General features: G+C 45.7%; 1 protein-coding gene, 2 long non-coding RNA genes and 1 other non-coding gene across 4 annotated transcripts in view; 3 read left to right on the forward strand and 1 right to left on the reverse strand.

Annotated features, from left to right (window-relative positions):
* Window positions 1-6402: 6402 nt before the first annotated feature.
* LOC146183155 (E3 ubiquitin-protein ligase E3D-like) lies at window positions 6403-35677 on the reverse strand. Its single transcript, XM_084609056.1, has 3 exons — window positions 34712-35677; window positions 27851-27958; window positions 6403-6667 (listed from the first exon to the last, which is right to left on the reverse strand). Exons 1-3 carry the CDS (start codon window positions 35549-35551, stop codon window positions 6470-6472), a joined length of 1146 nt encoding a protein of 381 aa, XP_084465182.1. The 5' UTR covers window positions 35552-35677; the 3' UTR covers window positions 6403-6469.
* Window positions 34610-34681, forward strand: TRNAD-GUC (transfer RNA aspartic acid (anticodon GUC)). Its single transcript has one exon. It is a non-coding gene; the product is annotated as a tRNA-Asp (tRNA).
* Window positions 35678-43802: 8125 nt separating the features above from the next.
* Window positions 43803-52768, forward strand: LOC146183157 (uncharacterized). Its single transcript, XR_014708735.1, has 3 exons — window positions 43803-43922; window positions 44635-44742; window positions 52587-52768. It is a non-coding gene; the product is annotated as an uncharacterized LOC146183157 (long non-coding RNA).
* Window positions 52769-64888: 12120 nt separating this feature from the next.
* Window positions 64889-72089, forward strand: part of LOC146183158 (uncharacterized) — a 10637-nt gene continuing 3436 nt past the window's right edge. The window contains exons 1-2 of the long non-coding RNA XR_014708736.1: window positions 64889-65002; window positions 65743-65848. This is a non-coding gene — a long non-coding RNA (uncharacterized LOC146183158). The remainder of the gene's footprint in view (window positions 65003-65742; window positions 65849-72089) is intronic.

Below are 72089 nucleotides of genomic sequence, written 5' to 3' on the forward strand. Positions count from 1 at the left end.
AAGAAACCGCCAAAGGCGGAAGGAAAAGACCTAGCCTAATGAGCTACACTAATTAAATAGTGGCCAATTCCCACTCACTGGTTCAGTCAGACTAGACACGATGCCTTGCCGAGGAGAAGGATGTCGTACGTCACTTTGGAAGAATGAAACCTATGTTCAGAAGTTGAGTGGTAAAATGAAATAAATTGGTGAAAATACTGCAGGAAAGACCACAGTGGAGTTTATAAAGAATGAAAATAGAGGCGCGGTGCCTCTGGAAATTGTAAGCATATTAAACGTCCAAGAAAAAAATAAATAAAAATAAGGTAAAATACTACTAATGATAAAGAACTCGGAGGACCCCCAAGTCACGTGAGAAGGACATCGGGAAAGGGACACGGCCAGGTGGTACGACAAAGAATAAAGCATAATAACGGCAAAAAAAAATTGTCATAGCCGACTACAAGACACGGTTTGCGGCGTCAGAAATGACGGACAGTGTGAAATTCCCTGATGTCTCCCTTAGCAATCCCAACCCCAGCCTAAATCCAAAAAGAAAATAGTGTCTTTGAGTGCGAAGCGCCCGCGCCCCCATGATGGGCAAAAACAAATAAATCTCATACTGCCCGCAGTGTTAATACGTCCCCCGTCGTCCTCGTAACAACAGTCCAGCACAAGACCCGTCGCGGCCACGAATAGCCGGGCGTAAAAACAACGAAGTCCGAAAGGAGCCAGAAAACACAAGTCAAAGAATACGAGTCAAGGATGTGGAGGAGTGGCGTGTTGCCACTCCCCGAAAACTGCAACTGGAGTGCCGGGTCCGTCACTAAAAATTAAAGCACAACAAAAAGTAAGTCAATGAAGCCATATGCTTGTTGAGTATACAATGCAGTACATAAACTAAAATGCATACGCAATAGTTTGCTGGGTTAAAATTGCTTGCAGTAATCCGCTGACCATATGTCAGTTGAGTCCGTCACGCCATCCTGGCGACTATTTAGTAAGTTCGCATCTTGTTAGTGCAATTTTTTTTTATTCGCGACATTAAAATAAACAACTAACATCTTTCCAGGGGTGTGTTCCCCTTTAGGTTGCATAATGTGATGTTTTTGATTCTTAAGTCACAAAACCACCAGGAGGTGACGGTATGACAACAGTTACACTATGCAATTACCTTGACCGTAATCATTTTGCCTTCATCACATGTATGTTACCTTTAGGTTGCGTTCACAGACACCTCTCAGCAACAATCGATGTTTAACTCACTGAGAGACAACCAGTGAGGAGGACGAAGTTGCGGGACTCTACCTTGAGGAAACGGAATTACATTGTTCATTCATTCATGAATATTTTTTCATAAGGATGACCTGAGGCATGGGTGGGAAGGAGGTGGTTTAAGTGAGGTTGAGGGCTCCAGATTCCGACATGGTCTAGCAGGGCACTAAACTTGCGCTTGGCGTCGGGCTGTCCAGGCTTCGTATGCCTAGATGTAGTAAGCAGATGTATAGCGGGCGCGGAGGCTCGCTGTGCCAGGACAGGTCCAGATCAAATGCTGCAGGTCAACGGAGCCCACAGGGCAGTTGCGGCAGCCTATCCTGTTTCGGCTCCATCAACTCAGGACGTCCGCGTACGCTGCACCGGCTCGCGCCTTGCAAGTGAGAACTTGGGCGGGGCGAGAAAGGCTGGAAGGAATCGGAGAAGTAATGCCGGGGACAAGGTCCTGCAACAAACCTCTCCGCTCATGTTTAAGCCGTGTGATGGCACAGTCCGGTATGATGAGGGAGATTGGAGAACAGTAAGGGTGGTCCGAGTTGGACGGGCCCACATCAAGGGTACGCCGGCGGTCTTCCTCTAGCTGCGCGCCAGCGGCCTCGTAGGCAGTCCTTTTCCCGGTCCCTTGTGCGTGATGTGCAGGTTCAGATGTTACGGAGTTTTTATAGCCTTTGACTGTCAGCGTAGACGTGAATGATACGATCTATTTCTTTGGTGCAGAGTTGAAGGGCCTCGTCGATGGCCGAGTTCAGTCGCGGACCAGCACCTGCGACCAGTGTATAGCTATAGTGAAGTGCAGTTGTGAACCCTCCTGGTACTATGGCGGTGGTTGCAAACGTGATGGCGCTGTCATCGTCATGGTATAAGGCGGCATCGGCATAAATGCGGCTGCCGATACAACGGTGTAGGGAACAAAGACTCAGAACCTGGGTCATCTGCTTTCTTGAGAGGCTATGCAGGTAATCTATAGAGAAACGCACAGTGAGAAAATTGAAAGTGTCAGCAACCTCCTTAGGGAATCCCCATAAAGGCCACTCACGAGCCTGCCCAGTCGGTGCGAATAAGTTAGGCAAATGAGGACTGAGATGCCTAATGAGCACAGCTACAAGAAACTGATGGCTTGCCGATCTGAAAAAAGAAACCAGTTGATGCAAGGTCCCACCAGACTAAGGGAAGGAGCATCGGCTTCCATTGAGAGCGCCACACGAATGTTGCAAATATTCCCTTCCTCCTCGCACAAAGCAGGACTTGAAGGACATACGCAACCTTCGCAAACAAAAATATGTTACAGACCTGTGCCCAAGCAAACACTGAGAGTTCCCTACTCATACAGGCCTGTGTTTGCTGCCGCATAGGTACAATTTGTGAATCCAGTCGGCTGCAGTTGGGAACTTGGTGCAGCGGAACTGAAGAGGGCTACAGTCCCAGCATATGCCAACAAACTAGCTTGGCCTAGTGCCCCAATGACGCAACCAAAAGCCCTCGGATTTATCTAAATTAAGAGCCTGGTACATCGCAGAATTGTTTAGTCAAGTGTAAAGCCTCAAATACACCTTTTTGTCAAAACAAAAGAGGGCGACATCGCCAGCATAGGCTAAAATCTTAACTTCATATTGAGGCAGAGATAAACCACGGATAGCTGCGCTGTTAATTATACTGAGACAGAGGTGTTCCAGATATAGGGCAAACAACAATGGAGACAGTGGACATCCTTGATGAACAGATGATTCCAGTGGTACTGGTTTCGTTACCTCCTGAGTAACAATTAGCCTTGCATAGGAGTTCTTACAGCAAATCCTTATTTATGCATTTGAGCAAGACGTCACCAATATTTGCATACTCCAAGACTGCGAACAGAAAATCGTGCCGAACTTTATCAAACGCCTTCGCCAGGTCGATCTGAACCAAAGCTACTCAATTGGTTTGGTTTGGTAAAACTTTATTTCCCACAGTAGGGGTCCTGAAGGACACTCGGCTAGGCGCCAGGTGTAGAGGGCAGCTCCCACGTCGGCACAGAGAGCCCGAAGCTCTCTGCCGCCGCGCGGGCCTCCTGGACAGCCTGAAGCTGATCATGTAGTGAACCACTTTTTAACACTTTGTCCCAATATTCCTTGTTCTTGGCGTAGGCGTCGCTCGATGCACAACCACACAGCATATGGTTTAAGTCTACACGGTCACTGCACCGTTCACACACATGTTGTCCGTCGTAGTCTAGGCCAGGGGTTGGGGTATGAGTTCGTTTGGAGCAAGCGTAACGTGACTGATTGGCTACGGGTTAATTTCTTATCCGGGAGGGGAAATGCTCGTCTGCCTAGATAAAAGTGCTTAGTGAGATCGTTGTACGTGAATAATTGATCTCTGTACTCGATATGTGGAGTAGCAGGGGAAACCAGAGGGACGCGGTCGATGAGTCCTCGCGCCGCCTCGTGTGCGATCTCATTGAGATTCCGCAGGCCGCCCCCTAAGCTGCCCATGTGTGCCGGGAACCCTACGATGGAGTGATCGGTGATGTTACTTTCGCCTAAGATCCGTAGCGTCGTCTTGTCTATCCTGCCCTTGGCGAAAGCTCGAGTGGCTGCTCTAGAGTCGCTGTATACAGTTGTGAAGTTCGAGTCTTTTAGAGCTAGTGCTATCGCTGCTTGTTCAGCTACCTCTGGCTTCTTGGTGTAAAGTGTGAGTGAGTTGCGCGTACGCCCGTGTCCGTCGACTACTGCTACCGAGTAGGCATGCTTTCCCGGTATGTACGCTGCATCCATGAAAGCTGTCTGGTCGGGAAACTGTGCCGCGTCCACAGCGAGGGCTTTGGCGCGGGCGAGCCTTCTTCCTTGATTATGGATCGGGTGTACGTTTCTTGGGAAGGGGGACGCTTTGATTGCTTCTCGCACGACTTTAGGTAACTGCAGGACGTTGTCCCTTTCTACTATGGTGTTCAGACCGAGCTTGACGAGAATCTCTCTGCCCGGTTTGGTGCTTGATAGGCGTGTAATCTGTGCCGTGTGCTGTGCCTCGATGATTTCGGCAAAGGTATCGTGCACTCCTAGCTGTAAGAGTAGTTCAGTGGAGGCATTATCGGGGAGCCCCAATGCTGTCTTGAAAGCTTGGCGTATGTGTACTTCAAGCCTTCCTTTTTCCAGTTGAGCATTGCAGCCGTATGTGATGTGACAGAGTACAAAAGCATGGACCATTTGAATAGCGTTGTCCTTGCTCAGTCCCCTGTGCCTATTCATGATGCGCCGAAACATACGGATCGCGTTTGCAATCTTGATCATGATGCTGTCAGGCATCGCCCAGTTGGACCCGTTGCTTTGGATGATTAATTAATGATGGATTGGATGATGATTAAGATGGCGCTACTTGGTCCATCTCATCTGATACTGTCTCAAATACTGAACGTGCAATATGGATATGTGTTTGAATACTGCGGCCTCCGATACCACATACCTGATGCGAACCTAAGTTCATAATGGCCAGCTGCAGGCAGCAACAACGAACATTGGCAAATATTTTGTAATCAATATTACAGAGGGTGAGCGACATCCTTCAAAAGTTTTAAACAGATTAGTATCTTTGCTTTTGAGAATTAATATTGTGTGCCCGGAATAGAAGGGAGGAAGGAAACGAACATCATAAGATGCATGGAAAACTTCCATAAAAACAGGCGCTAGGCAAGGCGAAAATGTTTTATAGAATTTGCTAGTAATACCATCTGGGCCAGGAGGTTCCTGGCTCTGAAAGCCTTATGCCTTAATGCTGACTTAATTTCGTCCGAAGTGATGGGTCCCTTCACTACAGCACACTTCTCATCTAGTCGAGGAACGTTTTCGAGTAAGGAATTGTAAGGGGAACCCTGATTTGGATCGCCACAACCGATCACGCATCGTTTACATCTGCAACACACTCTCGCGCAATTCAGTGAACATCGTCGTCTTTATGTATTTATTTATTTATTTATTTATTTATTTATTTATTTATTTATTTATTTATTTATTTATTTATTTATTTATTTATTTATTTATTTATTTATTTATTTATTTATTTATTTATTTATTTATTTATTTATTTATTTATTTATTGTACCTCAAAGGCCCCTGTTATGGGGCCTTTGAGGTACGGTCGGGACGATCGTTCGGTGGCCCCGGGTAGTGTTACGGCCGAGGAAGAAGACTGCAGTGGTGTGGCTAGACCCGTTTCCATTACTGAAAGCCATCTCGTCGCCATCGGTCATGTTTTATTTTCACCGGCTTGCCACCTGGTAACAACATGATAAGCATATTTTCACATCTTAACGAAGAAATACATTGCACAAAGGGTAACACGCGTGCAAATTTCGTTCCTTGTGCTCTAGACGACGTGCAAAGTGTTGTTACAAACCAGATAGGTTGGATGACGAAGAAAATGTGGATGCGAGTTGAGGTGCCGCCTAGCCCGTGTGCGCCATTCCTTGGTGTCAGTAAAGTTGCGTTACATGATGACGTCAAGAGTGTTACTAGTATACGTGAAAACTACTAATGAAAGCTCTCTCTGATTAGTAATGATAGCATTGAGTGCCTACGAATTTTTCGAGGTATTGTTTGACCAGTGATTCGAAAATAAAATTAGTAGCTACTATAGTCACCTAACCTTTCTCTGTAGCACTCAGCAGCACTCGCTTTCACTCAACCAGAACGTTTTTTTAACACATTTAATTGAGACAACAAGTGTAACTGATGATCCTCAAGGGGCGGAAACTTGGGGGACAACAGAGAAAATATGACAATGGTGATGCTGCGAAAGGACAGAGATAGCCACGTTGTATACAAAGGAACCACAAGAAGGCATATACGCTCTTTAGCTACTCGTGTACTGTTGGTACGGATATCAAAGAAAAGGATTATTATGCAGGCAAAAGAAATTATTCTTGATAATTTTCTAGATCGGCGTCGGATCCTCTTAGGCTCTCCCTTGACATGAACGAGGACAGTGATGACCACCAGCCATGTCAGGTTTCGGACCGCCCCGTTCTTAGCACTAAGGTACTTAATGCAGCTCTTAGCCGAAAGTTTGCAGCCGGCGCACTATAACCCGTTTCGACCAAGCGTCAGCCTTACCAAATACGGCTACGAACACCAACGGCACTAAAGGTGCAGAATCCAAGTGCACTGCACCCACAGGTCGGACAGCAGGGTCTTTTTATTCAGAAAGAGAGAAAAAAAAATAATGCAGAGCCAGAAGCAGCCAGCTACTCCTGGTCCACAATACCCGGGAGGAAGGCAACGCGGAAGTTTTCCCAGGTCACGGCCGTCGATGGACCAGAAGCGCTGAGCATACGGCTGCAATCCTCCAGCATTTCCGGATCCAGGAGGTGCACGCCCACCAGAGGGTCATTCTTCCAATCTGCCACCACATGGTCCGAGGTGTCTGTCTGCAGGTAGAGTAGCTGCGAAACAAACGGCCCGCAAGATTATCACAATGTTGTTCCCCGTCAGGTTTTATGGGAAGCATTTCTTCAGTCGTAACTAGCACTGTAACCTGGTACGATGTGCCAGCTTTTGAAGCTGCATGCATGCGAACCGCGGGGGAAGAGTCGTAATCATCTCGCACCACGTGATCTCCTACGGGTGGCCTTTGCATTCTGTCGCGAAGGAATTGCGGCTGCCGCGGCCTTGGGCTCGGCAGTCCCGGTAACCAACCTGACAAGCTGCTAAAGATCGGGTTTTCCGTTCCTACAATACTAGACATCTTTTTTTTTTTTTTTTTATCGTACAGTGAGATGGACTGTCGGCGCGTTTCGGAATCGTGCACGATCGCCGGTCCTCAATTTCTAGATCCACGGCTGCCCCTAACCTTCGAGCAGCCAACCACTCAGGACTGCTGAAAACTTGCACGATTCCTCTATGAGGCCGTTCAATAAGGTAAACCTTTCTGCATGCAGGTACGCAATCTAACTGACTACGGAAACAAAATTGTTCTCTTAAATCTTTCGAATCTGATACTCCCATCATTTGTATTAAGCCCAGTGCAAAATGCATTATATATTTTCCACTGGTGCAATGACATTGTTCCCGTGTTCGGCTAAATTTGATGGCAGAACATCAAAATAGCCAGTTAGGAGCAGTTTTGGAGCAATACTGCATTTTGGAGCAGGATGGAGAAATTGGAGCAGCACTTCCACCCCTGCATCAGCTGCAGCTGTGGTCATACCAGCTCAGAAAACTCTACATTTCCTTTTAGGACATACTTCTACATCAACCGCTGCTGTACTTGTAGCCATTCGGGAATCTATTCGCTACATACGTGGGGAACCACCTCAAAAATGTTGTATATTCACGGACTCAAAGAGTTGCATTGCAAATTCTGGAAAACTTACGCCACACTGCCTACCAGTCCATGTCACAAAACATTATGAAGCTCCTCACATCTCCCCAGCTGCAAGGCCACAGGATAATGTTTCAATGGATCCCTGCCCACTTCATGGAAATGAACAGACCGATGTTGAAGCGAAAAGCGCACTCATCAATGGCCTCCAAACAGCTGTGCCTTTTTTGAGCGGATACGACATACGAGTTGTATGAAGAATGTTACAGCAGCTTACTGGGCCCAGCTAGACGCCCGACACATTCGTCTAAGAAGGCTCGATCAAACACCGAAATTTTATGTTCCGCGTGATATACCTCGTCATCAGGCATGCTTGCTACATCGACTTCGTTTAAACGTGGCTTTCACACGCAAGTATTAATTGGAAAGGTTGACTCGCTGGAATGTTCAACTTGTTGCATCCCAGAGACTGTGGACCATATATTGGTGTGCCCAGCGTATGCGTGCGAAAGAAGTGTGCTAGCCGCTTCCTTGAAGCGTTTGGACAAGAGGCCTCTGTCGGAGGAACTGCTGCTGGGCGCTTGGCAGGACAAGGGGAGGGGTGTTCAGGCAGTGCATGCTCTTTGCCGTTTTTTGTGCGCCAGCAGACTTGATTCGCGCTTGTAAAGCAAGCTACTGTGCCTGTATATGTATTTCATATTTCTTCTCCCACATCGTCACCCATCATGATCTTCTCTCTTTCCCCTTCCCCAGTGCAGATAGCAGGCCAGATTTGAATTATTCCGGCCAACCTCTCTGCCATTTCCTTTCAATAAATCCACCTATCTATCACGGCCACAAACGTTTTCTTTTTTTTTTTTTTTCAAATGACTCATTAATAGCAGAATTATACCCATCGAATCGATCTAATTTCATCTTCCATTTCGTCAATTTTTCATGCGACCCCCCCCCCCCCACCCCCCTCTCCCTTAATCTCTCCCTCTCTCTGTTCCGCCAGGTTGGCTAGCCCCCGTAAGCAAAATTCGCCCTCGCTCGACAAATTTAGCGGGAGGCGCGTACATCCTACTGGAGGGTAGGTTCCCGATGGCGTTTTCGTATTTTGTGCGCTTTGTTTTGTTTTCTCTTTAATCGTTCCACCTGGAAAATCGAGGTCGGCGATTTAGTGAAGCGACCACCTCGGAATGTTTTCGAGCATCCTTTCAGTATGTCTACTTCCGTCGGCACCACAGTGAGCGTCCTAGCCGACATATTTGTTTCAGTCAGCTCTTCGTTTTACAAGAGTGGCGGGCGCCCTTCTGTTCGAAAGTCTGAAGAAGTTATGGCGGCGTGCTCGTTCGTACCCTCAACGAGGTATCGAGCTCAACGAATGGCCGATGCGCGGCCCCGGTAACCCTCCGGTATTTCTTAGAAGCGCGCGTTTCTGCTGCTTCCGCGAGCTTTTGTAAGTGCGTAACTGTACGAATAGCACATCCCAGAGAAGACGATGAATCATAAATGACTGAGACCAGAAAAATATAAGCAGCGACTTTGTGTTCTCGCATGCATGTACGAAAACAAAGCTAGCTAAGCAACAAGTTTTACTGCAGCATACGACGCAAAGACCTGCACACGTCATTCAGAGAGACAGACTAACGGAACGCCTTCCGCGAAGTGCCGTCTCTGCAAGACTCGGGCGATGTCTCGAATGTGGCGCAGGGGATGATGAGATTGGCTTTGCGAAAGGAAGCGCCAAATGGCTTTTATTTGAATGTCTACTACTTTTCGCGGAGAGCATGGCTCTAGTATTAACAGAAGCTATTTTTGATGCCTAATCTAAACAATGGGCTTGTTTGCATAAAGTATCCGGACCCTGGTCGTCAGCCCTCTAACCGTACTGCCACGCTGACGGGCTTCTTAGAGCTCTGCTCGTCTACGAGCGGGCCCCGTGTCCCCGACTGCTACTGCGCCTATCGAGTTGCGATGATGCCACAAGCGCACCGCCCCACAGCTTATCTCCCCGACGCTGATGAATTCTTATCGGTCATCAGGAATCCCTCCTCCCTGGCTCAACCTACCCTGCCTACGCACCGGATCTACCAGACCCTGCTTCCGCAACGCCAACACGTACAGCTATAGACCACACTCTCGACGACGTAAACGATGTCGAATGTGACATGACGCCCAATCTAGCGGACGGCTGCATCACATCATACAGCACACTGCACCGCATCGACTTGCAACTTCTCGCTCCAGCAGTCAAACACTATACCTTAGGATCCTCATGTATTTCAGTCGCGCAGAGTGGATGCTATAAGTGTCCGAATTTCGGCCACTTCCAGTGCGCATGCAGGGCCTGCTGAAACATCTGCCCCATCCGACTTCCCCAAAGCATGTTCACCCTTCGGCCCCTTCTGTGCGAGAACGCAACCAAGCACGACGGAAAACAACCTGCACAGAAACACCGCACCTCCGATATCCTCTCCCTGCAACGCCTAATTTCTGGCAATGACAACATGAGCACAAAGACCATCGCCATCAAAGCTCTCACCCTCCCTACGCTCTCAGAAATGACGCTGTTACGAACACATGCGGATCCTCTTCTAGCCCCTCGACTTCGTATAGGCATAAAAGACCCCCTGCAACAACGGAATCCTCAAATAACAAGTCAGCAGTCAGATATACGCGTCTTTCCTGTCCCACGTCCCTCCTCTCTTGCACGATGGCTATAATCCTCCCGCGTATGACAAGAAGATAGGTTTTAGCTGATTCCAAAGATAAATGCACTTATGTTTTAACAATGTGCATCGTGAACAGCAATAAGTGTTGGTGCGAGTAGAGTGAGGAAGCAAATTCAGAAGAGACACTTTTAGCACCGCCTACGTGCATGATGGCAAATGCTGGCTCGCGCGATGCGCAGCCGCCACGGCCACTCCCAACACTCCCCACGCTTCCTCCTGTCTCGAGCCCCACCACGTGACTGGTAACGCGATTCCCTCTGTACTCTTTCGCCCTCTCCACTCTCCCTCCTCCTCATCTGACAACGTCCGCCGCGCTAGGTTTCGTTGAAGTAATGAGGTAACATACGTCGGTTCGAATCCCCATCCCAAACGAGCCTATAACAGATGCACGCCCATTAGAGAAATGAGATCCCGACGCAGGGCCGACGAGCAGCCAGAGCGACAAGGGGAAGGCAGTTGCACAGCGTATACGGAGCCCCTTTGTCGCGTGGATGAAGTCCACCCAAAGTGATCGATCGAAGCAGCCAGGAAAGGGAGATAAGAGAACGGAGTTGGGAAGCACTCTACAGGGGTCGAAAATGGAGGGATACCGTCATGAGCAGAGAAATACCTAAAAAAGAAAAGTAAGGAAGAAAAACAGGCGACTAGTGATTGCTGGGCATTGGACAATGAAAACCAGGCTGAATTATTTCATAATGCACACCACTCACTCGTCGAAATAGACAATACACTAGCCTTACTAAGTCTCCGAACGTTCTGACAAATGTTGAGAAAGTGCGCGAAATTAGCAGGCAGAAAATTATTTAGGATATCAAATTTTTCCTAAAACATGGAATCAAACAGTGGAATCAGTTACCGTACAATGCTGTTACTATTGTATCCAATGAGGTCTTTTCGATGGTGTTTGTTTACTGCTGCTAAAGATGACGAGAGCAAAATATTGGCACAACTAAGTTTATCGGCTTAATGCCTCAATCATCGTGAGCTTATTTGGCATTCACAGTCAAAATGTGCGGAGTGATAGAAGGCTCAAGACTTAGGCCGGTAGTGCGGACGGCTGGATTTGCTCTCTGTCCAGCAGCAGCGAAGCAGAGCAGTCTGAAAAGTCGTTAGCGCTTGCGGCGTGGCACGGCTGCCCAAGCGGATGCGGTGCGCGTTCAAATTTTGGCCTGCACGTTAACAACGGCGACATAAGGTCGCGGACGCAGCCATCTCAGACCATCGGAGAAACTTGTTGACACCCGGCTGTAGTTAGCATGTTGGATCGTGCCAGCAAGTCGAAGATCGTGAAAAAAGGATCCATTTCCTGCGGCTCCTCAAACGCCGAACATCGTCACTGAGGGCGGGCGTACACACTGTCGTCCCATAGAGAACCTGTTGGGAAACAAAAACAGTTTCGGGCTTTGTCCCACCCTACGAGCACCGACCGCAAGCGTCCAGTCTTATCAGACACAGGAGAGGGCCACGCCCGAAGACCACTGGTGGACTTCGCAGACCGATACCACTAACAATACGACATCTCGACGACCACCTCTTCGCCCTGTTGGGAGGCGTACGTGTCCACGAGTGCGAGTGTGTTGAGGTGTTCAAGGCACTCCCTTCTCGGCTGGCCCGCCTTCCGTCTAGGAATTTTAAGAAACATGAACCCTACAAAACTTGGAAATGACTGCGCCCAGAAGGATCTTAATCTGACATTGTAAAACTGTGAATAAACTCCTTCGTCTACTTCCGATCATCCCCGATCTCCGTCCCTCAGCTGCACTTCAGAGTGGGACGGGCGCCAGCTTGGCCAAGGATGCGTCAAGCGGCCTGAGGTTCAAACTAACCTCACGAGGTTCCCCGCCCACCCAGCCATTGTCACCGTATACGTGCTGCAGCCACACAATCACATTGGAAGTTTGTCAACCTTCTGCGCAACTGGAGTCTATAGTCGGCAATAGAGAAAGAATCCTTAGAGCTAGATATTGCCGCGAGCCATTCAAATCTTTATTTGTTCTTTATCGACAGCGGTCGGCATGCGGCCTTATCACTGTGATCCCAGCGCACGAATCTATTCTTATTCTCCGTTCATGCTCACTATCACCAGACGCAGCCTTATCATTCCAGCCACTAGCATACAATGTTCCAGGTTATGCTAGTCACAGTGCGGCCCATTCTGCCCTGATTGATTGCTCAGCTGGCCTTCTTCACTTAGACCTGCCCTACTGCTCCGAAAACACCGATGTCAAGCCCCGCCTCCGATCCGCCGAATTTGTTCGTCTACCGCCCGAAGCTGCTATTTATGTTCCACTAGCCCCGTTCCCCGCAGTTCCTGACGGCACATACGTCACTTGCCCAATTACCGATGTTGTTCTCCGTCGCAACATCATACTCCCTCATACCGTAGTGACTGTCACTGCTAACCGCACCTATCTTCCCGTCCTTAACTTCAGCTGCTCGACCCAAGTTTTAGCCCATGGCATCGCGCTTGCTGATCTGTTTCCTTTGGCGGACTGGGAAGTTGCTGCTCTAACGCCTCAGCATCTGTCGGAGCAGCATATATTAGCTTCTTCCCATTCGAACCTCTTTTCAAGCATGATATCTGCGGATCTGCCAGATGACCAAGCCAGAGCTCTCTCCGACCTTTTACTGTCGTACACAGATATATTTGATTTCGGGGACCGACCATTAAGCCAAACATCTGTTGTGACCCATTGAATCAATACGGGTGACGCCAGCCCCATCCACAGACGGCCTTATCGTGTCTCCCATACTGAGCGGCATGCTATACAGAAAGAAGTTGACAAGATGCTGGCGCAAAACATTATTGAGCCTTCCTACAGTCCCTGGGCGTCCCCTGTTGTATTGGTCAAAAAGAAAGACCAAAGTTGGACATTTTGTGTCGACTATCGCCACCTTAATCAAATAACAAAGAAAGATGTTTACCCTCTTCCGTGAATTGACGACGCGCTTGACTGCTTGCATGGTGCCAGCTATTTTTCTTCCATCGACATGCGTTCAGGCTACTGGCAAATTGCTGTCGACGAACGGGATCGCGAGAAAACCGCATTTGTTACCCCTGACGGACTCTATCAATTCAAGGTAATGCCATTTGGACTCTGTAATGCTCCTGTGACATTCGAGCGCATGATGGATTCGCTCCTCCATGGCTTCAAGTGGACAACATGTTTATGCTACTTAGATGGCGTCGTCGTTTTCTCTTCCACGTTCGCAACCCACCTTGATCGACTTTCTACAGTCCTGGCCGTTTTTCGCCGCGTCGGTCTTCAACTGAACGGCAAAAAATGCAGCTTCGGTCGGCGCCAAATCAAAGTCCTGGGTCATTTGGTTGATGCAAATGGTGTGCAGCCCGACCCTGACAAAGTTCGAGCCATGCGCGAGTTCCCTACCCCGCGTAGCTCAAGTGACGTGCGAAGCTTCCTCGACCTTTGCTCCTACTTCCGCCGCTTCATTCGGAACTTCGCAGACATCGCTCGTCCGCTTACCTCTCTTCTGAAAAAAAAAAAAAAAACGTACCTTTCACATGGGGTTGTGACCAAGCCTATGCCTTCACGACGCTTATTTCTGCCCTCACTACACCACCCGTCCTGGCGCACTTCGATCCTTCTGCACCTACCGAACTGCGCACCGACGCTAGCCGCCATGGTATTGGTGCTATCCTTGTCCAGTCCCAGCATGGGTCCTCCCGCGTCATTGCTTATGCCAGCCGCCTGCTTTCGTCCTCTGAGCGCAATTATTCAATTACAGAGCGGGAATGTCTTGCACTTGTTTGGGCGCTGACCAAATTCCGCCCTTATTTGTTTGGGCGGTCCTGTGTAGTGACAGACCACCATGCTTTGTGTTGGCTGTCCTCACTTAAGGACCCCACTGGCCGTTTAGGTCGCTGGGCCTTGCGAATACAAGAGTACGAATTTACTGTGGTATACAAGTCGGGCCTAGACGCTGACTGCTTGTCCCGCCATCCCGTAGATCCTCCCGATTTGTCCGACCGTACTGCTGACGACTACGTTTGTCCATCTCGGACTTTATAAATATCGCCTCCGAACAGCGTCGTGATCCTGCCCTGCAACCAATTATAGACCAGCTGCACAACAACGCTAATTCTTCCGCCAGCATGTTTGTGCTCCATAACGAGACATTATACAGATGCAATATGCGTCCAGATGGCGCGGACCTTTTACTGGTTGTTCCGGCTCATCTGCGCTCTACTATCCTCGCCAAACTTCACGACGCCCCTACAGCAGGACACTTGGGAGTATCACGCACGTACGACCGTGTGCGACGCCTATTTTTCTGGCCAGGTCTCTACCGCTCTGCCCGTCGCTACGTCGCCGCTTGTGAGCTATGTCAGCGCCGCTTCAACCTAGTGGGCCCCTGCAACCAATATCGGTGCCGATTGAGCCATTTTCTCGTGTCGGCCTCGATCTTCTTGGGCCTTTTCCGACATCGACTTTTGGAAACAAATGGATTGCTGTGGCAACTGATTATACTACCCGATATGCTGTAACCAGGGCCATCCCCACCAGCTGCGCCTCCGACGTTGCCGACTTTCTTTTGCATGACGTAATCTTGATTCATGGCGCTCCGCGTCAACTGCTCACAGATCGTGGCCGCTGTTTTCTTTCTAAAGTAGTTCATGACCTTCTCCGCTCATGCTCTACTCGTCACCAATTCACCACGGCCTACCATCCGCAAACGAACGGTCTTACTGAGCGCCTGAATCGCACACTGACCGACATGCTATCTATGTATGTGTCCGATCACCATCGTGACCGGGACATCTCCTTACCTTTCGTCACGTTCGCCTATAACTCCTCACGCCATGATACCGCCAGATACTCTCCCTTTTATCTACTTTTCGGCCGCGACCCTTTACTCCCCTTCGACACCATGCTGCCTCTTGACGACTTAGTTACACTTCGGATGCCATCGCCCGCGCTGATGCCGCCTGCCACATTGCTAGAGACTGGCTTGGCGCGTCTCAGTGCTCACAAAAGCGTCGTTATGACCTACATCACCGAGACGTCCACTTCCCTCCTGGTTCCCTCGTGCTTCTTTGACTTCCGGCCCGCCGTGTGGGTATGTGCGAGAAACTTCTGCCTCGCTACGTGGGTCCTTACCGCGTCCTGCGGCAAGTCACCGATGTGACCTATGAGATCGCCCCTCTACAGCCCAAGTATCTTTCCACAACCACTCATCCAGAAATCGTGCACGTCGCCCGTCTGAAACCATACCATTCAAGTTCTCCTGTGTAGGCTGCACCGGGACGGTGCTTCTCCCGCGCGGGGAGTACTGTTACGGAGCACAGTATCGAAATGACGACGACGCACTGGTGTAGTGTTGTGAAGAAGACGACGCTCAGGCTAAGCTGGGTTCGTTTTGGTGGCCAGTGCTTCTGACAGTCAACTAGCGGTTATCGCTGTGTACATTTTCCTTAACAATATCTTGTTCTCTAAAATATCTCCTTCTGTGATAACATTGTGTGCAGGTCTTCCATACTCCTATTATGCGGCTGCTATCTGGGCCAGTTGCTTCTTGACACATTGCTGCTGCTGTCACATGCCCTCCAGCATTCACATTATTATTAAAAGAAGCTTGGTAAAGCTTACTTATTCATGCTCACAGCCGCTGGAATATGACTTCATCACTTGAGATGTTTATCAAATGATTGCAGCTGTGTATGACTGCTTCTTCATAATTTCATATTCTGTTAGTTGCATTTGCAGCCTTATCTTGATTGTTCTTTGTCAGCTTTAAATTGAAAATTTTAAGGAAGGGACATAAATTTTATGCCATTCACTTTCATTTCATTTATGTAGAAACACTTTCGAGGACACTTGTGTTTTATCAACATTTTTCAACATTTTGTACCATTGTACTAGTACTGAGCTGTATAACTATTCACCCTCATCAGTGACAGCTGCACTAATTCATTTATTATATCTATCCTATTGTCAAAGTTGTTTTCTACTTTATATAATACTCCTATGCTTTCCTAATTATAATATCAGCTTCAGTAATCCTGTCTGCAGTGTCCAGTCTGGATTTAACCCTCAGAATGCTGTTTCATATTTTGCATGTCTGCTGTATGCACAGCAAAATTGAATTGAACACAATATATTTTTAAGACTGCATGAAAAAGATTACTTCGTGAGGACACCATCCTACTGAACACAGTAGACACCATACTGTTCATTATGTGAGCCTTTGTTTTTCATGTTTTCATGATGTGCTGAGTAATTTTTGAATAAAGGGTTTTCATTTTATTTTGACTATAATCATCTGTTGTTTCTGTGGTACAGCCTCTGCCACAGCTGCCTCTATAACATGGCTGTTGGCACCCTGGTCATTTGTTGTGAGCCAGCAGAGCCTGATGCAGCGTAAATGTTCAGCTCTTGGCTTCTTGCTTTTTTTCATTACTTCTCTTCTGCTGAAAATTCGGCACTGTGAGCGAAAAATCATAAGCATGGCTCTAGCAGGTGGTAATTGGTAGGTGACATGGTCAATGGGTTGTGTCACGTCACGAGACCATATGACATGGCAGGAGCTGCCAACTCCGGCTTCACCTTTGAGATGGACGGTTGTGTTGTGTTAGTTTCTATGGCGCATAAACAATCAAGGCTATCATGTGCCAAGAGCAAGGTTAATATACGTTTTGGTTGCAAAAGAGGAAATGGATACCATTCCACCCCACCTTGCTTTTAGGAGAGAGAGCAATTGTAGACATAGCATCTTGTTTTAGTTTCCTACAAGAGGAAACTTTTTAAACAAACTATAAAGTTTCCTTCTTGTAGGAAACTAAAAACAGATGCTATGTCTACAATTGCTCTCTCTCCTAAAAGTAAGGTGGGGTGGAATGGTATGATTGCAAAATATTGTAAAATGCTTTCTCCGTAGTGCCTCAAGCTTTGAGCATGTAATTAGAATGTGGTTTAAAGTGAGTATCTCACTGCATCCTTCAAAGGTCGGTTTGTTATGTTTCATCAGTAGAAGAAGTAGAAAGTTGTGTGTAATATGCGTATGTCCAATACAAAGACGGCATACTATCACTTCCATAAAACGCTGTTGATGCGTGCTCGACTTCCATTCTCCTAGTATGGGTTTTATGAGGCGCAACTTATGTTCTTGGCTTTTTCCACATAGACTTCCATTTATCCTTCTGTTTATGTTGCATTAATTTCATGCAATCTCTATGTGGCATGTTTACTTTCTGAATCGGTTTGTTGTGGGCTAGTGCAGCACATTTGTCTGCTCTTTCATTGCTGTCAATGCCTACATGACTTGGGACCCAACAGAATACTATGTTATGTCCTTGTGTAATGATCATTTTTACATTATGTATTATGTCACCAAGTAGAGGCACGGCAGCATTTCTGTAATGTAAAGCCGTGAATACACTCAATGCACCGGTGTAGATGACACTGTTCTCAATGCCGTCATTCACTATTTTTTCTACAGCTGTCAGGATAGCATAGGATTCAGCTGTAAAGATTGATGCGCACTGAGGAAGCCTAATTATTTGTTCCTAGTTCTCTTCTACTATGGCACAGCCAACATAAGTAGAAGTTTTTGATCCATATGTATAAAACTGTGTATAATTACTGTACTTTTCTTTCACTGTGTAAAATTCTTGTACTATTTGCTCTTTAGGAGTTTGGCTTTTGTTAAAGTGTGTTAGAGCGAGGTCACAGACTGTTGGAAATTTGTACCATGGGGGCAAGGGGCTGTTTTTTGGGGCAGTATTGGGCAAGGTGTCCAGAATTTCCAGCTCACTGCAAATGTCTTTGAAACACATTATCAGTGGCCTCGTTGCTTGTGGTTTATTTGTGAAAATTGCTCATGAGCGGGGTGTTGTGACTATTGGATAGCAGAGGTGTTATTTCTGTGACCTTATTCCAAGGACATAAGCACACGTCAGTGAAGCCTGTCTATCTTTGGTGCGGAGGCTCATTTGTCTCCACATAGAGACTATCAACAGGGGATGTTCTGTAAGCGCCACAAGAAAAGTGAAAACTTAAGTTATGTACTGGGTCCAATTTCTTAGATATGATGGCCTAGCTGACCCTTAGACTATGGATTCGCAGTCCACACTGGACCGCACAATAGATTGATATATATGCAGAAGACGCCCTATCAGACCCTCAGTGTTTCCAAGAGAATCTTCAGTATGTTTAGAGATTTCATGGCTTTCCTTTTTAGAATGTTTATGTGAGGCAGAAATGTTAGTTTTCTGTCGAACGTTGCGGCCAAAAACTTATGTTCACTCTTTACTGGCAACTCAATCCCATTAGGTGTAGCTTGGGATCGATATGTATGCCTCGTTTCAGCGAGAACATTACTGCCACTGTCTTCGGTGGGGAAAATTTGAACCCATTTTTATCAGCCCATGAGGCTAGTTTATTTAGTGTTTAATTGTACTTGTCTTTCACAAATTGATATGTTTGAGGATGTGTAGGCTATTTGAAGGTCATCAACATAAGCGAGAACATAATGGATTTTGGGGTTACTTTGGTAATAGAATTCACTTTTACAATAAACAGTGTTGTGCTTAAAATGCAACCCTGAGGTACCCCGTTCTCTTGAATAAAGTTCCTTGACAAGGTGATACCAAGACGTACTTAAAATAAACGACCCTATAGCGAGTCCTTCAGAACACTGAGCATCCAGCCCCAGATGCTTAAATCTGCTATATCGCGTAGGATCCCGAACCTCCAAGTTGTGTCGTATGCCTTTTCCATGTCAAAGAAAACGACCAGGCAGTTTTGTTTGTGTATGAATTCAGGCTTCCTGTACAGCATTTTCAAGGAGTATTAAGTGGTCGATCGTTGTGCATCTTTTTTTAAAACCACATTTATGAATATTAAGAAGTTTACGAGATTCTAAAATGAAGGTGAGTCGGATGTTTAAAACACTTTCAAAACATTTTGCTCAACAGCTGGTCAGAGCTATGGGCGGCTTTTCCAGTTTTGGAAACGGAACAATAACAGCTTGTTTCCAAGCCTCTTGGAGTTCTCCCAGAGTCCAAATTTTGTTAAAGAATTTCAAAAGTGCCTCTACAGAGGATTCGGATAAATGAGCCAGCATTTCATAATGAATTTCGTCAGGGCCAGGCACAGTCTGTTTTCGAGCAGCTAGGACATTCTTGACTTCTTGGAGTGTAATAAAACTATTAAACGGTTCATTTCTGCCACCACTTGTTGGGAGTCTGTTTCTCAGCCATGTTTTTGTATTTGAAGAAAGTTTCTGTGTAATGTGCAGAATTTAAAGCGTGTGTGAAATGTTCGCCTAGTATATTGGCCTGTTCTTCTATGCTAGTCTGAACACCAGGGGCTGTGAGAATGGGAATTGTAAAGGAGGAAAAGTTTCCACTAAGTATATCAACTTGTTCCCACCTTTGCTGAGACGTCATTGAGTTATTTATTGATGTGACATACCTCTGCCAGGATGCTTTTTCGGAGTTGCAACGAATGTGTTGCGCTTTAGTTCTGGCCTTTTTAAAAACTAAGATTTTCGTGTGTAGGGTACCTTCAAAAAACACCCCATGCTTTATTTTGTCATTTTTTGGCCTCCTTACATTACCGTGATCACCACACCTTGTGGTTTTGTCGCATAACACTTAAAGACTGTGGAATAGTGAGGAGTGCAGTAGTGAGAATGCATGTCATGAACAACTCATTTAGTTTGTCGACACTAAGGGCATCTGAGGAAAGTTTTACTAAATTTGCCTCTATTTTAAAAAGCTCTCAATCTGCTAAGTGAAGCTTCCATCGTTTCGGTTTGGTCTGCATGACTGATGGTGAGGACGTTAAGCTGAATATTGCTGGCAGGTGGTCGCTACCATATGGTTTGTTCAGAACATCCCATTGAAAATCATTAAAAATTGAAGGTGAACTAAAAGCCAAAACTAAAAAACTCATTTTTCCTGAGCTTGGTGAGCAGTATGTGGGCTTACAGGAGTTCACCAAGAAAATGTGAAAACTAAGAATAAAATCCTCAATAAGCTGTCCACGTGCATCGCTTTTATCACTTCCCCACAATGGAGAGTGTGCATTAAAATCTCCTACTACCAGGTAGGGTTCTGGTAGTTGGCTAAAAAGGTTTTCTAAATCATGAAGGGTTATTTTAAGATTTGGCTCAAGATACACAGAACACACAGTAAGGGTTTTGAAGTCAATTATTGTGGTTGCTACAGCTTCTAAAAGAATATTTAATTTCAGTTCTTGAGCTGGAACTCCACTTTGCAATATGATGGCCGCGTCACCGGAAAGCTTGCTTGCTAGCTCTTGATCTTGGCAGAAGACGTGATATTTTTTCAGTATATTTGGAACCTAAATTTGTTTCCTGTATGCACAGTGCGACTGGTGAAAGTGTACCTAGGATGTCTTTTACGTCATTAATACTCTTTATAAGTCTTCTACAGTTCCTCTGTACCAGGAATGCCATCTTATTTTGTTGAAGGCTGAGAGACTAAGTTAGGTTTTTTTCAGGACCCGTGATTCGGGCCTTGTCTGTTCTGGTTTGCTCAAGGAGTTCTGCCATCTCTGTGACGAAGACGGCAAAGAGCTATCCTGGCTTGTGTCCATTCCCTCTTCTGAGGTGCTGGACAAACGTGTCAGAGGCACATGTTCCTTCTTTTTAGACTTTGCCCGGTGGGCAGAAGTCTTGTGGCCCGCCGACCCCAAGGGACGCATAGCCTGTTTTGGGGTGGTGGAGGAGCATGAGCTACTTATACCGGAGCCGGTGATGGCACTACCTCAGGCTCGTTTGAGGCCCGGGCAGGTGCCGAAGGCCGTCGTGGTACCCCGCCCTGTTGCACCACATCGACGAGATTTGGTTTCGTTATGAACTAAAATGCATTCTTGGTTTTGTTGTATTGGGTGCGTGCCTCTTTGTATGTGATGTTCTTTGTTGTTTTCAGTGTTATGATCTGCTTTTCTTCTTTCCATTGTGGTCGTTCGCAGCACATTTCGCATAAAGTTTGTGGCCACGGCAACTTTGCAAACTATGGCCGTATTTCTGGCAGCTGAAGCATCTCCTAGGATTTGAAATGTATGGTCGGACGTTTATTTTCATGTACCCGACTTATATTGACTCTGGGAGGGTGCAGCTATTAAAAGTAGGAATGAGATGTTTTGTAGGTATCTCCTTGTCATCCTTCCGGATTTTTATTTTGTGAACAGCTATGATGTTTTGGTCTGCTAGTCATGCCACTTCATCTTCAGTGAGAGCAATGAGGCCTATTTCAGATATTACTCCTTTTACGATGTTCAAGGATCGGCGGGAAGTGATGGCGACGGGGATGTCCCCAAGCGACACAATGTTTTTCAGGTTGGAGGACTGGTACTTGGTTTGTACTTCTAGCAAAAAGTCACCATTTGCAAGTTCTGATACTTTGTATCTAGGCTCAGGTTTTTAGTGAGACACCTTGACACAATGAAAGGGGAGATTTTTCGAGCAGGTTTTTCAAGTTCCTCGCTATGTACAACGTGAAACTTTGGGAACGTCTTTTTCGTTCTCACAAAAAAGTGGCTCGTAGCATCGATCTGCCCTCTTTTGATTGGAGGGCGATCACTTGTTTGGGAGAAAGAATAGATGAAAGAGTGTTTTTTTCCATAGTTGTGCCTGCCACCCATCATAGAGCCCAACAAGGGGGCGGGACAGGAACTTGCCAGAAGTCCCGCCCATGCCAGCAGTACACCACTACTATAACCAAATATGGGCAACTCAGAGTAGCTACTCCACACAAGTTTAACTCTCACCGCCAAAAAAAAAGAAAAAACAAGAAATGAGGTCAATAAGTACTATTTTCTGGGCGAGTTGGTTCATATTAGCAAAAGGATAAACTTGTTCAATAAGTAGAAGAAGAAAGGCGTGACGACAGGACAGAGTGCAATAGTCCTGCCATTTCACTTGCGCTCTGTCCTGTCGTCATGCCTTTCTTCTTCTACTTATTGCGCAAGTTTATTTCCTTTTGCTAATAAGAAATGAGGAGGAGACAGGACAGTGCCGAGAAAAGAGATAGGAAAGTGAAAGATGAAGGGGAGGACAGGAAAAGGCGACTGCTGATTTCCCCCGGGTGGGTCAGCCGGGATTCTATGGGAAGCGTGGACCAAAGTGGTGTGTTGCTTCCGCCGAAGAGCCTTAAAGGTCCGAACACTTGGCATCGGCTCAACCACCAGGTTCCCTTATCCCCAGACACGGCGATGCCACACACGGCTAAACGTGGGTGCTCAGGGTCCATGGTGTCGCACAGTACACACAAACATTTGCTTTAACAGGTGCCCTCTGCGGGGAGATGGATGGTTGAGGTGATAATTAAACCTTGCAGGATCTTTGGGTGATAAGTAAGACAGGCTACCCTTAGGCCACGCGAGCGTATTCCTTTCAGCTTGGTTAGAGTGGGCTTTATGGGTATAGGTAAGTATGGCGAGTGGTCTTTCACATAATTGGGTAGCTTACAAGTGTACACTATTGAATATGTATCTGATAATAAAGACACAAATTAAGGGGTTAGGTGTTAGTAGTAGCAAAGTTGATTCACAGGAACGAGGATCTGCAGAAAAGAGCTATAAAAACTATTGTGTCGTAGCTTTAAATGCGGTGCTTGTGTATCCCACAACTGTTATTAGCGCATGAAGTTTTCAGGTGCTGTGCGGTTTTTCCTGACTGCTGTCAGGTGGAGTTACTTGCTGAAATAATACTTAAGGCTTGCTTTCTTCTTGCGTGCATTTCTGCTTTTTGGTGCATAAAGAAGGTATTCTAAGTGGTGGCAGGAATTTATGCACTAAAATCATTCTTACATGCTCTATATCAACCATTGCCCTGCCCATAACAGAATCAAGGAATACTTGCTCTGTCCCAGGTGCCGACCACCCTAAAGGATGTTAAGTTCCATAATCTTTCATACTGGTGATACTACAGAAAGCGTAGTATCCCTTGACTGTAGTTGCAGCCTAGTGGTTTGAACATTTGGGGGCCAATTGTCAGTGGTGTTGGGTACTCATTGGTAAAACAGTGGGTGCTTGCTTTCCTGGCGCTGAGCTTATCTTGTGTGAAATACTTTCCAAGGCCTTGTCACCTTTCCCATATTGCAATGAGCTGTATAAGTACCACAATACTATAATTACTGGAATGTATGACGGCCTCTCACTTTAGGCTGTGTAGTATATGCGGCCTCTCACTTTAGGCTGTAAAGAAATTTTGTATTGTTTTGTATATTGTACTTTTCAGCTTTCCTTATCTTCAAGGCTTCATGTACAGTGCATGTATAAAGATAACATCGAAAGTACTGAAAGCAAATGGTACACCAATTGTTAGTCAACGACGAGCTGTTGAAAGCTGCAAGGAATGTGTTACGTGAGTAGCAGGTCTCTTAGAGTGTGTATGTTTTGCCAAAATAAAGGACAGAAGCTATACTGCAGCCTGCTAGAAAAATCATGCATACAAGACACACTAACTGCAAGCCATACGCTCATCTAAACAAGCCATCATGTTTAGTTTTCCGATGATATGCAACAAGAATATCGAAAAGCAAATTCCATGCTTTACTCCTCCCGTATTTATGCCTGTATTCAGGTGAGGTTCATTTGAGCATGCCTTTGAGTCAGGAGTGTAGAGAGTGAATGTTAGACATTTGCACGTTGGACATAAGACACTGCTGGAGGAGCACACATGGGGAAGACAAAGCGAATACATATCATACAGTATTATCACCTAGTATTAATGAATCTTTGCCAGAGCATCACCACCCGTTTGCATTGCTGTCTCTCCTAAAAATAATGAGCTGTGGGCCACATCAACCTTGCAATTCTAGCCTCTTTGTCTAATACTTTGTACATGTTTCTGCTTTTCTTGTGTTGCTGTTACTACTTAGTTCTGGTGTCCGTAAAGTCACGCTTGTTTTCCCCTTTAGCTCCCTTGCTTCACCCAGAGACAGGTCTGGGCTTTGTGTGATATGCGCACTAGTTAATGTGTGCACGAATGCTGCATTACAATGACAATTGTTTCAAGAAAATGGCTTCCGTACTGCATCTAGCTCATTGTATTTTCTCATATTCACTCTCATATCTGTTCCTTCACTTCCCAAACGTCATATAGTATATGTTAAGGCATGTTTCTCTAGCCGACCTCTTCACCCTTCTGATCCTCTGAGGAATTTGCTGCATTGAAAGAAACTGCCAGATGCAATTGCAAATGCAAAACTGGTAAACAGCAAAAGAACTAGGCTATGCCTGACAAATTTTGTTTCATTTGTTACAGTGTGATGTAATATGTGTACCTGCTTCAGGCAAGCAGTGTTGCTACCTTTATAAAATGCTTTAGGTGAATGCAACATGCTCAGAAACCAGGGAGAATTACTGACAGCGTCTTTTTATTTTAACGAGGTAATCAATATATGCCGCAACAGAGCAACACACTCTGCAGTGAAATGTACACACAGCATGCTAATCAGGTATGTCTAATTCAGGACACATTAATGACATCATTGTGAAAGCTAACCTGTTGCTGTAGGTGGGCATCTGGCTATGCTTGTTTTATTGCATTTTCGTTGCTGCCAGAAAATCACATGTACCTCATTATTTTGCTTTAGCTTCAGTAGTTTGTGATGAAATTCGCAGTCACATTTCCTGTGCAGCTACTTGCAAACGTCTCCGTGCAATGACTCAATAATTATATAGGCGCTTGGCTCTCTAACCCGCAGTACATGCGTAACCCAGCCACGACAATTGAACTTCGATAGAATTAGTACGATGCTAAAGGCGGTCCAATGTCAGTGCAGGTTAAGATCCCTGAGCTCTCTGCTACGCGTACATGTTTCCATATAGTACTTCGATGGAGTATACCTTGCGCTCACACTGCACCACTCCACCGGACTGATACCCGCACGTATACGTCACTGAAGCCAAGATGTAGATTTTAAGCTGTAGCAGACTTGCTGATATAATGGAAATGGTACCCTGCCGCAGGCAGTTTCCAATGGCAGCGATACCTTGAGAATACCTTACGTTGCCGTCGGACAGATGTGTCTTTTCTCTAGTGGCAACTGCAGCCGGAAAATCTGTCGAGCACTTCCATCTCAGTATTCGTAAACAAATTCTTTAAGCGCACTAGCTGACAAGTGAATGTGCAAAGCTGCCATCAATCTTTATGAATATTTTGGTCCAGTTCCTGATCCTTGCCAATTTTTCTGTGCGACGACCGGCTGTTTGTGGGGTTTGCGTCGAGTATCGCTGTTCGCTCAGCCTATAGTCACTATAACTCAGCTCAGCCGCTGCTGGACGTCTACAGCATGTGTACTATGATGCGCTGTGATCACAACCACCGCGACTACATGTAATAGATAGTACAGTACAACCGCAACGTATATGTGCGTATCTCCTCACCTCTTCAGCCTTGACCCTGCCGGGTGGCGCGGTGGTTACGGCGCTCGGCTACTGTTCCCAAGGATACGGGATCGAATCCCGGCCTCGGCAGTCGCTTTTCGATGAAGGCGAAAAGCAAGGCACCTGTGTGCTGTGCGATGTCAGTGCATGTTAAAGAACCCCAGGTGGTCGAAATTTCCGGAGTCCTCCACTACGCCGTCTCTCACAGCCCGAGTCGCTTTGGGACGTTAAACCCCACAAAAATCAAAACCTCTTCAGCCTTGCCCTGCCGCACGACACGTGTGCGGCGTAAGCACAGTTTGCACCGACCCTACAGCTTCTCGGCATCAAAGCGTTGGCATTTTTGTAATCGGCACCAAGTAGCAGACGACGGTGTTATTTTTTGTGACTTTTTTTCTTGTTTTCAAATTTCGTAATCAATTTTTGCGTATACGTGTTTTTGCCCCACCCCAATTTACACTGCACAGGTACATCACAAGGAGACCGGAAAGGTGAATTTCGAGGATGGGGCCCTAATGGTGTGCCACTGCCCTGAAGCTCACCCTCACTCCGTCCAGTTTTGCTCTGCTTGTCCACCTATTAACACATGGCCATGAAACTCACGCACAGCACAAATGCGTCATCCGTGCACACTGGGTTTCCGCACATTACGGGCACCGAGGGCAAAGGACGAGCCGATGAACTTGCGACCACTGTACAACTCCCAGTCACGAGCCTCTCGCCCTGCAGGACATGATCCAACACCATTTCCAACAGCACGACCCGGACCAACGCATCGCGCAAAGTGAGCGCATCCGTGGCAGATCGCTGCAATGCGCAATGATCCTTTGTGTGTGTACTGAATGTGTGTGACCCGGAGAACGACAGATGTAACACTGAATAGTGACTAGCAACATGTGTGGTGGATGTGGTGCAGTTAAAACATTCCAACACTTGCTCCTTCACTGTACTGCGTTCCCCAAACAGTGTCGTGAAATGATAGCGGTCTACAGAGCGCTAGTCTAATCCCAAGACAATCTCATGGTGCCCCTGTGGCCACAAGCCAGTGCGCGTACCCGTGAGCGAACTCAGGTGAACCTGTGTATCCCTACAGCAGACAGGCTTGACATTCAGTCTGTTCTCGCAGTGACGGGACGCTCAGTTTGTGGTGCTTCGAATGCTCACGGTCGTCGTCATCGCACCGGTTGTTATGTGCAGTGTACCACACGCGTTTTCTTCTACCTCGTCACCCTCAACACAGCCAGGAGGAGTTCGTCTTCACTAATGAGGGAAGAGAGATGCGAGGGGGGGGGGGGGGCGATGCAGCTTCTTTTTGCTTGCGCACCCAATGCTGTGTGCGCTACGCCACCAGTGGAGGCCTGCCCTTGTGATGAGCTGTGCAGTGCTAAGAGGATCGCAGGCGGGTGTCATGCTCTTCATTGACTTTTTTCCACCACAGCCCTGCCTCTTTTGTTTCCGCCACTGCAGCTCATAGCGCGATGACGGATGCTGTGGCTGCACAAATCGTTCCCTTTGTCATTGTAATTATTTTCAGTAAAACCACTTGATGGTGGTGAAAATTGAGTTTCCATTTCACGAATAGGTTTTTTATTTTCTGTTTAAGTTGGTTTGGGGAAAAAAAAATGCGAGGCATTGACCTCACTTTTCGGCAGACACCGCTTAATTTGTGCATTGGTCATAGGAAAGTAAAAGCACAGTATCTCGCACGGGTCTCTGTGGACACTATTTGCGCTGTAAGGGAAGGTGAAACCGCCTCAATTACAGGCTCCCATTTTTCTTACCACGTTCCGAACACTTCCGACTAAAGCCAGGTCGAAAATGGGGCACAGCAACGGCTGTTCAAGCAAAATGATCTGCATATGCTCTTGCATAAACTGCCACAGTCTCGAACCCCCTTCACCTGGCAAGTAGCCGCAGTTTGCCATTCCTGCTATATATGCTATAGTTGACATGATAATTGAAGCTGTCATATCGAAAACTCAGATAAGTGTGACCCTCTCTCAAGGGGGAACAATATAGAAAAACACTCACTACTCCAGAGAAGTGAAACCACCCAATTGTTCCCCACAGAAACTCCCTAGTCTCCAAGGTGCACAGTCGTCGTAACCTGCCCATATGACAAAATTGCAGGCCATGAACAGGGTAAGGCCATCCAGTTTCCTACATTACACGATCGGGTCATCTGCCATCATAATGGGCACTCACCTTGCTCCCTAGGCACAGCTGGATGGTGTGGTGTCCTGGCTGCAGGTCCTCAGCAGAGTAGATCGCAAGGCCAGTTTCCATGAGCCACAGTAGCACGACTTGCCTGCCCTGCATGAGGCCACACCTTCATGCTCAAACTGGACTGCCTCCTTCTCTTCCTTGCATGGAAAGCAAAAACTTTGCAGCACTGTCACCCAATCTTAACCAAGGGAACTGATATGGCGGTTATTGTGTTATCCATTTTTATCAGCATGCAGCGGTGGAACTGGCGACTGGCTTCTAGTAGCAGCTTTTGTAGCAGAGGAAATCGCAGTCTGTAGCAGAAATTTTAAGTTTTGTAGAAGGAAAAATTGCATTTTGTAGCAAATATTTGAGCTTTTGAAGCAGAAAAAAAACTCTTTGTAGCAAAATTTCAAACCTCGAGACGCTTAAATAAAGAAGGCTTGTTTTATTTCTGGAACCCAATCACTCAGATATTTATAATGACCATAGCCATGCAAAAACAAGCTTCAAGCTCAAATGCAGTCGAAAGGGCTATTCTTTTCTTAAAAAGCCCCAAATTAAGCAAACAGGTGGGCTTTGCTATAACAAAGCCGTTTTTATTCAAGGGGAAGGCATGACGAGATATGCAACTACACTATAAACACTGTAGCCTTGGAAAGAAGGTAGCTAGCTGTCTTAATATAAAATCTCTGTAGAAATTCAGAACTGCCACTTCTTAAAACTGCAACTTTAAGGCCCTATTTCTTCTCTTGCCTTCATGATTCCAGCTTGGACAGTGCCGCTGTGACCTTTCCTGTCCATTCTCCATAAGACCTTGTCCACTCTCAATGCCTGCAAAATTTTTAGGCTTGATGCCTTTTGAGAAAAGCAGCTCAGCCTTGGTGCTCATATTCCTGGCCAGCCTGAACTCTTCCTGTATCTTTTCCTAATTCTGACCTCTTTTCTGAGTGTCCTTATCCTGCACATCACAGTAATGTCGAGACGCCTTTTTCCATCAAGACCCGTGCCGATTGGAGGGAGAGGGGGAAGAATATTTTTGCGGGTCCTGGGTGGAGTTTTTGTTTTTTTTTCCCTCAAGAGACGCGCGCTGCTGGCGCTGCTCAGTCAAAAGTCGCGATGCGCGGGGATGTAGAGTGAGCGCCGATTCTGTGCGTTCGCAATTTTTTGTTTTCGTTCTTTTTCTTCCGGTGGTTTGGCGGAGTGGCTGGTTAATCCAAACGACGCAGAACTTTGAGTCGTGATTCTGCTTCTTCGCAGCGCACTGCAGGGATTGTGCGTATGCTTTCCTCATTGTAATGAAAACGTCCAAGGGTACTTACTGACCGTATGCGGAGCTGCAAATATATTCAGTTACCTGCGCATGAGTTATTTGCACACACTCGCGCCCACACACATATTTTGTTGTGGCGGAAAAGGAATAACTGTCAAGACTGAGATGATCTTCTAAAGTGCGCATAAATGTTAACGTTTGGAATTAAACTGCGAAATTATACAAGATGTTCCACTCAAGGGGTCGAACTTATGGTATAAAAGCGGCCAACAGAGTCCAGTGCACGCGCACGCACAGAAGCAGTCAAATCCTTAGGACTCCCTCCGCTACCACTCAGCAGCTGCTGTCGCAGCTCATACCCGACTGGTACGAAAGAAAAAGAAGGAAGCAAGCATGCATACTGCTCTGGCTGTGCTTTGCTGAGGAAAGTTCCAAATTGTCACTCGCTTGAAAATGCGCCTTCTGCATTGGCCAGCCTGCTCGCACATCCTTTGCACACACACACACAAATTAAGCGAGCGCCCAAGGCAGCTCGGAGCCGTCAAGCATTAGAACGTGCTCCGACCCCTTCGACAGCCAGCCTGCCAGCACCTCCTTTAAGCCTTCCCACGCATTGGACTTGAGAGATATCTTGCAGCCCTCTCTCACTCCCTCCCAGTAGGTCTAAATAAAAAAAATTAAAAGAAAAACACCGGCAGGAGACGCAGAACTGACATAGACAAACGTCAATTTTGTGTCACATGACTGTCCGCACAGGGCCTGCAAAAATATTATTCCACCTTGCACAGTACTGCGAGCATATGTCAGTTTTGGTTCTGTGACAGTTCGGTTTCGCTGTCGGCAGTGTTATTCAGCAACTTTTGGCGCAGGTATGGTGCAGAAGTAGGTGGTACAGAAGTTCCACCACTGAGCATGCTAATTTCTTGACATGTCAATATTTAGATCTATTCAGTGTACATTCAAAACGTGATTTACCAAAATTCGATTTAGCGAAGATATCCTGATTCTCCCTCAGACATCCATAGGGTCCAATGCTTTGACTAACTCAAACTAACAAAGCCAATTTTCTTAAATATCCCAAATTATCGAACCTCTCTTCGAAAAATGAAGATGAAAAGTTACATTTTGAACAAATTTGTACAGAACATCGAAATATTTATTGTTTCTGAGCCAACGGTATTATCGCAGAGCGCCTTCATCCCACTTTTTCCAAACTGGGTAGTGTAAAATGAGAATTATAACTTGGACCGAATTCGCCAGATAGCGGGTGAAGTGGTGGTTGCCCTTTATCTCCTATGGCAGTCTTCTGGAACACAAAATGGGACGAAAGATGTGCTACATGCACTATGAACTTGAGAGAAATCAGTGCCGTTGTTGCATATGGCGCACGCAAGCAAATATTGCCTACTTTTTTTTCTTGGAGATAAATTTGCAGTCCCCCAAGGTTCTTGTTAAGCAAGAATTTTTGTTGTTTCTTTTCATATGTTCTAGTGGCGTTGGTTGTTTTCGCGGCACACAATTTAATTTTCGCCGCAATTATTCTGCAGTGGCTTTCTGAATGCCGCTACACTGTGCCCTCGAATGCATTGAACTGAATGACCGAGAAATGCCTCACTCGATTTTACGAAGTTCCCAATGCAAAGAAGTAATTCATGGCTCCACTCAACTTAGTTAAATGGAGTTATAACTGTGCTTAATATGCTGATATGCAACTGATTTGCTTTTATTTAGTTTCTTGTTCCCCAATTGCTCCTATTTGTGTCTCCTACCCATTAGTGATGAGGTTCCAACACTAATTACTCTGGGACCTCTTGTTGAATATAGTACTCAAACAGTTTCCTTACGCGCAAGTACCATATACGAAGTAATAAAGTTGCCTCTTTTCTTTTTTTGCTCTAACTAGGCCAAGACAAAGCTCTATGACTCCAGCTAGAAACTGACTGGTCCTCCAGGTTGCTGACTGGAAAACACAGGGTTCAATTCAGTTAGAAACCAAATGAATGGGAATAATTTCTGTTAGGAAGACAATTAGAAGGTAACTAATTCTATTGGTACACATTTAGCTATAGTATATAGCCAGCTTCCCAGAATGCACAAAATCGCAAGCACTTACAGCAGTCAGTGTATGATGACCTTTGTTTCAGTGTGGAGTTACAAGTTTTTCTCAAAATAATTTACTACCCATATGATATTCATCAACTGTTGCAAACTACTTTCTAGATACGCCATTCCACACCCCCCATATGCAGTTATTCATTTCTGCATGCAAATGCACTCCTTCAAAAACATCAAACAAGAGCTTCCCAATTTCTGAAACAATAAAGACAACAGCATGGTCCAATGGTGCCACTCGTATAAATCATGCTATGTTTACACCTTTCCAATGGGCAAGAAAAATGCCTAAACGCCTCCCCTCTGGACTGCTGTAAACCGGTTCCACTGCTGCTGCCATCGTGCTAGCGTCAAATGTACAAAGCAGTCTAGCAAATAACAAGGTGAAGCCGGCTTATTGAAAAGGTGCATATCCAAATAAAAACACTGTGCATGAACAGCACTTCGTATTATTGGCACTCAAAAACGTAGTTTTGCATCTGAAACACTTGAGTCATTTTTATTAATCACACAAACATCACTGATAAACTATCAACTATGCAGTACGAAAAACAATGCTCCTCCAATGCCCATTAGGACATGGTTTCTACTGACATGCAGTGGAGGTAGAGTGGCACATATTGCTCGTTGTTTGGTTTGCATGTGCTCACCTAAATGATGAAGTACATGTTTACTTCAAAAAAGGCCTTCAGAGTAGTACATAAACTTTATATGGATACTTCAAAGATTTAAAAGATGTGTTTGTTCAAACATACATCAAATATTGATAGCACCCAGTAGCAGCATCTATATTACCATGCACAATATGCACACTAGACATGCCCGCTTATGCTGCCTAGCAGAGCTTAGGCAGGGCAAGTTCTCTGGCCTTCGCAGCCCACTTCCAGATACAAGGCCTCAGTCAGCTCCAAGAATATTAGTAATGCGGGCTAATGGTTTTCTGCAATTCATTTGCAACTAAAACGCTACCAAAAACTTCACCCCTTCTCACATAATAATACACAGGAGTGGCTACTACCAAAAGGCTTCTGGATGAGCAATACTTGGAGTGGCTCATGTGAGCTGAAAAATGCTTTGCTTGTTTTCTTTGCAGTAGCTGCTAACAACCGCAGCACAATAAATGTCACTTAATTTGTAACAATGCACCCAGCATCACCTACTGCACGGCACAGTGCAACCTTTTGTAATTGAAGATGCATATGCATATGTTCTATCATTATGTCACTTTGTTGTCATGTGTTTTTGGCAAAATTTGGCACTGTGTTAGAGATGGCCTGTCAAGGCATGCATCTCAGCAAAAAATTTGGACACTCAAGTCTGGTCTTCAGATTATGACCCAAGAGTAGTGGCATAGCTAGAAATATTTTTCAGAGTGTGTTATACACCATCAGTTAAAAAAAAAAATAGCAAAAAAAGAGGCTGAAAGGAGGGGAACGGGATGATACAGCAGTCTAAAAATTTTGAGGGTGTTCTAACAATGAAAAGTTACCCGACAGCGTTAACAGCTCCCAAATGGAGCTCCCACTGCAGATCCTCATTAGCATACATGCACTTTGCTGTCTGCTTTATTACTAATCCCTTAATATGTGCCTCTGTTATCTCACCCCTAATCATTAGCACCCAGTCGTCAGATACCACATTATGTGAAAGACCACCTGGCAGCTACAAAGCCCCACTTTAACCAAGCCACAGGAATGTGCTTCCATGGCCTATGTAGCATGTCTCAGTCAATCAAAACAGGTTAACGTAAGAAACAGGACAGAATTAAGAGAGGAACACAAGACAATGGTGAGTGCTGTTTTGCAGTAGCCTGTTTTGATCTAATATGCACCGACTAGCCCAGCAAACAAGTTTTACTTCGCATATCTCACTCGATATCCAAGGGTTTGATTCGCTTCTCATCTTGCCATCTCAAAGCAGCAACCCGAGTTGCCAGCTCCTGCCAATTCGGCCATGTAGTGTGGCCACATGATGCCACACAATCCACCGGCCATGCCAGCTACCACTTACCAAAGGCATGCTCGAGACTCTTCACTCTCAACGCCACCAAAGTCGATGCCAGTTTTTCTAGAGAATGGGGCCTTTAAAGTGTTCCCATTGGAGACATTTGTATGTATACACAAGCTGCCAGTTGTACTCCTAAACCTGCACACCTGTACAGTAGATTGGATTTTAGATGTTCTCAGTGGCTGTTCCAAGTACAGGGCTCTTAACCAAGACTCACCTTAAATTCTAACACTATAATTAGGTGTATATATTATAGGAATTAAAATTCTGCCTTCACAGACATGCACTCTGCAAGTAAACCCAATACACCATGGTGCCCTCAATCAAAATTAGCAGTAACATCACCATTGTGTGCTTTGATCAGATTAAGAAGAGCTATCTGCAAATATGATCCAACCGTTCATTTGCTGAACAAGTGGAATGGCTACAATGCACTGACCGTTGTTGTACTTTTTTTTTTTAATTGTGCTTGCACTGCTGACACTCGGAAAGAAAACTGACTAAATTGTATGAATTAATAGTCTATTGCGAAAAAAAAAAAAAAAAAACGCCACCAAAACGGCGTTGGCTTCTCCCAGCAGGCTTTTTAGCCAGTGGACCAGCAAATCAAATACTAAAAACATTCCTGAAACACAACAAAAAAAAATTACGACGTGCATGTGCACATGGGATCTGTACCACAGCCTTGCAGTAGCTGCTCTTCGATTTTTCAGGTGTTCTTCGCCTTTTTAGGTGCACACATGCACGCCATTCTTTATTTGCACGAAAAATTATTTTGCTATAAATATGTTATGTAATGATGAATCACCTCAGTGAAGTAACACTTTTTTTTTTTTTTTTTTTTTTTTTTTTTTTTTTTTTTTTTTTTTTTTTGACGGGGAACTAGCTGTGCTAGCTGCTTCACTGCTCCGATATGCGGAAAAGGTTTGCGGTAATAGAGGACAGCACCGAAGGCCAGCACCCGTGTCTCATTTGTGTTCATTCCAGGCTGCCGTCATCATGCGTGTGTATCCCACTGGTCCCTTATCGACACGTCTTATTTCTGTTTTGGTCTGCCTCGACTAGGCCTCTTGTTGTTCAGATACTTACGGTGGAAGAGAAAAATTACAGTATCCGCCACGACACAGCCGCATAGCACCGTTTCCGTTGCGGCGAGCAACACAGCTTAGTTCAAGCGCCGCGAAGGGAGAACGCACAGATTTTTCAGGCTAGAAACAAGATGCCTGACAAAGAAAGTTACAACCGGCGAATGTCTGCGCACGTTAACAGCATAAATGACTTTTAAAAAGACTAGTACACAGTATTATAAGAAGCCAATAAAACTTCTAAGATGCTTCATAAGCATGGTTTGCAAGTATATGGCGTTGTCCTCGTTAGTATAGTGGTCAGTATCCCCGCCTGTCACGCGGGAGACCGGGGTTCGATTCCCCGACGGGGAGTAATTTTTTTTTGTTTGTTTGTTTACTTACAGATTCCAAGATCATCCTACAGGTCTTGCTGATTTCCATGTGTTCCCTGATAAAGCTTGCCAGAAGGCTCGCCGCTGCTGCATTGCCACCGGTGTGGCGGCCGTTCACTCCGTTGCCCACAGTGGAAATGTTGACACGCGTTGTAAACACCGCTGAGGATGCCGCAGCCGCTTTCTTTCCCATTACGACACCGCAGCTACCACACTGCAGCTTTTCAGCGTCTCTTTTTACAGCTTCGGCGAGCAGACTGTCATGGATGAGAAAGTGTCGCGCAGACGTGAACAGTTCGTCTGCCTTCGGCGAAAGAACGTCGGGTACTCCACCTTCTGTGCCTGCATGCCTGTGGCAAAACCAGTCACCGGCTGACTCTTTCCAATCATCCGACGGCAGCGGTAAAACTCTGCGGAAGATCTTGCTTACACTCGTTATCTGAGCAGAACAGTTGGTGCACATAAACCGGTATGCTTCACCAGGTATCAGCCCATGCTCTGGATTCAAATGGAAATCTGCACTAGATTCCAGTCCCGAGTAGTTTTCGTTCAAGCGGACGATGAACGTCACCTCGCAGCAGGGCAGAGCCTCCAATCCCCTTCGCTTTCTGACCACGCTGCTCGTCGAGGGAGACGTAAGAGTCTTGGTTTCGAACCTGTAGCCGTCGGGAAAGATCAGCTCAACCATCGCGTTTTCCATGCCGCCGCCGACGGGTCTCCTCCTACGCATTGTCAGCCTGATGCAGGACGCGGAGCAGTCGACATTGACAGTGCTGACATCACCGTTCCACAAAAATAGCTGCACCTTGCAAACATTCAGTACGGGTCGTACCTCTATCCAACAGTCCATGGTGTAGCGTTCAGAGATGACCGGGTTCCAAGCGCAAATTCGAATCCACGTAATATACAGTGCGTCCACGTGCGAATTCAAGTCGCGAGCCGCTCCGCGCACAGCCGCTTTGCGCGTAACCCAAGGCCGATGCAAACGCCTTAAAACCGACCGGCGCGACATCTGCATGACAGGAGAGCAAATCACCTTGAGGCATGCTTGGAAAAAACGCAAGGCGGGAGTTTCGATTATCCTGAGCAGACTAGTGTCAACGCAGGGTAGTTCTTGCTAGCGCACTGATCCGGTTTTATAAGACAGCACGTTGGTGCACGGGCAGTGCACGTTTGGTAAGGCTGGGATTGACACTTAAAGAGTGATCGACTTAATGAATGAAGTAGTTAATTGAAATAACCGAAACTGAAAAAGCTGATACAGCATATCAATGCCTTCGAACTCCCAAGTGACACTAGCAATCTGGGCTAACTAAGAAGTTATTAGTGAGTTAGTTTGCTATCTAATTACCGCATGAGGCGACAATTCGCGGCGACACGCTGCGCGATCGCATCGCGCGACGGACTGAGGTAGGGAGCAACGTTGCGCCGGCTCAGGACCGCCAAAACATTGCCGCTCGTCGCTGTCGCTAAGTTCTAGGTTTTTAGAAAATGTCGCGTGTCTCCCGGAAACAGCTCGCGAGGCAGCCAATCGCAGAAGGCTTTGGGGTGCTCCGCTTCCGTTCTGGCTTCTTTTTTTTTCTTTTTTGCGGATGAAGTTTGTTTTTCTAGTTTGGTTTGGGAGAAGAACCTGGTGCCTGCAGTCGCTCCCTTCGTCTGATCCGTGTATTATGAGCACATCGAGACAGTTCAGTAAAAGAAGAAAAGTATTGAGGGACTCTGGTAAAAGCTTGGAAGAGTAGTAAAAGAAAGAAAAAAAATTGGCTACTGTGGCTAGATATTGTTAATTTACGAAAGGAGCCGGAGAAAGTCACCGCTTGCAATGCAAATCGGCATCGCAGTGTAGTAGCGCAGCACAGCGCTGTGACCCTTAAAAATGCGATGCGTTACACGAAATTTCATCAGTGTTTTATCGTACGTACTTCATGCTGTTTAGTGTTAAAAATGGGATATAGCGTGATTGCACTCCCCTTGACTGAACGACGAAGCGGCGGTAACAGAGAAACGCTGAAAACGCGCCTCTCATATTTTGCTGAGCCCCTTAGCTCCGTGCGATGTGCACCAGCGGCAACAACAGGCGGCGGCGTCGCGCGGCGGATCGGGCTTGTCGCCTCATGCGGATACCGCTTAAATTACATTCACCCCGGCCACGGTGCAGCGGGCAGCGCCGCTGCGATCAAGCCGGTGCCCGATAAAGCTAAAGCACGGCCTCAAAGTGTTGCACTATCGTCTGAGCCTTACAAGATGGCAGGCACCTCGCTCAGCGCCCCGTGACGTAGAAGGCAGGAATGCTTTTCTATGATGAATATGCGTTTTTTGAAGGCCACTTTCTCGGAAATTATGGCCGATTATAGGAGAAAAATATTTTTACCGAGTTGTGGTGCGCTGCTATGGAGGCGCCACTGCTCCGGAACAAGTAAAGTCCCTTGGAACAAGTGGCGCCACATCCTGCGCGGCGCGCTCTGTTTGCTCTTGGAGAGAAACACGCACCCGTGACATTAGTACAGCTGAAGAGGTCGCAATAGCGCTCGCATGCACTGGTACACAGGCCAAAACTATAATCAGCGACAGCAAAACGGCTGTCTGGAATTTTGCAAAAGCACAGGTTGTGTCTGGAGATGTGCCCACTGTCCACCCTCCGGTCGAAAATATTTTCTTCCCTGGTGACTGTGAGACTTCGCCCCCAGAACGCAAGGCCGCAAAACGCAGTTACAGCCACCGCAATCACCCGATTCTGTCATGCTTCTCTCCTTCCGTTCCCTCGCAAAGGTTTTTCACTCTCGTGCCCGGTCGTCTATAGCCTCCGCAACATAAATTCCCCTTCCTCCTCCGCGTTTGGCGGGAGGTGGGGCGTGGCGCTCCGCGTGCGCGAAATAAAAAAAAAAAAAAGAACCAGTGAGGGAGCGCGCGCCGCTGGATTCAGTCCGGCCGTGGCGAGAGAAAAGCGCTCAGCGAGCGGTAGACACCCATCCTTCACCCTCAGACAGCGAGACGAACCAATGGACGTCGTTTTCGACAAATACGTCATAGCCGCGGCTCGACCGGCCAGCGCAGGGAACGAAGAAGCTGGCTTCCCGAAGGAGAGCATGAGAGAGCTTTGATTTGTATTTTCGTTGTTTTGCGGCGCGCGTGTCACTGTTGCATTTTGCACGACTATCTCCGCTACCAGATCGAAACACTGGGCTCCTTTATTTAAAAGGTCCTTGCCTGGACAGTGGCCCTTTAAGGCAGCGGGCCATGCGTACCTTTTTCGGCGTTCGGTACGGTTCTGTCATAGTTTTTATTTTCTACTCTGTGCGTCGAAACGAGGGGCATGGCTGAGCAAGCAGAATGTTGAAAATTAATTATTTTACGAATAACTGCCTGGTGCGCGGTCAGAAACCGTACGAAGCCAAGCACGTGTATGGCGTGCGCGAGGAACTTCAAAGTCCAGAGGGGCCCTCGGATATCTTCTGAAAATGTGAAATGAAAAGCGTCTTCTACACGTCAGCTTGGAGGTTTTTTTTTTTCCCTTTTCGGTGTCTCTTCGCCGCATATGTAATTCAGTTTGTATGTAGTTGCCGGCAAACCCACGCAATATCACTGATGCCAGTTGCAGCTGCAAAGCCGGATGCCACTGTTAACTATGAGTCACGTCGCTGAGCCCTGAAAGATGAAGTCGGAGTTTTCGTTTGTTTTTTTTTTTTTTTCGCCAAACAATGTGAAAATATTATTTCTGCGTCTAGCGTTCACAATGGTCAGCGACATGTACATTTCGTATCTCTTCAGTTTTGTGTCACACGAAACTCCATCATATGATATCCATAACAACAATATGTTGCACTCCTCTCGTTTTCAATTGGAAATGGGCGCAGCATATGCGTGTGTAGCGTGCAGGCTGCCTGGCAGAGGCTCCCGTCCGGACTGAAGGATAGCAAGAGATATATGAAAGCGGAGTTTAAGCAGACGCTCCAGAAAGCGAAACCTAAAGTACAAATGCGATCTAGTCTCCTTAACCTTGTATACGCCGTACTGTTTGAGTCCAGTGCTGTCTCCTTTCACTCTCGTATGATGTGCAAGGAAACCAATAAAACGTATCTTCGATTCCCGGCGGTATTCGTATAATATTATTGCACCTATAAACACAGCAGTAAGGCCGAGTTGTTAGTTTTAAAGGGCGTTTTCTTTTGCTTCTTGCGGTGAGCCATGAACACGTGGCAAGCCAGAAAGCGTACACTCCTGCAATGTGCTTCACTCTCGATGTCGTGCTCCCACGTCAGGCTAGATAGGCTTCACAAAACCGAGCGCTGAGAACAGCTGGAAACTACCATGAGGAAGTATTTAAAGAAAAAAAAAATCCCGCTGAGCAGTAAGGCTCCGCGCTCTCTACAACACTGGCCGTGTCCGAAGACCTGCCTGGCGCTGGTTCCAAGCATGCGTACTTCGAGCACTGCACGGGCCGTAATTATCGGCCCGGGCCCGGCTGCCTTTTGCGTTACCCGCCCGAGCCCGGCCCGACATTCTCCGATACAAACCCGGACCCAGCCCGAGCCCGTGGAAATTATGACCTACCCGACCCGGCCCGGCCAGTCAAGTGGGCGAGTCCGGTCGAGGCCCGAAAAAGTAATTCATGAGCTAAGCGCGGTTAAAAGTGAGGCCGTCCAACTGTCTTTCCTCGTGAACGACTGCAGCCGCGTGTACTATCTTCCCCGGGAATGGTGCGGACAAGCAACGTCCACATAGGAAACAGTGTATTTGGAGCCATAATAGCGGTGCAGGGAATTCGCCCGCACCTGACGCCGTCTATTGTGGTCTTCTCTGTCCATTTTGGTAGGAAGGTGTCTAACACAGAGGGCGCCTGTCCATAGCTCGGGCACTCGTATCCTTTCCTCAGTGTGATGGTTGTGTTGTATATGTAGCCGGTCCAGACAGCGAAGACCGGACATGGTTTGGGCAAAACGCGTGTATTTATTAGTGAGGTGCTCATTACGTAGCTCCCGATAGGTGTTCACCAACCCCAATGCAAGGAGCCTCACAATGGAGGTAAAGATCGGGAGGTCGAGCGCCCTCTTGAGTAACCTTCCGTATCTCTTAATCATTCTTGCGCAAGTACAGGTTTGGAGTCGAATAAATAAATTAATGATTAATTAATAAAAATAATTCGACTCGTCACAAAAGCATGGGCTAGTCGCATCGCATTCTTGCTTACGAGGCCCCCACGCTTGTGGGAGACGCGGCGAACCATGCGGCCCACTTGGTCGCTACCCTTCCGAAGCTTGGCTAGGGTTGTGTCAGAGTGACAATTTTGGTGAATAAAGAGTCCAAGGACTCTAATCTCTGTGGCTGCCCGTATGGGTCTACTAGCCAGAGAAAAGTAATGGGGTCTTGCATCTTGGCGAGGGGCGGATATGCACGAATTATGACTTTTGAGGATAGCACTGGAGACTACGGTACGTGCATAATGATTCACTATGCCCGCCGCTGTTTGCAGGTGGTCCTCCAGTTGACCGATGTTGCCCTCTGTTGCCCAAAGGTGACGTCGTCGGCATACTGCGCATGTTGTACACCTTCAACCTCATCCGTATAGGAATTGAAGCATACTCAGCCGCATTTTGGGTCAGCTCATGAAACCGCAAGCGGAGTTTCCTGTTATATTTCTGACTGCGCCACCTCTTAGTGAGGCTGCGCCGCGCTTCCCAAAGACAAAGGCGATGCTTGCCCACTTTTGTTACCTTACCTGTGAGTTGTATTTTATTCTCGTGTTTTTGCAGTGTTTGGGGGAGGGTGTGGACCCAGGCAAATTGGAGCAGACTGTACGGGGGCAGGGAGTGACGGAAAGCCGTCCATCTGGCAGGCAGGCCTGTGTCATGGTGTCGTGTAGGGGGCGAGTCTAAACGATTAGTGTTGATGATGCAGCGGTCACTGCCAAGGGTGTCTTCGGTGTTGATTTAGTCTGCGTGTCTTATGTTGCTGGTGAGGGTAACATCGTTGTTATAGGTGACCTGGGTTACGGAGTTACCTACACTTGTTGGATGTACGAAGTCAGTATAGAGAGTAATTCCCAGCATGAAGATTAGTTCGGCAAGCTTTCTGTTGCTCGACTCTTCCTTGCGATAGCCCCACAACCGACTGGGGTGTTGAAATCACCCACAATCATAAGGGGGTCGCAACCTACTGCCTTTAGCGCCTTGCTAAAGATGTCCAAGAACGTAATGCTCTAAGTTTAGGGGGCAGCATATATTTAAGATGTGTACGGGTGAGTCAGTACGACGCAGGGGGAGGACTGTCACCATCACGTGAGAATAGGATATATTAAAGGGAAGCTGAAATTCTTTTTTGACAATTTTTCGAGGTGTGCGCATTAGAATATATGAAATTTGTAGATTAAACTCACGAGATGGTTTCGCGCTACGATATAAAATTATGACGTAACCTACTATTAAATTTACGACAATTTTCAAGCTTTTCCTCACAGTACTGCAGCAGTGTGGTGAAAGTAGACAATGACGTCATTATGAGTGTCATTTAGAGTTTCAATATCTTTCACCCAATTCTTTCTGCGAGTCACCCAATGCCGCCAAACAATGCCTCACGACCTTTACCTTCGTTGGCGTTGGTCGTCTTCCTCGGAGCAAAGGTTTCCGACGTTGTAAATGCATCATGTCTAGAGATGATGTCATCGCTAGTGCCCCCTCTTGTCACCGTGCCTGAATGCCGAAATAGTTTCATTTAGTGATTACGCCGTGAATTTAAATGCTAGCGCAAAACGGTTTGGCGTGAATTAACCTTAGCCTTCACACATTCGGCTTATTTAACTTAGTTGAATTCTAAAATCTCTTCAGATTCCCTTTAAGTTCGAGATATACCTCCTGCACGGTAAAGCATTTGTGGACAAGGCGGGTGGACGAATCCCGCTGGAAAGTGTTGTAACCCGACAGCTTCGCCGCAGCAACTAAAGCGGACGGGAGCTTAAAAGCCTTAGATATAAACTTAAGTTAGCTCTTTTTTACACTCTTTATAACCGCGGCAATTCCACTGCATGAGGGAAAAAGTCTGATATTTGGGGGGCTGCGGGATGGCTAGACTGCGCAGCTACGGCTCCCAGGCCCTGAACTGGGAGAGGCTCCACGGAATCTTTGGCGATTTCATTCAGATCAATATTGCACATAAATATTGATGGACGCTTAGCTGCCTTCAGTGACATAAGCCTGCGGCTGAGGCGCAGACAATTCTCATTCATAAATGCTTTAATGTTACTGGTGACCGCAATGGCCACCTTCTGAGTGATGTCTTCCAGGACCTTACCAAAGTCGTCGTGCCAGACGGCAACACCTCAGCCCAGTCGACCAGCCTCCTTTTCAAGCCTGTTCTGAGATGGAGACAGTAATCTCTCGAGTCCCAACCCTCGTTGTCCGTGAGACCCCGTTTGGCCGGTGTTACAATTCGCCACCGTCATGTGCGACAGCCACGAAGTAAGATAGACAGGAGCGCCGACTCCGTTCTTTAGAAGGGCGAAATTTTGCTGTCGAGAGAAAGCTTGGTGGCGGATCCCATAGATGGCGCTAGTATTTATCACCGACTCTGCTGAAGCGTGCCGCCTCCGCGCCTCCGCTCCGACATTCCGTGCTGCCGCCGCGTCTGTCGTCTGCTTCAACGTTTATACATATCTATAAACGTTGGTCTGCTTCTTGTCGCTGCACTTGCGTATCGCCTGCATCGCTGCGGGAATATGTATCGCCTTCATCGCCATGGGGAATATATCACTTGAATCGTGTTGTCTGCATCTCCGAGCTGCACTGAGGTATCACCTGTTGCCTCCCTCATCGCTGGCATATATCTCTTTCAGTCCCGTTGCGCTCACCTGCTTCATACAGCTCAACAATTTTCCCCCTGATTCGGAGCGTTCAACAGCTTTCGGTTCTTGATTTTTCTGACATACGGTGGGAATTGCACCCTTGACAAGGTAAGCCCATTTTTCTTTATTAATTAATACGTTTCCTTTATAGATGCTGTAGTATTTTAGAGAAAGAAATTCAACCTTGAAATGCCGCGCACACACCCTGTGCTTTTGAGTCAATTCCTAGCCAATCTGGGGAATGTTCTGCTTCCACTGCTCGAAAAGCTTTGAATCAGTTGGCGACCGAAACAAGGGGACTTTTTCATTTCCTTTGCCGTACCCTGAATTACATCCAACGACGAAACACTTCATCGCCTACCTTACCATCCGCATATAAAAAAAGAAGCAGTGCACAGTATGCGCTCCTCACACGTATGTCTTCCTGTGTGCCGTTCCGCCTGCGTACTGGTGATCTCGCGGCGTGGTTTGTCGTCTGCATGCCCCTGTCGACTCCTTCTCAAGGGAGTATGCAGACGACAAAAAACAAACAAAAAACACCGGCGGAGCTTTATCTTAAAGTTTTACTTAGAAAAGATACAGGTTGGTGATTACCACGATTCCACTTGTGCGTTTTCCGCTAGCAGACGACGCACAAAGCCACCCGGCCACCCTGCTACCCCTCCGTCTGCTCTCCGCCCATTGTACCCCAGACGGCCACTGACGTCCGACGGACAACCGAATTCGGCCGCAACTCGGCGGCCGATTTCGGACTTCCGCTGGAATTCCGGCGTACGTACGAAAGCGGATGGTCGAATCCGTTCGCCCAGCGGACAGCCGCCGTACGTCCGCCACTGGATTCGCTTTTAGACAGCTATGATATAGTTTGTAGTCGTCGTACTCGTCTGAACTGCGTATAAATCAGTAATGCCGTCAAGTCTGCATTATATGATGCCAGAGCGAATCGATGCGATAGAAAGCGTTTCCATTAAACAGTTGTTTTTTTTTTTATTTTCCGCATGTTTCATCGTTGAATTCTTCCTTCAAAAATTTCTGATTAAAAGGATAATCACCATTAAACATTTTTCAATCATGATGCTTCGGTGAAATTTTAATCAGTGGCTGAATAAACGCAACAAGCAGCAAGCTCAAAAAGAACGAAACCGAACCTATCCTCAAAAAAGGCGCCGTCTGCTGCGACCCGGTTGCAGCAGCGAAATGCTTCCCGCAACCGGGTTGCAGGAGCAAAATGCTTGCTGCAACCCATGACGTCTTATTCGGTTTAAGAAAAACGTCACGTCCGGCTATTGTTTGGTGGGTAGGTGGTTGTTTTTAGTAGCAGAATGGCTGGTCGTCGGAGCCGTGGGAGCTGCGTCGCCGTGCCAGCCGTGCGCTCTCGTGTTGTACGGTACGTAAGCAATTTTTTCAATTTTTTAGATATTTCAGTATGCATGTATTGAGTCATTGCCCGCTGTCTGGAACTCTACATTTAGTTTTCAACTTCCCTGCGCCCAAATGTTCTGTTGACGACCATTGAGCCTGCTTGGCCGGCAGTGGGCCCGAACGGCCCAAAGGTGTATTATAGAAAGTTTCAATCGAAAGCTCAACGTAGTTCTACACCAAGGAACATGCGGTTAAATACCGTTTATTAGGCCAACCGCACGAAAGTCTCAGTCATGTAAAACACGCCTGACTACCAGTCTTGCGTGCGCCTAAAAAGGGCGGGAAACTTGGGTGAGCTTTCCTCAGCGGTCTGAATGAATATTTATTGATTGTAACGTCTTTGAGCTGATGGAGGGACTTGAGGAGATACTAGGACATGACAAAACAACGCGTAGAAGCAGGAAAGGCGAGGATCACACAGGCCTGTGTGGGAAGCTTTTGTTTCGGTGCACCACGACGTGACCATTTGTGCGACGTGACCCTTTGTGTGATCCGCATTGTAATGACGCGGTGTAGAATAATGATTTCATACCTCATTTTATGACTGCGCACTGTCAAGTGTATGCAGGGCCACTTTCTAATTACGGTGAGGTAAGCGATTTCGCCTTGTACTTGTCTTAATTTCTTTTGTGTGTGCAAACATCGCTTATAAGCTGACGTCTAATATTTGTACGCAGGGACCTTCCTGATATGTGTTTTGGAGTCTAGCATGGGCTTGCTGGTTGCTGAGGCTGAACAAATGGGACTATGAAAGGCGGAGGCAGCATATGCTCCAACGCCACAAGGTGAGCCCTGTACTTAATTTCAAAACAATTGCTGTGCCACTGGGACTGGTCATTTGTTTTAATTTTTACATGGGGAACATGGCACAGGTCACCAGTTTGCATAGAGTGCATGAAGGATTCGAATAAGCAAGCATCCCTGCAGCTTCCTGCAGTTGCGGTGTCCAGCTTGTAGTTCGCAGCCTTTCTTTCTCAGCTGCAATTAATGCATCGCAAACAGTGTGCAATGTAACAGTTCATTCAGACTAAGAAAACCAGACTAGCTCCAAAAACAAACAAATGTTTGCACGAGATGGAAGATCAAACCACGCTATATTGTCTTCTCAATTCGCTGTGAGAAACTAGCAAAGCTGCCTTCTTTAACGAATGGTATTCCTGCACAGATTGGTCGTGTCGCTTTTTTGTGCGTGACAAAGTTGCTGCAAGAACTTTATTTATTTATTTATTTGGTTACTATCAGGGCCGTTGAGCAGCTAAAAACAGTGACAGCTTCTCCGGGCACCGATATGCCTACCAGCCGATTGTGGCAGGGTTGCTTCACATTAATCAAAGCAGCCTAGCAAATGAGGCTCACTGTAGCAGCAAGAATTGTGAGCATGCCCTTGCACTCACTTGCTTTGTCATCTCCTGCATCTTCTGGCGCAGCAGCGCCGGGCAGTCTCTTTCCGCTCATCAGAGATGATCCTTTTATGCCAGGGGTCTTGGAGCATGGCCAGCGAAGCTGCGTGATGCAGTCTGCCCAGCTCAATTTTCAGCTAACGTTTTGAAAGCATTACCACCAGCCCTAATTTCAAACTAAAATAAGCTCAGACTTAGTACCCAGTTAGTACGCATTCATTTTTAATAAGGCGTTGACCACTTAATCTGCATGAACTTTCATTTGACATCACTATGCCTTCAAAAGCAAGGAGCCAGACATCCTGTCTTTTCTTTTATTTTCAAGTGTGCTTTTTTTTTTTTTTTTTTTTTTTTCTTGCTGAGGATTATAAGTGTGGTATTTATTAACAGGTATGTCATTTCAGTACCTCTCTCCGAGTGATCCTGAAACTGCTTTTGTCCGGCATTCAAGCGGAAAGGAGCACACGTTGCTTTTCTTTTGCAATAATGGAAGGGCTTGGTCTGGAAAAAAGAAGTTTTGCTTCTTTTTGTTCATTTTATCGTTATTTATTGTACTTTGTTTTCTGTTATTTTGTTATTTTCTGGCTCCTGGATCATGAGAGATAAGGCTTTGTCAATGCGGCCCACGTAGCAATATGAGTTTGAGACCGCTGCTCTATGCCCATAATGGCGTGGCTATCAATGGATTTCATAATGAGTTTGAGGTAATTGTCAAGCAAAAAACTACCATATGCCACTGGTCGGCCCGGACACACAACCTCCGCATCATGGTGTTAGAATAGAAATGCGTGAGCGGGCTGCTCCACACCAAGCAGTAAGTGGCGATACCGATGCGCTGATTTCTGTAGGCTGCCGAGAGACTGCGTTGACTGTTGGTGGCCGCGGGTTCGCTGGTTGCCGCAAGGAATGGCAGTCAGTTCTCAACTTTCGCTGACGCCCCCGCTCCACGCCTTTCTTCGATCATGGTATATTCTAAGTTGTAATGTAATGTGGAAAAAACGTGCATTGTTCTCCACTGCGATACAGGCTACGTATTCTGCAATGAAAAATGTCAGCTTTTTTCGGTGCGAAAAGATGTCGAACAGCTTCAGCTATGGCGGCCGGCATACCAAGATAGGACCGAGCTATACAGTCACTGTTTGTGAGGGGCATTTGAAGCCCAGGTTTGTGTCCAAAACATGGATGACAGAGTTAAATGGGCATGTGCTACAAAGCGTTGCTCGTTGCTAGCAAAGGAAGCGGTCCCCACGATATTCTCTGCCGGCCTTGCCTACCTTTCAGACTTCGAAAAGTAGAAAGCGACCCACTGAAAGGCAGCCCCAGGAACCGAAAAAATAGAAGATCGTCAAACCTTGTGTAGAAGTGTCAGGTGAAGGTAGCACGTGCTTCACACGACACTGCGTGGGCATGGGCCGGCCCAAAAGCCGGCTGCGGCTCAGCCCACGGGTCGTCTGGGCCGACTCGTGAACATTTTTGCTGGACCCGGGGTGGACTTAAACGTGCGGGCCCGAGCCGGATTCGGGCTTGTACACAGAGAGCCGATGTCCGATTTATAGTCACTTTGTCAGAGTAAAAATCCGCAGCGTCGCAGCAACGAAACGGATGAAATAACTGGTACGCTCAGAGAAAAAGGTTTAGTCTTCATAGCTTATTTATTTACTTATTACGGCACCGCGGTGGCTTAGTCATTAAAGCTCTCGAGTACTGAGCTGGGATACCCTAGTCTGATCCTAATTGGGAGACAGCATTTCGGTCGGAGCTGAAAGCATGGCAGGCATATGCTATAGATGACAGTTTCATTGAAGAACCCCATGTGGCCGAAGTGATCCGAACGCCTGTGCTACAGCATCCTCATACCTTGAGCCGGTTGGGGACCATTACTCCAGACATAGCTCTTTTGTTTTTTGTTTTTGATGTCATGTACACTTTTTTTTTTTTTTTTTTTTTTCGTTGTGAGAAAATTCAAAACCAAACGTAGGTATGGTTTTCATTTTTAGCTGTTGATTGGAACGTCTCATAACAGAAATAGCCGCAAAGGCTTGATAGAGTTTAGAAATCTCCTTGACGTTGAAATAAGATAAATCTTGAATGAGCAATGTTTAAATTAGTCAATTATTGTCGTAAGCAATTAGACGTGCGCGGGCCCATTGAACGATTCAAACGAATATATGAAATTACTCCCCTCTGTGACTGAAGAGCAGCAGTCAGACACCGCTCTTGCATGTTTTAAAGCTTAAAATGCCATGTGCGGGTTACTCTAGTGTGGTGCAGCGTGGCATTCGCCTAATAAATTAGAGTAGCGCTGGATGAGGCTGTTTAAGCTATCAGCGAGCACAGACAGTCTGGTCTGCGATAAGGTGCTTCCGCATATGATCAGTTTTGTATACCACTGGAGACTAGGAACTGGCAACCTCATACAAACCACTGGGAAGGGCCAACGTCTGAACGCTTTATGAGGTTTGGCCTTTTCCAAGGTTGCTGTTCAACACTCGGGACGCCTCAGCCACAGATACAGTCTTGCTGCCGCAACGGCGCCATCTTTCTCGAAAGGGGAAATTGGAGGCGGGGGGGACCTTCTACATGCAGAATCAACGAAGAGCATTGCAGCCAGAACACATGCCGGCCCTTGCAGCGGTGCGATAAATATAGCTATGATATAACAGCGCCTCTCGCACACCACAGGGCGGGCACGCCGCCTGAGCTTCTTGTCTTTCTTCTACCACCGTCGCCTCCAGTTCACAGATACATTAAATTGGGAAGAGTATTGGTTTTCTCTTTCTTTGACGGAGGTGATACCTACGCTTAACTAACGGCCGTTTTGGCATGGCGTGAAGACTACATACACATGCAATTGGCTGCCTTGCGTTTCCTCGAGATTTTAATGTTATATTTTGCTGCACGCGGTGTCTAAATATTAAAGCCTCCTCACAAGAAATCCGATTACTTTCTCTCTCTCTCTCTCTCTCTTTTTTATTTCGGGGCCCCCTCGAAAGTTTAGACTTGGTGGGGAAGGAGGAAGCCGCTGTGGCAGTGTAAAGGGCAGCACACGAGGAGCTCACTGACTGCCGGCGTCTCACAGTCTGGCACACACCTGCGTCGATCGGCGTCTGTCTGCGTCCCATTGTCGGGGGCACTCCCATGTCGAACGCGCCACTGCGCGCTGTCGGCAAGACGAATTGGAGAAGCGTAGTGTAGATGGCTAGCGAGGACTTGGTCTGGGCCACACCGTCTGCGTCGCAAGGGCCGTTGCGCGCTGTCGGCCAGACGAAGGGGATGACCGCGTGGCCGGCTTGAGGGTACTGACCCAGGCGGGAAGACGCCGGGATTCACTTGAACCTTTTTGTTTCCCGATGGCCCGACTTGGGTTGCTGTCGCCGTCTGGCCAAACACCCCGCGTTCCTTTCCGGTGGGGAATTCTTGTCACAATAGTTGAAAGCGGCAGCTCTCGCGTTTGTCTCGTTGTCGCCATCCTTAACAGGCGACATGGCTCTTAAAGCTTTTTTTCCTACGTTTTTCAACAAATTTGATAAAACCTGGTATTCTGATTTAGTTTCTTGCACTGATTTCAAATATATAATTATGTTTCCAATTGGCCAATTAGTTCAGAAGATAAAATGAAATTGTTCATAATTTGCGGGAACAATAAAAAAATAACCGCACTACAAAAAATTCACGTGAACACTTTGCTAGGTACTAGAAAGCATAACAAATACAATGTTACGTGCACTTTTGTATAACAAATATTAGCGATGTTATAGCAGTTTAAAATTCACTGCTCCAAATGTGAGTGCCTTCCTGTCTGATTTAGAGCAAAACTGAAAACTTTGAACTGCTATAACATCGCTAATATTTGTTAAAAAAAAAAAGAAATGCTCCTAACATTGTATTCATTATGCTTTCTAGTACCTAGCAAAGTGTCCATGTGAATTTTTTTGTAGTGCTGTTATTTTTTCATTGTTTCTGCAAATTATGAACAATTAATTTCATTATCTCTTGAACTAATTGGCCAGTTGGAAAAATGGTTCCATGTTTGAAATCAGTGCAAAAAACTGAATCAGAATGCCAGGTTTTATCAGATTTGGTCAAAAATTGGAAAATAATTTTCAAAGCCATGTCCCCCTTAAGCAGAAGCGAAATGCAATACAGCTGACATATTTCGTGGTGTGTTTGGAGACTGTAAACAGCCTAAACTAATACATTCGTTTTCAGCTAATTTCTAAGTCTAGAGTTAGGGAAGACGAAAGAGTCACACTGGCCGTACTGCCCGAATCCGTGGGTCTCGCTGCCTGTCGGAGGTTGGGCACACTACGAGCAGTGGCGTGCCACGCCGGCGCGGCTCGTTCATACACAACCCTTCAGACACCACGCTCCACATCATGTTCTACTTGGCACTTGCTCTATTTCATTTTAAACCAGCCAAAAGACGAGACAGAGAATAGAAGCGAACGAGATGAGGCTGGCTTCTGTGTCTCGTCTTTTGGCTGGTTTTAAGTGAATGATTACCAACTCGCCCAGTCGTTAACCTTGTTGCTGTATTTACAGGGCATTCCCACGTCTGCTGCTGTGGTTTAGTTTAGCACTGATGAACGCTGTCTATGATGGGATACATGCAACATAAATAGCTTGAAAGTAAAAGATTGCACAGCCATTATTGTAGCTAGTTTGTAAAGCATGTGGAGGTCACGGACCTCAACAGTGGCATGTTTCTTGTTTTTGTTTTGTTTTCCTAGTTTGCAATGAGTTATTTCTCATTTGAGAGTAGATACACTGCTAATTGCCATTCATCACCAATGCAGATTTTGTTTTTATTAGTTAATTATATGCTTTCCTCAATTTTTTCCTTTTCTGCTAAATAGAAGAACATGAACCTCTCATAGCCTGTGTTGCTTTGGGACATTAAATCCCATAAGCCAGACCAGCATGAGCCTCGTTTCTGGCAGTCATAGATCTATTTCATTGAACCTCTTTGTTAATAATAAGCTTGTCAAACATACGTCAGACAAAAACATACAGTATTATGGGTGTGACACCATGAAGATGTCAATCATTAGAAATGTCACAAGTGTTGGGCAGGCATGGAGGGCCCATCATTAACATGTTAAAATTAAGGAAGCTCCGGTGCCACTCAAGCGAAAACATGAGAAGCCACTGACAGAAAGCCGTGGAGTAGGGCATCTGGAGGAGGAAAGGGCTATCCTTGAGTGCAGTCTATCCTCACTGAAGTTATTACTGATCAGTGCCTTGGAAATTTTATCAGAACAGGCATGGATAAAAAAAAATATATGCACAAGATAGAGAGTGGAAATGTGCTGCTTATTGATGTGAACTCCGAACTAGTCTAGTGGTGCTTGAGCACATCATAGTGGTATAGTCCACATTTCTCAAGCTAAAAGAGTCATGTTTTTAGTCAAACTTATCGTTCGGGCATCAAGTATAGAAACAAGCATTGCATTTTCTACTAGTTTGTTCCAAATTGTTGCTAAGGTCATTTGTGTTATTTTAAACATCTATACATGTTTTGGCTGTTAGTCTTGCATTTTCAGCAATGCATTGATCTTTGAATAAAAAGGAATCAAATAGGTTATTTTGGTATGTCAGGTATAAAAAAAATCAGCTAATAAAATCTTTTGACTTTAGAAACGTGCTTCAAAACAATTTGAATGCTTCAAAACTCCCGTTTTATAGCTTCAAAGTGCTCGAGCCTGCTTCCACCTCTCCAAGTTGGTTTGTGGTTCTGGTCATTATTGACAATTCTGCATGACTGAATTGATGTCTTCAATTTGGAGTTTTGGGGAGGGTTGCATCCATTGGGAAGAGTGAAAAATGCTGGCCGAAGATAAGGAACACTGCATTATGAAAATTCCGATTGCTATTGGGCAACCATCTCATGGATGATGGCACTTGAAAGCGTTTTGACTGGAGGTACTCTCACTGCTTGGGCTAGGCCAGTGCAGCACTTCATCTTACAGGAGCATATGCACCTAATTTTGGCCGCATTTTGCTTGTTAACGACATGCAAAACATTACTCTGTACAGATCACCACCTGGTTTTTATCTTCAACCGCTAAATAATTTATAATTGAATTTTTGTCATCTGTTTCAGGGTGTCTATACTCCATTAACACACTGAATGTTAGTAGTGCTGCTACTGCACTTAAAATCAAGTGTTGGTCTCTGTTTGCAATATTTTTTAGCTGCTTTGAGAAGTATGATGCTCATGGACAGCCTCCTTAACAACATGAACTGGTGTATTTGTGATGAGGACCATATATCAGACAGCCAGAGGTTTTATGATGCTAGCATTGTAGCAACTGTTGTGGTCCTGTAGTTCGGTGAGGGATTTGCCCATCTTGTCGTTGTTGCCCGTTTGCTGTGGCCACCCTCAAAGTAAATAGCTATGGTCCTGTCACATAGTTTGAGAACTTTTTGTTACTTGTATGGAAACTACTGTTTGGCACAAAATGACTTATGGCTGCCATCGTGTGCGTTATAGAGGGCGAGCAACTACATTTCGGTGGAACAGTTCTTCATTCTTTTTCACAGCCCATAGGAAGGATTTCGCAAGTTTAGAAAAATGAAATGTTCACAGCTGAGTCGGTCGCAATTCTGGAATCATGCTGTGTAGTCGACAAACGCTACAATCCGAGAGCAACGCATGTCGTCTAATGAACAGTGCAAGCGAAACTTCTTGGATGCAGCAGCAAATGAAAATGTGCACACATGGTTTTCAAGATGTCTTAACGTTTATTTATATGCTTCACAACCTACCAAAGCCCGCACGCTTGCGTTATACCAAAGCACAATCAGCTGTCTGTTCTGATGTCTGCGGCCAGTGTTGGTAAAGTTCTTTACCACCCATGGTGTCCATTTCTGCTGTGCATGTGCACTGCAGTGATACATTGTCACACGCATGCAGAGAGCACTAGTACTGGCCTTACTTAGGGTAACCTTTTCGCTGTTTTGGCTTTTCTCATTCTTGAGCTATGCTACAGGGTGCACACTTTTCTTCTTGTCTGGTTCCTTTGACGAGTCATGAATTCAGCATTTGTGCTTCTTTCCTTTTTGAGGGTGTAGTGACCATATGCAAATCCACTATTAGAATATATGAGCTGCTGCATTAGCTGCAGTCCTGCTATCTTTTTATTTAAATTTGGTACATCTCTGAGTTTCTCTGGGTGTTTTGTTATTGTTCTGAGCTTGCATTCTTTTGTTTTTTCTCCCCGTGACAGCCGATCCTGCACGTGACTGATACTAGTCGAGAGATCACAACAGCTGCCCACCTTTCAAAGCATGGCATTCCCTGGCCCAAGTTGACTGCTCCCTGTGCTACTGGCTCAACAGTGTACTCACAAGTCTGCACTTCACTTACAAGCGTAATGGCAACACACACACGTTGGCCATAGCTTCTGTGTCAAAATAAAGTATTCCTACTTATGTGCCTTTTCATTCATTATTAAAGCACATGATTGGAGTAATAAACACTCCAGTGCCAAAACACCATGTTGACACACTCATTTATGTTTAGACTGCCTACCTTCTGCATTACTTCCCTTTTTGTAACCTACCTAGAAAGGTAAGTATTTACTGTATGTGTCATAGAACCACATGTATTTGTTATTCCTTTTGAGACGGGAAATAATCCGCAAAACCAGTGAAGTAAGAAAAGTTCACAGATATATTTCGTAGACAATTTTTAGAGGTAAGCCCAATGAAGATGTTTCGAACTGCAGACAGGGACTGATGATAAAATGGCAAAGTGGGCGGTGTTTGTTGAATTGCATAAGATTTGTTTAATTCAGTATTTTGCAGATGAGCAGCAACTTTCTTAATTGCAATGCTTACACCCATACTGTCACCTCATGTAATGCTCAAACATTTGGCAGTGCTAATCACTTTACTAAAATATTGAACTCTTGGCCCTTCAAAGCGAGGTGACATGCTTGTAGCAATGAGATTAGATCTAACCTTGGATGCCCGCTTAATACACTATTGCTGTGCCTCTATGCTACTGGGATGGTGAGGCAGCATACTAAAAGGGCATAAAAAGCGTGTGCAGTAATTCTTAACATGTAACAATAGTTGAAGCGCTCTCCTAATTTAATGTGACTGCATTAAAAGGCCATATTTACCAAAGAAGGCAATTTGAGAGACAAGGATGAGTGGCAGATAGTATGACCGGATGGATTGGTCTGTGTGATGCGAGGACCATGGTATGGTCCAGCTGCCTACCCAGCAGCTCCTTTGACATGAGAAAAACTCATTGCCTTTCAGAATCCCGTCAGATGTGTGAGTTGGGAGTTCATTTACATAATGTGGTAATTAGTAATTTTACAAATTGGTATGTGTGGTAGAAGTGCAAACTAAGATTGGTGAGTCAACAAGTAGCCAACTAAATGTACAGGGATGAGGATACAGGAGTCTTAAATGCTGTGGCATGTTTTCCTTAACAGCGGTGCTGAAGTGCCCCCGAAATATTTGTTGCATTTGCTCAATTTATGTGTATTTCAGTTTCTGGTATAACCTTTCCCACACCTTTAACCTTTAGGCACAGTAATTATAAGTAAAATCGGCAGTTAAAAAAATAGCATTGTCAAGATGACAGCGCTCCAAAAATTGAAAAATAGTAATTAAGGTACGTATAGCAACAAAAGTTGCTACACTGTGCCATCAGCATACACGTGTGATCCCAGCCATTTTTGGAACCATAAATGCAGTATTAACATCAGTAGTTTATCAATTCAGTTTCGGACTATCCTCATGTTTGACAATATTTTAATGATGAAACTTTCAGCTTAATGCCTCCAGTAGCCTGAGTATTCTGAAGCATAGCATTGTTGCCTTACTTAATTACTTGGCACACTTTCCAATTTTGCAGTGAGAAATTTTCTTAGCTTAAAACTGAAAAATTTGGCAGTACTCTGTCAGGGACGAAGCAAGCTTTTGGAAAAGGAAAATAGAGTAAATTTCTCCGAGTAGACACCTCATATGTTCACTGTGAATGAAACTAATGAGCAAAAAAAAAAAAGCATATGCCTTCAAGCAAAGTATTGCAATGCTTAATATTACATAGAATTCCTCCTGGCACATATAGATTTCATATTTCAAGCTGCCAGTTTCCATCATGCAAGGACGACATCTGCTAGTTTCTATACAGCACCTTCGTGCTTTCGCACTGGCAAGCCATGCTTTGCGAGAGGGTACCTTTCTAAGTGGACTCAGCTAGGCTTAACTTGATTTCCATGAAATATATATGGAAGGGTGCTTAAACCAGATGCTATCAGGCTTTAAGTATACCTGCAGGTAAGGGCCCTGCCAACTACTATTTTTAATAAAGAAAATTTGATATATCTAGTCGTCACTTAGTGTTTGTCATATATACTCCCTCAAGCACAATTAATGTGGTCTAATCGAGCTGCTTGGTTGATACTAAAAATGAAAACGCAGCACTGACACCAAACATGGGCGGGCTACTGCTCAATTAAAACGCCCGGAGAGAGTGCAACGTAAATCAACTTAATCGCTTTCACTTCTTTCTTGTCGACTGCGACGTAAAGTATCGGCAGCACTTGAGCAGTGGTCACCTTTACAAACCAAGCATGCTATGCGTCTGGTCATCGACTGGCAGCTGTCGGCCGGCGCATCGTCGCCGTCGATTCTCCTAGCGACACCACGCCCTCCGTGGCACAGATTCAACCCTCTTTCCAGTTTGGTTGCTAATGGCCATCAATTTTCGCTGATTATTGCACTATAAGCAGGTAAGCCATCTCTACTAATTGAGCACATAAATAAAATATTTTATCGAGTTTAGTTTACAGCGCAGCCCTATGGCAGTCGCGTAATCGGCGAAGCGAATAAAGAGCATATCAGAGGATGAAAGTTCGGCGATTCACTCTGATGCATATCTTACGCACTGGATTTGTTAGAGACCAACATGGAATAATTTGAACAAATTGTTCGATATAAATGGTCATTTGGCTGCTGGATATACCATTGCTTGTAAATCCGGCCGCGCAAAATATATAGTAAAAAAAAAATTACTTCTTTTTCCATATTTTATGTTCACAACAAACATATGCATAACCACGCACTGAGATCAAGTGCCACATGAAAATTCGCGCTTCCACTTCAGTTCGAATAATAGCCCTCGAGGTCAAATGTTCGAATGAGTCGCGTTACATATGCTGTGTATGCAAGGTGGGTACGTGGGGGACGAATTAAACTGCACTGCAAAAGATGGTTTGGTTTGGTTTATGCGGTCCCGAAGCAACTCGATCAGGCTATGAGATACGCCGTATAGGCTCCGAGAATTTCGACCATAGCTGGGTTTTTACCGTACCGCGCAGTACACACGGGCGCCTTGTTAGTATTCGCTCCCATCGAAAAGCAGTCACCCCAGTCAGGATTGAATCCCACACCCTTGGACACAGAAGTCGAGTACGCCAACTGCACCAGCACAGCGGGGGAGGGGGGGGGGGGGGGACTGCAGAAGACACTGTTGCGTTGTTGGGTGCTTGGTTTTGCCCGCTGCTGCTACATTTTTGTGACATGGCCATGCAGTCCCGTTCCACCTAGCTTCCACTGGGCCATCGCAATTCAATCTCGACTTCCTATAAAATCGCAACCATGCAATTCCTGGCACGAAGTCGCCCCCTGGTCGAATTAGCATGGCTTACCCTGCTCGAGTCGCTCGTTTGTACACGCTGGCCAACAAAGACGTACGGGATCTGTTGGCTCTTAAATGATCACAACGGTGCACTGCAGTGCCGATCGACGCCACGTACACGCTTACGGGCGGCATGCAATTCGTTGCAGCCTCCGCTGCTGCGGGTGCGAGTCGTGAAAAAAGAAACTATGCCGGGACTGCGGGCATTGCAGAATTAACATGCAGTTTCACGGGTTGGTTCGGCTGGAGGCTTTTAATTGTGCCCGTGTATGCGGTGCGATTTCTGCGGTGGTGTGGAGCAGGCAATAGGTAACACGTGGTAACAATTAATTAAGCAGGCGCTGGTATATAACTGATAATACTTTTTAACTAGTCATGCGCACTAGCGCCTCATTTACTAACAGCTATAGGTTTGCTGAGGTCGCAATTATAATATCTATATCAGTTTTTTAATTTTTGGAAACACCATTATCGTCCCCGCTTTTACCACATGAGTTTAGGCCGCGCATGGCAGAAAATGAAACCTCTCGGTTGAGGATAATTTAGTACGAGCGGCATATATATGTACGGTTGTACGTTGTACGATCGCTTCGCTAGCCATTCCTCCCGGGCGCTCCCGAACATTATGAAAGGAGTGACACCTGCGGCGGTGCGTGGCGCGTATTGAATCGTAAAGATCAGCATGCATGACTAGCATGGCGATTTGCGCTCACCCGCTGTGTAGTTTCGATTTCGCCTGTGTACGGCCGAAACTACCCGAGCAGGTAGTGTAGATGGCAGCGTACTGCTCCGAAGTTGTCACTTGCTCCTTCGTAGCGCCCAAGAGGGACGGCAAGCTTCGAGAGCAAGGTATACCCGCACATATGAAGCGGGCTCATAAGAGAGCCAGGTCATAGCCTCCTCTATTTTTTCGAAAAAATAGAGGAGGCTATGGCCAGGTACGCGCTCGATCATCACAGTGGTTTCAATTTAGCCCGCGCATCAAAATTTCTTTCGTTAAATACGCCAACAGAATTATGTTTTGGGAAAGTTTACACTGATATAGATACTGACATGGGCGTCGGCATGACCCCCTGCATGGTGCCAACAGATTCTTATTCACTGAAACTGCATTGTCAGAACACTTAGTGACATAATTTGTTCATTCTAGAAGGACAAACTCGTGGAAGCTTAAATTTTGGGGCTTGTGTTATTAAATTAAGGAAAAAAGTATGGGAGATGGAATAAACCCCACCCTTTACAACCCCCTTTACTGATACATTATCACCAGGTTTGATTTGGTTGTTTAATCTGATGCAAAAATTCATAATAGCAATAAATGGACAGCAGAAGACAATTAAGTAGTTCAGTTTGGTAGTTAAAATCTTAATGGTCACTGTATCAAATGCTTTTTGAAGATTAAGAAAAGGTAGCTAATTTTATTTGAGTTGAACATGCCCATGCTTCTCATTTAGTGAATCAGTATATACAAAGCATTCCTCATCACCTGATGGGCTAGCTCATCAAGACACTTACAGTAATTGCTTAACTGTGGCTGCTTCCTCTTTGTATGAAATAAAAAACTAACTTGAATTTGAGGCGAAAGTTTCTAAGAAAGGAAAAGGCGCGAGTACTGAGTCATCAAAAGTGCCTTAAAATTGAGATACTCGCTTAAAATCAAGAGACTTAGCTGCAGTATATGCAGCCAAAGAAGAAATAGAAAAATGCTTTTGAAATGTCAAAACAAGTGATTTTAATAGCACCCCCAAAATTTAGCAACAGTACTGGGCAATTTTAGTGTGTATGGTTAAAGCAGAATTCAGTTTACCCAAATTTAATACTCAAATTGGCTGTTCTGCCAATGCCAAATTTTTCTAAAAAATTGCAACACTTAGAAGCACAAAAAAAGCCTAGCCCTGAAGGCTTTTGCTTTCTTTTCTAGAATGCATTCATACCTTCAGTTAGAAATGTTACCGGTATAGAAGCACGATCAAAAGCGACCATTCAGAGCTTCATTGTAACTATCAAAAATATAAGTTATGAACTGCAAAATAAAACGACCCAAGTTTAAGGTCTAATTGTGTTTTTTAAGTTTCGCTCTCAGCTATGCTGGTCCCTGTAGACCTTTCCTCAACTCTTTAAACTGTACTTCAAGACCTAGTAGAAGTAGTAGTAATAAACTTTATTTGGCTACAAAAATGAGTGCCAAAGAGGTTTGCAACTTGTAGAACCAGGGCCATCTGTCACTTCGACATGGAGGACTCCAGCCAGGTACACCAATTAAAAGGAGGAGAGTCAAGATAAATGGGGGACTGAATGGCAATGGTGCAAAGGAAAAGCACTAGGTTAATGCAAATGAGAGATATAGTTCGGACAACATGCTTTAGGTGGAAACGGTAAAGAAAGAAATGCACTGGGAGAAGGAGGAAGAAACTTTAATGACACGGAGTATTAGGCACCGAGAATGTCCTGAGTACGGGTCACCAAGGCCAACCAGTCCGTCAGCTGATGCAAGACTAGCCAAGCCCACCAGGTCGGGAAACAAAAGTGCGGAAAATGAAATGTGCCGGGATGGTGAGAAAATTTGTTCCCATTTTACGTTTGACATGAGATTTAGTGACAGAAGAAAGGAAGAGGTGTCAAAAGAAGAATGAGATAATCTCGAAAATGCCTGGAAAGCAGCTTCATTCATCAAATTGACAGGTTGAAAGAAGCCGGCTATCCGGAACGTGGTGTCATTTCAGTTGCTGAAGGAACCTATAAAAAAATGAAAACAAACAGCAAGGAAGCTATGCCTAACACAGTGGACAGAATACAACAACAAAATCTGGTTGCAATACCCATCTGCACAGCATATCGCATGATTTGAAACGAATAGGCAAAAAAGTAAATATCGAAGTAGTTTTTACAGCTTCGGAAAAGTTATTGAAGCTTTGTAGGATCACTCAAACTTGTGGTGTGCAGCGACGCGCATGTAGCATAAAACACCCGACTTTATTTGTACCCTGCAGCACAGGTGTGGTGTATGAGATCCCATTAAGCTTTGGGAAACGTTGCATTGGACAAACGGGTAGATGCCTCAATGAACGGCTCTGAGAACACAATTATACCTATGAAAAACTTGCAAAAAAGAAACATCTGCGAAGGAAACGTTGCTTTGCACTGCAGCAGGTGCACAGGTTGTATGCCTTGGCTTCTACAGGGCTTAAAGCCAGGGGGTGTGTCAGAGACCCCCCCGTAATATTTAAGAGGGGTCCGAGATCCCCACAAGCTTGAATTCAAGCATGAGGACTGTAAGAATACAAACCAGGTAACCATTGTTTTGTTCTTGTCAGTGGTGTAATTGAAAGATTTCTTCTCTATCGTTTCAACAGTGCGTTTCACATTGAGTATTAATAAAAACCAGAGATGGAGAAAAATAATGATTTCTCCCCTTTGTATAAAACGATTCGCAAAACAGGCAGCCAGCCACTTTCTCTCTTTATTTCCCTTTCCACCAATGCTTGAACACTACAGACCCCCTCCGATTGAGCCAGACTTTAAATATTAAGCACTGGGCTTCACAAAACAAGGATTATTGGTAGAAGCAACAAGCAGATTACAAGAGACATTCTGGAGGCAAGAGTCATCAAATAGAAAAAGGGCTTGTGCGTCAGTGCACCTTCGATAATGCTCAGTGAAAAAGAACTTGAGATCCTGTAAGTAGCGTAGGTTTACTCAAAACACTTAGTATGTTATACCTTTTCTTGTATGGCAGTTTTCGGTTCTATATCTGGTGGTTTTTAAGGCTAACGACACGACTTAATCCTGCTCATTCATACTTTACATTTTGACAATGGAAGCCCATATACAGCTCAACCTGGCTTTCATTTGTCTTCATCGAATGTTTAGCGGTGAGGCATGTGCTTGCTCATGGCGTATACTACTTCACTTGCGTTTTGGATTTTTGTGATTTCTTGTTTATTGTTACTTTTTTTTTGTTTTTTGTCAATGCTTTGTTAGGAGAGAAAACTGGTATACGTGTATATGACGTTTTGACTTCGGCTGAGTCACATGTTATGAAAATGTGCATAAATTCCTCCGTTTTCCAATAAACTTCAGTTGATAGTCGGTGGTGTTCATCTCCCTACCTCTGACCACATCTATCTCAATCTCAAAGACCTCATTCCAATAGTAACATGCACAAGTATTGATACAGTCATAAATTTATTACAATGAATAAGACTTTGCTGTCAACCATGATGAACTTGACTTTCTGCAACATCTAATGTCAAAGTGAAAGTGATCGCGCTTTCTGCTTATATGCTTCACTTATTATTAAGGAGATTATTAAGTTGGTTAAGACCTCAAGGCAGAATATTAGTTTAAATAGCTTAGTCACACAAACAAAAAAACACGGGAAAGAAATTATAACAGAGTTTTTTCTTGGTTGAAGCGCCGTACAGGGGAAGAAAGTAATCATATTTACACAGGTGGAAGCAGGCTCAAGCATTTTAGAGCAGCTCAGGGAGCAGTAATAAAGTAACTTCGGAGCAGCTTTGAAGCAATAAAGCGAGAGTTTTGGAGCAATCACATTATGTCTTGGAGCAAGATTCTAGACTCGCTTTTAATAATAGAATTCTAGCTTCCTCACTTAACTCTTCGACTGTCGAATATTCCGAAAAAAAAAAAAAAAAAATCACCTCCAGTGTTGAACTGTTTCAAACGCTATACGTTTAGCGCAATACCCGTACTGCAAAAACGCCGCGGGACGGCATGCGGCCGCAGCACCTGTACGGCAAAACCAGTCAAAGGGTTAAATAGCAGAAAATGGAATGCTGCCTTCTACACTTCATAATTGAAGATCGTTTAACTAAGAGATTTATACTGTTTTGTAAGATTCAAAGGTGGACTTCACCACTTCGATGCATTCAAGTATTGCCACTAGTTCGAAGTTCACATCAATGAACAGTACATTTCTGCTTTCTATCTTGTGCATATTCTTTTTGATCCTGCGCCTGTGCCGATAAATTTCTGGGTACTGGCCAGTAACGCCTTCAGGGAAGATAGGTGGCACTTTAAGTATAGCCTTTTTCCCCTTCAAATTCATTGCTTTATGGCCCTCTGTGGCTGCTCAAATTATTGCTTGAGCTATCTTAGTTTCAACACACTGGCGATAGGCCCTGTATGACTTTCCAACACTTTTGAAAACACATTTAGTGACTGGCACCTAAGTGGCATCACTTCCATAAGAGTTCCAAGTGTGCTTTTGTCTGTCGTAGGCATGACAGACTAGATGGTGAAGCACCTGCTTGTATTCACAGCAGAATAGCTAGAAACAAACTGTGTAGTTCGTTGCAGCTGGACAAGTTTCCAATGGCTCGTAGTCATCATCATTGGCCAGACTATACCAACTGCAGGGTGAAGGCCTCTCCCATACTCCTCTACCTGTGCTAGCTGCATCCACTTTACTCCTGCAAACTTTTTTAGCCTCATCCGCTCACCTAACTTTCTGCTGTCCCCTGCGACGATTTGCTTCCCTTGGAATCGTTTATTACCCTAAGCGAACATCGGTTGTCCTCTCTACGCACTACATGCCCTGCCCATGCCCATTTCATCTTCTTGATTTCCACTAGAATGTAATTAACTCAAGTTATTTCTCTAACTCACTCTACGTGCTTCCTATTTTTTAACGTTACACCTATCATTTTTTATTCCATAGTCATCTGCGTTGTTCTCAACTTGAATAGAACCCTTTTCGTTAGCCTCCACGTTTCAGCTCCATAGGTGAGTAAGTGTAAGATGCAACTGCTGTATACCTTCCTCTTGAGCAATACCGGTAAGATACTAGTCATAATCTGAGAATACTTACCAAATGCACTCCCTCCCAATCTTATTCTTCTAGTTATTTTCCTTTCATGATCTAGATCTGCGGTTACTACCTGTCCTAAGTAAACATATTCGCCTACCACTTCCAGTGCTTCGCTACCTCGTAGTAGTTTGGTGCGCCTGCTTCACTCGCTGATCTCATTTCCCTCACCACAGGCGATTCAAAAGGCTGGGAGTAGGTGCTATATCAAGTGCACAGAACATTTTCCGTAACGAATTCCTCAAATTTGCTTATAAGCAAACATTATGCTGCATACTTTTCTAGTATATTAAAATTTTATACGTATTAGGCTCGGGTGAGATGCATTACACCTCTGCTACCGGTGTGCTGCCATCGTTTTGACTACACCAGCCACATACCCTGTATACAGAACTCGTAACAGACCATTGCCCAGCTGCGCTTCTCATAGTCGCTTAACTTAATCGTCTCGGATTGAGGTTCTTGCTGTCAATACCAGTAATGGCCCACTGTGCGGCAAAACCGTGCTCCACTAAATTTAATGTCAGAACATTGATGCAGTCGAGTTGGAGCAATTTTGGAGCAGGGAAAGCAGGCTGGAGGAGAATGAAGCAAATGGAGCAGCACTTCCACCCCTGCATTTAGGATGAATGCAAAGAAAGGAATACTGCAATCAAATTCTAAGTTCATTCTAAGTTCAAAAGGCAAGCCACCATGTCAGTGTTATCACTCAGTATCCTAATCTCTAAGTTCAATATCACAGGAAAGACAATTGTGCCAAGCTCAAGCTTACCACCGTTCAACATGATCCGGTTACATATATATATATTCCTGCCGAACATAATCACAAATCCCATATTGTAAGGAATCTTTATCAACCATGCTTTTATTTATGTGTTTATTGATACCTCAGAGGTCCTAATGCGAGACTTTACAGAAGGAATGGGCTTGTGCACAGTGATAAATGGCGACAGGCTAGTGGTATACATGGCTATGATTAAACAGGTTCTTCGATGGCAGTATTGAAGCTTACAGGATCACTGATGAGGGATGATTCCAGTTGTGAACAGTGCTTGCGAAGATTGACTCATGAAATGTAGTTGTGCGGGCATGCGGTGAAACGCCACTTTTATGATGACCTGTGCGAGGTGTTCTATACACAGGTTAGCCGAGACGACTGCCATGAGGTCTTGTATGAAAAGCTTGTGATAAAGGCAGGGGCATGAAGTACAGTGACGAGAACAGAGACTGTAACAGATTTCATGGCAGAGATGCTGAAGGAGTATTCGAGGGAATGAAACTGGTGGCATGGTTTTGAACAGGCTCATAAGTTTCAGTAAAGTTACAGTAGTGTGGATCAACTATATGATTGGTATATTAAAGTTGTGATCACACAAGGGTTTTGTAATCTAGTAATTTTACACAAGAAGGTGCCAGCCATGGGTAGGTTACGATAGAGGTATCCAACAGTTCTATTAGAGTAATTAGTTACATGGCTTACAAGGCAAGACAATGTTAAGCCATTAGTGAGGTGAACACCAAGGTACTTAAACAAATTCTTTGAAAAAGTAGTACTAGTGTTAATTTTGTAAGTAGGATGTGTTGTTTTGGCAGTGGTGAGAAGAAATCAACAGTCTAAAGCTGCTCAGGGACGGAGGCCACATAGCACATCACTATTGTATGCGAATAAGAAATTGATATAAGGCAGAAGCGTCGGACGAGTTGGTTACAGAGCAGCGAAGACTCACAGTCATCAACTAAAATGTGGATGGTAGAAGTTACTGAAGGGAGATTGTTAAGAGTAAGGGACAGTGCTTTGTGGAACACATAGCTGAAAGAAAACTTTGAAAAAGAGGACTGGGTATTAGCAGTAACAAACCGCGCGCGGTCGGTCAGAAAGCCTTGGATCAAACTAGTGGATAGAGGTTTGTTCAATTCAGGCAGCTTCAGCAGAATGCGGGCAACGTGAAAAATGCGTGCAGACAGGCGACGCAACTTGGAAAAAGCGGTAAAAGAAAATCGAGTACCGAACCTGCTGGATATTTTTTTAGAAGTTAATATTGGGATATATTAAGGGCGAAAGGCACCATTTCGGTTCCATCTTAGTGCCTATACCCTGTGCGATTCAGGGAGCGTAGGAACGGGAGAATGCTAAATATTTTTTACACACTCTTGCACACTACGCGAACGTGCACACCTCGTGAATAACGCGAAATAGAAGTGTCCTTTCGCTAAGGCAGTTTTGGGAAAACTGCTCGCAGCTTCGAAAAGACCCGTTTTATCTGAGTGCCCGACATTGCAAAAGAAAGAGCACATAAACGCCCTTTCAGAATCAGCCAAGCGATCACATACGGTGATTACATAAACACCGCAAACTTCAAAACGAAAGCCAAGACCACCTACACGTTGAGAATATTCTTCTTCCATGGCAGCACAAACCAAATCACGATCCCCATACACAGGCCTTTTACATACGCTCTTGGTTTCTAGTATGCCACACTGTGCACCATTCATGCTTCAAAAATAAATCCAAGACGCCCTGTTTGTGAAGCAACACGCAAATATGATTTGTTGCAGAATGAACGGAGAGACCGACGGGGTCCGCAGGTAGGAGCACTCTCTCAACTTCCGTGGATGCACGAAGCCTCTACTGCGTCTATCGCCTCTGTCGTTACTAACGTAATCCATGAAGAAACTGCAAGATGAGCACTGAGGCACGAAATGTGCACGGCACAAAAATCGCGATTCACACGACCGCACATTCCAAACGTCGTTTACAAACACACGACACGTGATCTGCCTTGGGCTTTCCTGCAAAAACCCCAATCCGAAAATAATAAACAAAGCCAAGCCAATCCATGGGTTGCACTAATGGTTTGCTTATTTTCACTCGGTTGCACCAAGCTTCTAGCTTATTCCAACCGGGTCGCAGCAACGTGGCGCCGTCTGCTGCGACCCGGTTGCAGGAGCGAAATGCTTCCTGCAACCGGGTTGCAGGAGCAAAATGCTTGCTGCAACCCATGACGTCTTATCCGGTTTAGGAAAAACGTCACATCCGGCTATTGTTTTGTGGGTTTTGTGTTGCTTTTAGTAGCAAAATGGCTGGTCGTCGTCCTTCATGGTGGGAGCCGTGAGAGCTGTGTCGCCGTGTCAGCCGTGTGCTCTCGTGTTGTACGGTACGTAAGCAATTTTTCTATTCTTTAGATACTTCAGTGTGCATGTATTGAGTCATTACCCGCTGTCTGGAGTTCTACATTTAGGTTTCAACTTCCGTGCGCCCGAATGTTCTGTTGACGACCATTGAGCCTGCTTGGCCGGGAGTGGGCCCGAACGCCCCAAAGGTGTATTATCGAAGGTTTCAATCGAAAGCTCAACGCAGTTCGACACTAAGGAACATGTGGTTAAATACCGTTTATTAGGCCAACCGCACGGAAATCTCAATCATGTAAAGCACGCCTGACTATCAGTCTTGCGTGCGCTTGAAAAGGGCGGGAAACTTGGGTAAGCTTTCCGCAGCTGTCTGGGTGAATAGTTAATGATTGTAACGTCTCTGAGCTGATAGAGGGACTTTAGGAGGTACTAGGATATGACAAAACAACGCGTAGAAGCAGGAAAGGCGAGGATCACACAGGCCTGTGTGGGAAGCGTTTGTTTTGATGCACCACGACGTGCTAACCATTTGTGCGACGTACTATCATTTTGTGTGGCCCTCGTTGCTATGACGCGGTGTAATGATTTCATACCTCATTTTATGACTGCACACTGTCAAATGTATGCAGGGCCGCTTTCTAATTACGGTGAGGTAAGCGATTTCGCCTTGTGTTTAAAGTGCATCAACATGTACTTGTCTTAAATTCAATTTGTTTTGTGTGTGTGAAGATCGCTTATAAGCTGACGTCTAATATTTGGTACGCAGGGACCTTCCTGATATGTGTTTTGGAGTCTAGCATGTGCTTGCTGGTTGCTGAGGCTGAACAAGGGACTATGAAAGGCGGAGGCAGCATATGCTCTAACGCCACAAGGTGAGCCCTGTACTTAATTTCAAAACAATTGCTGTGCCACCGCGACTGGTCATTTGTTTTACATGGGGAACATGCTTGGGCACAGGTCCCCAGTTTGCATAGAGTGCATGAATGAATCAAACAAGCAAGCATTCCTGCAGCTGCAGTGTCCAGCTTGTAGTTTGCAGCCTTTCTTTCTCACTTGCAACTAATGCATTGCAAACAGTGTGCAATGTAACAGTTGATTCAGACTAAGAAAAGCAGACTAGCTCCGAAAACAAACAAATGTTTGCGCAAGATGGAAGATCAAACCACGCTATATTGTCTTCTCAATTCGCTGTGGAAAACTGGCAAAGCTGCCAACGAATGATATTCCTGCACAGGTTAGTTGTGTTGCTTTTTTGTGCGTGTGACAATGTTGCTGCAAGAAATTTATAGCTTTGGAAACCACTGTGAAAGATAAAATGAGGTCTGCAAGATTGGCATCAATGGCTTGCAAGACAAGCAGCACAGAATATACACCCTGCCAATCCGCCTTTTGCGCGAGGATGTGGCGCCATCATGCGGGAGCGGGCGGGAAACACATTGAGCGGCAGTGTAGCAGACGATGCGAAAGCACACCATACGAAATGGCCACGCCAACGCTGGTAGAAAGCGAAAGCTTCCCCCCTTTTTTGGCCTCTGAGCGGAAAGTAGTGACAGTGATTGCAGCATATCAGGTTCACGCAGTATGGGGGAAGGTAGAGCGTTTTCACAATCCACTCATAACGCACGTACGCATATACTATCTTCGTATTGTAAGAGCGTGTAGCGCGGGCAGTGTTCGACGTGACAGAATGAGACGCTCTCAGCGTGCAGGTTTTCGGCAGACAGGAGAGCGTGGGGGCAGAGAGAGAGAGAGAGAGAGGGATCTCAAAGGGCAAAGCAGCCAGGGGTTTGTTGATGCTGCAGAGCTAGGTGGAATCGTCTCCTGTGACTTTGAGCGGCGCATATGCGCGGGGTGTCTTGAGTTACCGAGCACAACGCGGTCACCGCGGCGCCGGCATGGTGCAATGGGCGTCGCTTCCTCCTCGCGTCATCTACAACCGTGCAGCTATAGGATTTCATCCACGAAGATCGGCAGAGAGTCACATGTACACACCCCGTGAAAAGGGCATTGTCCCGACCGGAATGCACACCTGCAGGAAACGCGCTGCATTTTTCTGGCAATAGATGATTCAGAGCTGTAGCCGGTTTCTGGCCTCAGGAGTCAGAACGGATGTGGTCGCAGTGGTGAAAAGGTTCTTGGTGAGCAGAGAATGGTCATTCTGTTGTGAAAGGATCTCCAACGTTCATTTCTGCCTCCGCCGCGATTTCTGCGGAATCAACAACTTGGTGACACATGTGAATCTCCTACATATCGGATGCGCATCCTTCAGGAACCAACCCTGTTCTACGTCCAGAGCGATCCACTCTGCAAGTGAACGAGCATGAACCCTCCAGGAGACTCATTTATTGTGCCGGGCGGTTTCCTTGCCGTTGCAAACGGTTGGACGAAGACGACGATTATCAAGCTCCCTAACGAAGTGCATCTGATTGCGTACATTAAAGGAACAAAGTTCGGATGCTTTGGCGTGCACGAAGGCAAGCCTTTAATTAAAAAAAAAATACTGTGCGTCGTGCAAGTGTCAAGTGCGTCATATGCTCCGAGCGGCAAAAACACAGATACTACAGGTATGTATGCATCTAAGCGAAATGGGCATGATGAAAAGTACCTACTGGAGTTTTCACCCAGGCTGTAGCGCACCAGTGATAGCTGCAATGAGGATTTCTTCGGTGCGTGATTGCTTCAGTTGCACCGGGGCCTGAAGGCGATGTATTTTGTCCCTTCTTATCTTTATGTGCGAAAGGGCTAGGTAGCTTAGATATCACAGGCGGCTGTGTGCGCTAGGCCGTAATATTTAGCATGGTGTATCGTGACTGCCACCTCACTAACAAAAAAAAAAATACGGCGTTTTAATGCAAAGCCGTTCACGAGCCTCATGACCAGCTCAACCACTCGGCTCGCTAACGGCGGTGCATCACAACAAACACCCTTTTTTTCTTCTTTTTAGTCAGGCGGCAGTCGCGATAAAACATGCTAAATATTACGGTCTAGCGCACACAGCCACCTGTGATATCTGCGCTACCCACCCCCTTCGCACATAATAAAACAAACGACAAAATACATCGCCATCAGACGCACCGAACAAATGCTCATTGCGGCTATCACTGGTGGGTTATAGGCTTGGTGCAAATTCCGGTAGATACTTTTCATCATGCACATTTCCTTTAGATGCATACATACCTGTAACGAAGTGTTTTTCGCACAGTCGAGAGCACGCAGTCAGCTGCCAAGGTTGCCCATTCACGTCTTGACGCTTGGTTGCCCTAATCCAAGCTTCACGCCGTTGCAGGTTGCGGCTCGCCGAAGGAAACCTAACAAAACGCGTCTTGCATCCCGGCACGCCTCGAGAGTGGCAGCCGTAAGCGGCACAGGTGGTTGGCATCGTTTTACCGAGGCTGTGAACGTGACCGCGCCTCCAGCCCCCGTGCGTTGGCTATGAGTGCGGCGACGAGAAGCGCCGTCGACGCCGCTCAGTGTGTTTTCATCAGTCGCCGCTGGGGCTTCGCGCATGCGCAGAAAACTCGCGCAAAAGGCGGATTCTTTAACAGTATCGCTCGAGCGTCGACTGTCCGAGCAGAAGCAAAGGGGAAATCAGGAGAGGGAACAAGCAGGGAGATGTAATCGTGCTGCTTCAGCGAGTGTTGTCTGCTTGGCTGTTCTGCTCCGTTGGCAGCAACCCCTTGAATCAAGTTTCATATTGTAGTTCTGAGAGCGCTCTGCTATGTGCTTGTGGATTCAAGCTGTGCAAACTTGTAACGTTCCAAATATTATACTTGTCCCTGGTTCTATTTTCAGATACTGTCTCAAAGGTTTCTTTTCTCTTTTTTTTTTTAAGCAATGAAAGTACCGATACAACAATTTTTCAAAAGTATTGATGGCAAGAGTTATGGGGCAAGTTGGATTTTTTATTGGAAATGTGTGTACTTTGAAGATATTATTGCGGCTAAAAGCAAGCAATCACAGCTTCTCCGGGCACCGACATGCCTGCCAGCCAATTGTGGCAGGGTTGCTTCACATTGATCAAAGCAGCGTAGCAAACGAGGTTCACTGCAGCAGCAAGAATTGTGAGCACGCCCTCGCACTCCTGCATCTTCCGGCGCAGCAGCGCCGGGCAGTCGACGGTCACGTGGTACTGTTAAAGGCCCACTGTCCACCCTCCGGTCGAAAATATTTTCTTCCCCGGTGACTGTGAGACTTCGCCCCTAGAACGCAAGGCCGCAAAATGTTTTTGAAAAGAGTAACTAATACCGAAGTTACAGCCACCGCAATTACCCGATTCTGTCATGCTTCTCTCCTTCCATTCCCTCGCAAAGGTTTTTCACTCTCCTGCCCGAGGTCGTCTAGCCTCCGCAAGACAAATTTCCCTTCCTGCTCCGCGTTTGGCGGGAGGTGGGGCGTGGCACTCCGCGAGCACGAAAAAAAGAAAGAAAAAAAGGCCGAGGGAGCGCGCGCCGCTAGATTCAGTCTGGCCGTGGCGAGGGAAAAGCGTGCAGCGAGCAGTAGACACCCATCCTTCTGCCGTCAGTCAGCGAGACGGACCAACGTCGTTCGCGGTACGTACGTCATTACTGGGGCCTGTCGGGCCAGCGCAGGAAACGGGGAAGCTAGCTTCCCAAAGGAGAGCATGAGAGAGCTTTGAATTGTATTTTCGATACTTTGCGGCGCGCGTGTCACTGTAGCATTTTGCACAGACTATCTCCGGTACCTGATCGAAACACTGGGCTCCTTTGCTTAAAAGGGCCTTCCCTGGATAGTGGCCCTTTAAAGCATTGGCCAGGTGTACACTGCCTACAGTGGTGCCCATTTCGTAGCAGAGGCAATGCCTGCCTAAAGTATATCCTCTTCACTTGACGAGCAAAGAAGCATTCTAGTTTTCCCTGCTGAGAATGGGGAATGCAGCCCCTCCACTCCATCCACTATCTTCTCGCCAACATCGAACACTTTCTTTCCGCTCGTCAAAGATTATCCTTTTATGCCAGGGGCCTTGGCGCACGGCCCGCGGAGCTGCGTGATGCAGTCCGCCAGCTCAAAATTTTCAGCCGACATTTTTGAAAGCATTACCACCAGCCCTAATTTCCAACTAAAATAAACTCAGACTTTGTACCAGTTAGTACACGTTCATTTTTGAAAAGGCGTTGACCACTTAATCTGCGTGAACTTTCATTTGACATCACTATGCCTTCAAAGCAAGGAGCCAGACATCCTTGCCTTCTCTTTTATTTCCAAGTGTGCTTTTTTTTTTTTTTTTTTTAAGGATTATAAGTGTGGTAGTATTTATTAACAGGTGTACCATTTCAGTACCTCTCTCCGAGCGATCCTGAAGCGGCTTTTGTCCAGCATTGAAGTGGAAAGGAGCACACATTGCTTTTCTTTTGCAATAATAGGAGGGCTTGGTCTGACAAAACGAAGTTAGCTTATTTTTGTTCATTTTATTGTTATTTATTGTACTTTGTTTCCTGTTGTTTTGTTAATTTCTGGCTCCTGGGTCATGAGAGAAAAAGCTTTCTCAATGCAGCCCACGTAGCAATAAGAGTTTGAGACCCCCTGCTCTATGCCCATAATGGCAGGGGGTCAGTGGATAATTCATAATGAGTTTGTCTGAAAGGTAATTGTTTAGCAAAAAGCTACCATATGCCATTGGTCGGCTCGGACCCACAACCTCCACATCGTGGTGTTAGAAGTGTGTGAACGGGCCGCTCCGCACCGAACAGTAAGTGACGATACCGATGCTCTGATTTCCGTAGGCTGCCGAGAGACTGCGTTGACTGTTGGTGGCCGCAGGTTCGCTGGGTGCAGTTAAAATCTTCGGGTGAAGGCGTGGGGAATAGATGGGCTTCCCTATACAGCAGGTGTTTCTTGCTGTTTCTTCTGCCTTCGCTCGTACCGAGTGGTGTTGGTGACCACCGCTGCGTCTGTGGCTCAGCGACACATTGCGGTGCGGAGATGAAGACTTCCCTTCTCGACTGTTCACATTTGTTTACACTTGTTTACAAACTATTTACAATAACGTCGTCAGATGCGACATGCAGAATCAGCGAAGAGCATTGCAGCCAGAACACGTGCCGGCCCTGGCAGCGGTGCTGTTGTGAGCTATGATATAACGGCACCTCTCGCACACCACAGAGCGGGCACGCCGCCTGAGCTTCTTGTCTTTCGTCTACCGCCGTCGCCTCCAGTTCACAGATACATTAAATCGAGAAGAATATTGGCTTTCTCTTTCTTTGACGGAGGTGGTACCTACGCTTGACGAACGGCAGTTTTGGCATGGCGTGAAGGCTACATACGCACACTATTGGCTACTTTGCGTTTTCTCGAGATTTTATTCAGTTATATTTTGCTGCACACGGTGTCTAAATATTGAAGCATCCTCGCTAGAAGTCCGATGACAATTTTTTTTTCTGTCTAATTGAATGCGATTTCACGAATTGAAATCATGGCCAAACTGGTTGCTTTTAAGGGGGACATGGCTTTTAAAGCTATTTTTCCTACGTTTTTCAACAAATTTGATAAAACCTGGTAGTCTGATTTAGTTTCTTGCCCTGATTTCAAATATGTAATTAGGTTTCCAATTGGCCAATTAGTTCAAAAGATAAATGAAATTGTTCATAAAAAATAACTGCACTACAAAAAGTTCACATGAATACCTTGCTAGGTACTAGAAAGCATAACGAATATAATGTTAGGCGCACTTTGGTATAACAAATATTAGCGATGTTATAGCAGTTCACTGTTCCAAATGTGAGTGCCTTCCTGTCTTATTTAGAGCAAAATTGAAAACTCTGAACTGCTATAACATCGCTAATATTTGTTAAATAAAAAAATGCTCCTAACATTGTATTCATTACACTTTCTAGTACCTAGCAAAGTGTCCATGTGAATTTTTTGTAGTGCTGTTATTTTTCATTATTTCTGCAAATTATGAACAATTTCATTATCTCTTGAACTGATTGGGCAGCTAGAAAATTGGTTACATGTTTGAAATCAGTGCAAGAAACTGAATCAGAATGCCAGGTTTTATCAAATTTGGTCAAAAATTGGAAAATAATTTTCAAAGCCATGTCCCCCTTAAGCAGAAGCGAAATGCAATACAGCTGACATATTTCGTGGTGTGTTTGG

The sequence above is a fragment of the Amblyomma maculatum genome, chromosome 7 (genome assembly GCF_055883805.1).
Source record: "Amblyomma maculatum isolate TAMU_Amacu chromosome 7, ASM5588380v1, whole genome shotgun sequence".
Taxonomy (NCBI): Eukaryota; Metazoa; Arthropoda; class Arachnida; order Ixodida; family Ixodidae; genus Amblyomma; species Amblyomma maculatum.

Bases quoted from the DNA above. Each gene is read 5' to 3' on its own strand.
- LOC146183155 (XM_084609056.1), bottom strand. From the start codon at position 35,551: ATGGACTGTTGGATAGAGGTACGACCCGTACTGAATGTTTGCAAGGTG. The intron at 27,959-34,711 runs GTAAGTAAACAA...GGCCTCATGCAG, and splicing joins GTAGGATGATCTTGGAATCT to GGCAGGCAAGTCGTGCTACT. The intron at 6,668-27,850 runs GTGAGTGCCCAT...TTTGTTTCGCAG, and splicing joins AGCTGTGCCTAGGGAGCAAG to CTACTCTACCTGCAGACAGA.